Raw genomic sequence first — 69,924 nt, forward strand, 5'->3', positions numbered from 1 at the left:
TGCCCCATTAAACAGATGAGAAAACGGAGGATTAAGAATGCTAAGTCACTAGCCCAAGGTCATGAGGCTAGGAGTCAATTGAGCCTGCTGAGAAGCCAGGTCATTAGAGCATCAAGTAATAAAGACTTTTCGTTCGAGACAATTAGGGGATGGAAATTATCCGGAGCTGTGCGGGAGGAGGCAGGGGTGAGGGACTGGGCAGGTTTCCCAGCAGAGAAGGGTCCTGCTGGGTGTGGAGGACGACAGGCCTGAGTGGGTGGACATGAGAAGGGGATACATTTTGTTTTGTTTTAATTATTATTATTGTTAACATTTTATTAGGGGCTCATACAACTCTTATCACAATCCATACACACATCAATTGTATAAAGCACATCTGTACATTCTTTGCCCTCATCATTTTCAAAGCATTTGCTCTCCACTTAAGCCCTTTGCATCAAGTCCTCTTTTTTCCCCTCCCTCCCTGCTCCCCCCTCCCTCATGAGCCCTTGATAATTTATAAATTATTATTTTTTGTCACATCTTGCCCTAGAGAAGGCGATACATTTTGGATAGGAGGGACAGCGCGAGAGAAGTGCAGAGGGAAGAGGAAAGATAAGGGCCATGTGACAGGGCGGCAAGAGATGTGACCTGGGGGTCGGGAGCCTCCACCATGTCCTGGACTTGCTGTGTGCCCCGAGGCAAGCCTTCTGCCTCCGGGTGGTTCCCTGTGTGTACATGAGACACTAATGAACCCAGCGGGCGCTGGGCCAGCCCTGGCATGCTGGTATTCAAATTCTGTATGTTGTCGCTGAGTCTTGAAAGGTACACCTTGAAAGAAATTTTAAATAAAAGAAAAAGAGAAAGGCACACCTTGACCTCAGACCGCTGGTGTGGAGCCAGGCAAGGAGACAGAGGACAGGCAGGGCCAGCAGCCAGCATGGGACCCCATGCAACCATCTGACAGTCACGGGCCCAGCCTCGCCTGAGCCTCTCCGGGCACCTGCGTGGTGCACATGTACAGACTCGCTGCAGTGGGGCAAACAAGTCAGAGACTGGGTGACAGACATGCCCACAACTAGTGGACACACACTAACCTCAAGGTCAGCAGTTCAAACACTGAGCTCTCTACTCCCATCCAAGGTTACCGCCTCGGACACCCACAGGGAAAGCTCTGCCCCATCCCACAGAGTGGCTGTGAGTTTGGGTTCTGAGTTGGAGCTATACTCTTGGACCCCAGACCATCCTTGGGAATTGGGGTTGGGCGGGGGGCCTGGAAAAGAAGCAAAGAAAATAAAGGAGGAGGCTGTCAGGATTACCATAAGCAGTCTGCCCCAGTTGGAGGAAATCCTCACCCCACTGAAGGCCCATTCCTCCAGACCATCAGCAAAGGGGCCCATTCTCCCATAGGTGCCTGTGGTAGAACAACACAAGACCTGGCTGGACAGCCCGTCCGTCTTGAGCTGGCAGGGCCAACTGACAGTGCATGGCAGGGTCCGTGACCCACGTGGGGCAGCTCACCTGGGCTCCCTCTTGTTGCACAACGGATACTCTCTCCGGCTTCCTCCCGGACTCTAGAGGAGGCCAGCAGAAACAGGGGCCCCGGCCTCTGAGCAGCCGACTGCCGCCCTCTCCTCTGATAATCACTGCCTAGTTGCCCCCCACATGCTGCCCTCAAGGATCTGCCTTCGACGACAACGCCACTGCAGGCTAGGGAAGGACAGAGAGAGCCTGGGAGTGAGCTTCCAGCCCTGCTGGACTCTCAAGGAATATCCCAGCTCTAGAGCCTCAGGGACAGACACAGCTCCTCCGTTTCTCCATTTGAGTCCCCCTGCTCTCCCCAAGGTGGGGAGAAGATCACGGGAGAGCTGCCTGGGCAGCACTGGCGCAGAGCGGGGCGCAGCGTGACTGATTCCGGAAGAGGATGATCGAAGTTGTGCAGTCGGCGCCGGCTCATAGCAGCTGTGCATGCCATGATAAGAAACCCTGCCCGGGCCTGCCCCAGCCTCCCGGCCGTTACATTTGAGCCCCTTCTTGTTGCCCTGGTGGTCCTCCATTTCAGTCTCCTCTGAACCCACCACACTCCTCAGGTGGTGCAGATAATGACTACATGGCTTTTCACCTAAAGGTTGGTGGTTCAAGACCATTTGCAGCTCTGTGGAAAAACAGCCCAGTGGTCTGTAGCTGTCAATGGTACAGCCAAGCGGACCCTGTGGAGCAGAGCTACTCCGTAACACACGGCGATTGGTGGGTTTTCTCTGATCCCACTACCTTCTCCGTGGTGGAGGAAGTCCTTCCTGAATTCTAACCTTAAGCCTTCATGCTGTGGCATGAGCCAACTTTCTACCTTTGGGACAGGGATGGAGGCGGCTGCACAGGCTGGTTGGGGAGCCTCCTCCCTGGAAAGAGGATGAGGCCAGGAGGGAGATTAGGGAGGCGCCAGGCCCTGGACTCCACGAGGCACCTGCCATGGCTGCAGAGAGATGGGGGCTCGCCAACCTACCCCACCCCATGAGCTCATGGTTGCATGTGCCAGGCACTGGCTTAGAGCGCAGGTGCTGACAGCAGGGCCCGGGCACCGAGCCCAGAGATGAGAAGGCGGGAAGGCGCCGAGGGCCAACAGGAGAGCTGTCCCACGGTGCTCAGAGGAGGGTCCCTCTGTCCTCCCCCGTGGCCTCTGGTCAGCACCCCGCAACTCTGCCCCTCCCTCCATCCCCTTCAGCAGGCCCAGTGTCCACACTCCCCTGAGAAGCAGGTGAGGGAGGGGGGCTCCTGCCTTTCTACCCAGGCCTCGGCAGCCCCCTGAGCATCTCCCTCAGCTTCTCCCTGCCCCCTGCCACCGTGGGCCTGAAGAGGGTGGGGTGTTTGGAAGCGTGGAGGGTGTGCTGGGCGGGAGGGGGCTGGCCACACACCGTCCGTCACTTCTGAGGCTGCTAGTGCTGGCATCTAAATGCCAGTTATAAAGCCATGATGAATCCCCAAATAGATGCCTCGGCCCCGGGTTGGGGCGTCCCTAGAGGTGAGTACAGAGTAGGGATCGCCTAGCCACAGTCCTCCTGTGATTTGTAACTTCCGCCCCTCCCTCCCCGGCCAAACCCTGGACCCCGGCCCCAGATGACCTCTCCATCATCACCCAATCCACCACCACCATGTAGCGCTGACAGGCCACGGTGCTGAGACCCCTGCCTCCTGGGATTGTCAGACACCTGCCTCCTGGCATTGTCAGACCCCTGCCTCCTGGCATTGTCAGACCCCTGCCTCCTGGGATTGTCAGACCCCTGCCTCCTGGGATTGTCAGACACCTGCCTCCCCGCCCTTGGGTTGTGGCTGCCTCTGAGTGCATGGTGAGCCCTCAGCTTGGGCTCTTTCACCCCATCTCACTCTTGCTCAGGTTCCAGCTCAGCCAGGCAGCATGCTTCCCAGCTCCCTGTGGGCACCTCCCTGTCCCCTCTAGGAGCCCCCAGCCCATCGTACCCCCACCCAGCCAGCTTCTCAGCCCTGTGTCACAGCTCACTTCCTCCCACAGGGGGCTGCCCTCAACCTGTCCCTTCTCCAACCATCACCCCCGGCACCACTATGCATGTGTGTCTGCTGCTCCCACCTGGTCCCTGGGATGTGCCAGGCCCCCCACCTCCTGAGGAGTGCTCAAAACCAGGAAAATTTCTCATCCTCAAGTCCCCAGGCCCAGGCCCAGGCCCAGGCCCAAGCCCAAGCCCAAGCCCAAGCCCAGGCTCAGGCCCAGGCTCAGAACCAGGCCTAGGCCCATGTTCAGACCCAGGCTCAGGCCCAGGCTCAGGCCCAGGCTCAGGCCCAGGCTCAGAACCAGGCCTAGGCCCATGTTCAGACCCAGGCTCAGGCCCAGGCTCAGGATCAAGCCCAGGCCCAGGATCAGACTCAGGCCCAGGCCCAGGCCCAGGCCCAGGCCCAGGCTCAGAACCAGGCCTAGGCCCACGTTCAGACCCAGGCTCAGGCCCGGGCTCAGGATCAAGCCCAGGCTCAGGCCCAGGCTCAGACTCAGGCCCAGGCCCAGGCCCAGGCCCAGGCCCAGGCTCAGGTCCAGGCTCAGGCTCCAGAGGCAGCGAAGCATGGAGACAGCTGACCAGGAACAGGTCATCCCTGAAGCATGCCTAGAGGAGGGAGAGGCCACAACTCGATTAGCATCCCCATTCCACTTCTCAAAATCTTCTCAGCCCCACCTGGGATTGGGGGGCGGGGGGTGGTGTGAGGCACACCCTTCCCTCTTCTTTCCCCACAGACAACCAACAGGGAAGATACCTCTGTGGGTCACCAGTCACAGCTGAGCCAAGACCATGGAGGAGATCGGACTTAAGGCCAGTTTCAAGTGGCACCAATTGGGCTGGGAGTCCCCGCCCAGGGGGCAGGGCTGATGTCCAGGGTACCAGGTCACTGAATTGGGACTCTCTCTGGGGTGGGGTTCTTAGCACCTGGCTGCTTCTGGAATTATGTCACAGGGGACACCGGGAGCCTGCCGCTTCCTCCACCTGCCCCCACCCAGGGGAGCCTAGTCCCTCCCCAACCTGTTCCACATCCCCTCATCCAGCAGCCTTCCCTTGCCAGTGACCTCTAGCTTCACACCTGTATCCTGTGCAGTAGTCCTTGTTTACCTGCTCCTTGGCACCTACGCCAACTTTGAGAGTTCCGGTCCGTGTCAGTTCTGCCCACTTTGCCACATGATTGGTCCCTGCCCTTAGGGAGTGCCAAGAGAGCCTCTAGAACCACAACACCCGCCTCTGCTAACGATGAAACTCCCGGCAGGATTGGCTGTGATTGTCCAGGGGGAGACTCCAGATAAGGTTCTCTCCAGAGCAGGAATCTCTGGAAAGCTTATCCCTTGGGAGGAACTTTGAACCCTTCCGAGATCAGAGTCGCTCCTCCTGGCCCCCTGGGGGTCTCAGGGCCCCATCCCCCACCTGTAAATGAGCACCAGACAAACACCTTCAGAGGGTGCTTGGGGTTGGAACCGGGACACGTGCACTGGCAGCCCCGACACTCGCTGTCAGGACGGTGCCCTGCTTTCAAAGAGCAGCCTCAGCCGCCCTCGCCTCCAGCCACCGCTGGCTCCCAGGAAGGTCCGTGCCGCAGAGCCCGGGGGTGGTCACCGTTAACCTGCTCAGTTGCCAGCTCACGTGAAAGTTCAAGTCCACCCCAAAGCACCTCTAAAGCTGTGCTTCTCCACCTTCCTCACGCTGCGGCCCTTTCACGCAGCTTCCCATGTGGTGGGGGGCCCCAACCATCCAATTATTTCCGTTACGACTTCATCACTGTCATTTTGCGACTGTTATGAATCGGACAACCCCTGTGAAAGGGTCATTCGACTCCCAAAGGGGTCGCGACCCACCGGTTGAGAACCACTGCTCTAAAGGCAGGCCTGGCGATTGGCTGTGGCTACTGAAAACCCTACAGCGCGCGGTTCTCGGACGCACATGAGGTCGCGGTGAGTCGGCATCGATGAGGTGGAGGCCCGTGTGGAGGGCGAGTCTGCTTTGGGGAGAGGCAAATGCACCGTCGCAGCATCTCAAGGCCCACCACTGGCCAGCTGTGCTGGAAGGCCTTTCCTGTGCCCTCATGCTGCCCACCAGCCTGGCTGGCAAAGCATCCAGGGCTGTGGGGGAAGGAGGAGTGTTGAGGGACCATGTACCCCACTACTGGAGCTTACCCAGGGCTGTGCCCCAGAGGTGAGGCAGGCCTGGGAGACCTTCCCTTGCACCCCATCATACCCAGCACCCACCTCCTGGGTGTCAAAGGACCTGAACCCAGGCAAATGGCAAGGGAGAGGTGACTGCTGGAGGCTGTCAGGGGAAGGGCACAAGGGGGTTCCACTGAATCCACCCACCCCAAGCAGTAGCCATGGAAGCTACACACAGGCTTCTTGGGGGAGAGGAGGAGAGGAGGAGAAAGGCAGGACCAGGGGTTCCCCACACCCCAGTTTGTGCCCTGCCAACGGACAGTAGATCAGATCTCTCAGCCTGTCAGCTCAGTCCAATGTGTTCTGCACAGAGCCCAGAAGTCTCACCAAGTCAGAAAGCAGAATGGTGTACTGGGGGTGTGGGGGGTGGCTCTCACTACAGTCCTCAAGGGTCCCCCCGGCAGCCTGTGTGGCAGCCTCGGTCCCCAAAGGGGCCCTCCTCCAGGACCCCACTGAGTGAGAAGCCGGGACACCCTGGGGCCTGTATTTCCTCCTTCCTCATCCACGGGTGGGTGTGACCAAGGTCAAGGGTGGGGGTCCTAGAGAAGAAAGGCAGGAAGGCAGGCACTGGGTGGCCACTGTTACTGTCGTTCTCACCCAGCCTGGGGCCCCCGGAACTGCGCCCGTTCCCTCGGCCCTGCGCTGGAGGCTCACGCAGCCTGAAGGAGATGCCCTGTGCGCGTGTGCCCGACAGGGTTTGAATGCTTCTACCCGCGACTGGTCTCATCCCCATGAGGAGCCTGTGAAAACCAGGGAACACCGGCCCACGGCCCTCGAGTCAAGCCCAGCCCCCAGAGAGGCTGGAGGACAGAGCAGAACTGCCTTGGTGGGTCACCCAGACTGTCCTTCTGCACAAGAGCATGCCAACTCACCATTCTCCAGAGAAGCAGCTGGCCGCTTCGAATCACCAACCTCCCGGCTCCCAGCCGGATGCTTGGAGCCGGGCCACCTGTGAGCGGCTATGATGGTCATTGGGTTTTGCCAATGAAAAAGACCCCCACCTACTTCAGGCTCCAATTCACACAGTTAGTTCCAGGAGATCATTCGTTGACTCGGGAAACCTTCCTGGGGCCCCAGAGCCAAGTTCCCCGCAGGAGGAAGCAGCTGTCTAAAAGGGCAGGCCCCACTGCACGGAACCACCGAGCCTCCTCACCCCCACCCCCAGCACAGGCAGAGTGGCCTCGGCCCTCGGTGAGACCTCAGGGCACAGGCCGGCCTGCGGGGTGGCTGGCTCTGGACCACATAACTCCTGAAAGGACTGACCCAGACCTACCAGCCCCATGGGTGGGCACAGAGAAGCCTGCTCAGAGGAAACTTCTTCATTTGAGAGACCAGTGGGGACATGAGGGCCCCACAGTGGGAAGGCAGGCTGGGTCCTGGGGGCTGATGCCAGCCTGGATGCTGGGGGCTGACCGGAGGGGCAACAGGGAGCATCCGAGGTCCCAGGGCCAGGCAGCAGCCGCCCAGGCCTGCCAGAGGCAGAGGGCAGGGCTCAGACCCTGGGCTTTCCCGCCCAGGAATGCCATCAGTCCGCTGGAAGTACCAGCCCACACGAGCACCCTCAGGGCTTGCCCCACCCCCACGGACACCCCAGTGGGAAATGTGTCGAGCTGGTCAACATCTCTGGGCCATGGGGCTGAGGGATCCTGCAGCTCCTAAATGATGGGGCAGAAGCCGGGTCATTAGGCAGGCGAGACTGTCATTAGAGAGGATGATGCCAGCACCACACAGACAATGGCAAACAGTCATTAGTGGCTGTGTCACCAGGTGAGGCAATGCTGGCTGGCTGCGAGGGGCCGAGCAGGGCACAGAGAGCCAGCATGTTCACACCCACACACACACACTCAGTCACGCTGCACAGACGGAAGAAAGGCAATGCATTCAGAGCACACGCCTGAAACGGGGTGGCTGTAGACAGTCACACCCAGGGGGCCGTGAGCAGACACACTCACCTGTCCACTGTCCCACCGAGACACAAGCAGACCTGTCCACAGCGTCACGAGCCCACAAGGCCACAGGTAGGACCCAGCTTGCCAACATCGGATGTCTGGATAACTCCTAGGTCAGAACCAAGCCGCCTGAGGTCCTCTTATGTTACAATGTGAGGTGTCCACTGTACCCATGGGTGCGGCAGGGCTGAAGAATAAAGCCATAAACCTCTTGGGCATAAGCAGGCCCTTGGGGGACTGGGGAGGGGGGCGAGAATCGCTGGACCTGGGTGGGGGGGTGCTCAGGAACACAGCCTGAGGAACATATGATTGTCCACAAAGTCTACACCCTGCTTTGGGTGAGTAGTGACGGGGATGTGAGAAGCTTGGGAGTCTCCCCCTAAGATACGGCTTTTGGCGTCTCTTCATCCGGAGGGAGGAAGAGTGATGGAGACTGAAGACACGTGGAAATAGTCCGTCCAATGCCCGACAGGGTCACCCAAACATCAGGCTCCACAAACCCGAGCCCAGAAGAACTAGACGGTGCCCGGCTGCCCCTGCCGCCTGCTCTGAAGGGGGCTACCAGGGAAGGTGCTGGGGGGTAAGGAATGACACGGGGAGCAAAACTCAAAGTCCTGCAGGCGATCGGGCTTCCCCATCGGCTAGAGAGTGGTTTCTGAGCGCCCACCCTAAGACCATGGCTCTCAGTCTCCCTCTGGGTCTGGAACTGAATGTGCCCCTAGGACTCAATCTTCAGTCAAAGGGGGACAAGAGCACGAGTGGGGCGGAGGGAGCAGCCTTTTCTCAAGGACCAGGTTCCGAAGGATCGGGCAAGAAGGGAGAGTGGAGGCGGGAGCCCAGGGAGGAGAGGAGACCACAGCAGTGTATGAAATGAGACAGATGGTGTGGGGATTGTTGAATGTCCACCTCCCCCAACTCCTCCACAAATAAATGTTGGAGAAATCATCCAAGGTCCACGCAGTGGTTCGTGATAACCAATGGGCACCGCAAAATACACCACAACATTGTCCTTATTCTTTCTTATTTTTAACATTTTATTGGGGGCTCGTACAACTCTTATCATAATCCACACATACATCCATTCTGTCAAGCGCATTTGTACATTTGTTGCCATCATCATTCTCAAAATATTTGCTTTCTACTTGAGCCCTTGATATCAGCTCCTTATTTCCCCCCTCCCTCCCGATCCCCCCTCCCTCGTGAACCCTTGATAATTGATAAATTATTATCATTTTATCATAACTTACACTGTCCAACATCTCCCTTCACCCACTTTTCTGTTGTCCATCCCCCAGGGAGGAGGTTATATGTAGATCCTTGTAATCGGTTCCCAGTATTGCCCTCCCAGTATTGCCACTCTCACCACTGGTCCTGAAGGGATCATCTGTCTTGCATTCCCTGTGTTTCCAGTTCCTATCTGTATCAGTGTACATCCTCTGGTCTAGTCGGATTTGTAAGGTAGAATTGGGATCATGATAGTGGGGAGGAGGAAGCATTTAAGAAGTAGAAGAAAGGTGTATGTTTCATCGTTGCTACACTATACCCTGACTGACTGGGTCATCTCCTCCCCTTGATCCTTCAGTAAGGGGATGTCCAGTTGCCCACAGATGGGCTTTGGGTCTCCACTCTGCCCTCACCCTCATTTACAATGATATGATTTTTTTTTCTCTGATGCCTGATACCTGATCCCTTCGACACTTCCTGGTCACACAGGCTGGTGTGCTTCTTCCACGTGGGCTTTGTTGCTTCTGAGCTAGATGGCCGCTTTTTTATCTTCAAGCCTTTAAGACCCCAGACACCATATCTTTTGATAGCCGGGGCACCATCAGCTTTCTTCACCACATTTGCTTATGTACCCATTTGTCTTCAGTGATCATATGGGGAAGGTGGGATTCTTCTTTTTCTTATTGTATTGCTGTGTCCAAGGCATTGAACATTTCTGGCGATGCTTCTGTAATGGTGTTCCACACAGAACAGCACACCCCATGCTCCGTGAGGGGGCTTCCCGAGGCTGGGGCAAGCAGTTCATCAGCTTTGCCTCGCATGTTTCGGAGACCATCTGGAAGCCTCTCCCTCTATACGCAGATAAGCCTGAATAAACCATCCCTAACTGTGCCGACCGACACACACACTCAGTTTGGACTCAGAAGCAGCCCTCAGGTGTCACCAGCGTGTGCACACACTCCCACAGCTGTGAACGGACACACTGCCCCCCTTGCATACCAACATATTCACACGTGCCTCCAGGGGCAGGCACACCCACATTTGCACCCACGCTCACACAGGACTGTGAGCATACCCATCACAGGCTGACAAACGCAGGCATGCGAGTGGAAATACACATACTTGCACACCCAAGCACATCCGTAGACCCACTCACTGCCCAGCGAGATCCTCAGTACTGGGACACCCCCACAAAGGGGGCCCAGAGGCAGAGACCAGCAGCACCAGCCCCATCCCAGCCTCTCCCTGCTTCTAAAGACTCCACGGCCAGGTCAGAGAGGAGCCAAGCAAGCCAAGCGCTAGCCGAGGGGTGAAGGCCCTCAGCACCCGGTCTCCCTTCAGGAGCCTAGCCCAGCCACCGAGCACAGCTCCTGCCCACTAGACCCTCTGTGACAGAGACGGCTGCAGGCATGGCCTAAGGGGTCCTGACCCCGGAGGACCAGGACAGGGCGGGCAGGAAGGATGGAGGACAGTAACCAACTTGTAGGGCAGCGGTTCTCAACCTTCCTAAAGCCGAGACCCTTTCATACAGTTCCTCGTGTTGTGGTGACCCCTAACCATAACGTTATGTTCGTTGCTACTTTATCACTGTGATTTTGCTAGTTATGAATCAGGCGACCTCTGTAAAAGGGTCGTTCGACCTCCAAAGGGGTCACGACCCACGGGTTGAGAACCACTGCGGTAGGGCCTGGTTCAGTTTCGAGCCTGCTCTCTCGTCCTCCTTCTCAGTAGTGGATCCTGACTTGGGCCCTGACAACGCGAGCAGCAGGTGGGCAGCAAGGCAGCAGGGAGGGGCGGGCAGAGCTTAGCGATCACACCTGTCAGGCAGAGGGGAGGAGCGCGGAGGAGGATTTTATCCCCGGTTCAAATCCAACTCTGCCACTTACCAGCAGGCGTGCTCACTCCGTCTGGCCGCTAGGACACTGTGCCACACACGGCGTGACGTGAGACAACACAGGTTTGCTATCTTACCTGGAGCTCAGGTGGCAACCCTTGCAGAGGTTCTCAGGGGGCCAGGGCTCCGTCCTACCCCCGTCCACACTCAGGCTGCTGCGTTCCTTGGCTCGTGGGCCCACGCTCAGTGCCAGGAGCAGCCAGGGGAGTGTTTGCACCCCCAGTCTGCTTCCCCCTTCCTCTTCCTCAGGTAGAGACCCTGTGGTTGAAGTGGACCCACCCGGATCTCCCACAGCAATCTTCCCCATCTCAGCGTCATCCCACCTGCAAGGCCCCTTCTCGCCCCCAATAAGGTAGCATGCTCAGCTTCAGTTTCCATTCACAGCGGCCCCAGGTGACAAGGCAGAACTGCCACCAAATGGGTTTCTAGGCTCCCGTCTTCATGGGACCAGGCCACCAAGTCTCTCTCTGGCAAGCACACAGGGTGGATTTGAACCACCAACCTTTCGGTTAGCAGCCAAGCACTTAACCGTTGTGCTGCCAGGACATCGCAGGGGGTAAGGGGGGGTGGCATTTTTCTACCTTCTACACTGAGTAGACATTGGACAAGTCACTTAACCGCCCTCCCCGCCCCTCAGCCTCCTAATCCTCGACTGTCCACGGGAAACCATGAGGGTTCAAATAGCCATGTGGCTGAGCCAAGCTCTGCACCCCCACTGTGCCCAGGAAGTCCTGGGCGACACCACTGCCCTCAAGCTCCCCCCGCCCTGCAGTTTCCTGAGGACAGTGAGGAGCAAGGTGTGCTGGGGAAAGGGGGTGAGGCCTCATGGGCTAGACTGAGTCTTGGGTGGGCTTGGGTGGTTGGGAGGACAGAATAAGGACTCGGGAGGAGATGAGTGGGCCTTCCGGGGTTCCCTTGAGCCCTGCTGTGAGGGGGAGCCGCCCTGCGTGCAAGGGGTACGCACACCTGCAGCCACCTGGCAAGGGAGAGCAGGGTGGAGTCGGGGTGCTGTCTTGTTGATCCCTGCTTCCCTCCCCCTCATCTGCTGCCATCTGTTTGCAGGACCCTGGGGCCAGCAGGCAGGCGGGCAGCCCCAGATCCGGCTGTTATTAGGCTGCTAAGTGCAGGCTCGGCAGCGATGACCCAGGCAGATACACCCCACATAGAGGAATCGCCCACTGGAAAACAGTCATTAGGCCCCAATCTCACCCAGCGCAGTTTGCCCACTCAGGAGGAGCTGAGGTCGTCAGATTCCCACTAGCCAGTCCTGGCCATCCAGGGAGCGGCCCGAGGCCCAGGCCTGGCCTGCCCCCCACCCTCCCCGGTCCTCCCTGGTCCACCTTCATCCCAGGTGTTAGGCAGCATGCCGGCCCCACCCGCCCAGTGCCCCTGCCCCAGCTTGGAAGCCTCCACAGCTCCTTTGCTGGGTTTGCATGGGAAAGGAGGGCCCCTCTTAAGAGGAAAGGTGGGGGGAAGGAGGGGCTGTAGTTTGCTCCCTGCCTGCCCCTGGAGCATGTCTGGCCACATGGGCCATCTAGCACCTCAAGAAGCGGGTATCCACCTTCTCACCCACCCAAGGCATTCGGTCGGGGCACAAGAGCCTCAGAGACTCAGCTAGAGCTCAACTCAGCGACCAAGACCCCCCTACACACAGCATGAGGGAGCCTGGGATGGAGTCTGGGTACCAACCCGTCCCCTGCAAAGTCAGGGTGCAGTGAGACCCAAGCTGCCTACAGCACGGTAGGGCCGAGACCAAGTCACGGATGCAGGAGCTCCCCATGAGCCTGGGTACCAGGGCGAGGTGTTGGGACCTACAGAAGGATTCTTCCTCCTTGGGGTTAACTCCCCAAGATACAGTGGGCCTTGAAGACACCCCCACACACACACATTTCACTGCATCAGGAGCAACACACACACACGACCGCCCCCGTGTGTGCGCTACTGAAGGGAGGATGTAGAGGGTGCTCACAAGACAGAGGATACAGGTCACTGCCTCCCTGCTGGTTTTGGCTGTCCTCAAGTTCAAGTCGGCCCCAGCTCCTGAGGACCCCATGTGCAACGGGAGCGGACAGTTGGAACCCGTGGGGTTTCTGTTGACTGGTGTTCAGGAGTAGGTGGTCAGCCCCTTTTCTGAGTCAAGGCACCACACAGTCGCCCTTGACAGATGATCCAGGGGCATTGGCAGGGGATCAAATCCAGGACTCTCCCATGGAGGCGAGATGGCTACTGCTCCGCCACCACTGCCCCTTGACGCAACAGCTGGGTGCCATCAAGTCCGTGCCGGCACCTAGTGACCCCGTGCAACTGAGCAGAACCACAATCTCTCTCCCACTGCCGTCCAGTCAGTGCTAGCTCACTGCGCCCCTGTGGGCTGCGAAGGCCATAACTTTTTACCGGAATAGAAAGCCCAGTCCTTCTCCTGCAAAGCTGCTGGTGGTTTTGACCCACTGACCATGTGGATTGTGAGCCAATGTGTAACCACTGCACTACCGGGGCTCCCTCTGCAGAAGGTTTATCAAAGCAGGTCATTGAGTCCATGCCAACTCCTGGCGGCCCTACAGGACAGGGTGGAACTGCCCCTGTGGGGTTCCAGGCCTGTAACTCTTGATGGGAGCAGAAAGCCTCATCTTTCTTCCTCAGAGCAGCTGGTGATTCTGAACTGCTGACCTTGTGGTTGGGAGCCCACCGTGTAACCCACTGACTATGGTGGTTACATAATTTCATGTCAACTTGAAGACAGATCAAAGTGGAGGGGTGGTATTCTACCTGTCAATCAGGTCACAGCCTGATGGGGCCTCCCTGTGGGCGTGGCCTTCTCATAAAGCAGGATCCTGGGAACCTGCCTCTCTGCCCCCACCCCCACCTCAGCCCCAACCTCCCTGCCTTCACCTTCCTGCTGGTGGACCCTGGTTGCTTCCAGAGGTCTAGCGATGCTTCTACTGCCATTGGATCCACAAGACTGCACCCAGCAGCCTGTGATCTTCCTGCAATCTGAATCGCTGCATGTGGCTGTGTGAGTCTAGAGAGGGACTTCTGGACTGGTATCAGACTTATGGACTGGGCTGGGATGTTTTCTGCATATTTAACTACTTCGTGACATAGAGCTCTTTCTTACACATCTAGGAGCGTCGCTGGATTTGTTTCTCTAGTCAACCTGGCCTAACACAGGGGCTGTGCTGAGCTGAGTGCTGGGAACATGGAGACAAACCACAAGGTGCACAAGATGAGATCTCCACTCTTAGGTCACGTCCCAAGGGCCTTCTGTGGGCCCTGTTCAGTCACCGAGGCCCTCAGACACGTGGGCGGCCCGCAGGCTCAGGCTCCCCTCCTGGCTGCAGCTCCAGAGCTGGCTGGTCTGTGGCAGCTGGAACACTGCCTGGGAGGCTCATATCACACTGGCTGCTGCTGCCACCAGGCAGGCTTGCTGAGGCCGGGCCCTGATGGGCACCGGGAGTGCATATGGTTTCGGTCTATTATCAGGGCAGATAAAGGTCGAGGCTGAAGCTCGGGAGTGGTCTGGCGTTCCCAAACAAGCCTCCCGGTGCCCCACCACTCCCTGTCTCCCTTTGTCAGTCATCCCGGGGCTCCCAGGTCCTCTTTGTTCCTCTCTGAAAGCAGCCCCTGGGAGGGGGACACCAAGGAAGTAGCTAGGTGTGCCAGGCCAGCCATGCAAGGGCGCAGAGCCTGCAGCCAGCTGGGCAGCTGCCATGGTGCCAGGAGGCTGGACAGAAGATTCGGGGAGCAGTGGGCAGAGGCTGAGGGGAGGAGGTTGTGGGAAAGGGCCCCGGGCCCGGCCCAGCCTCGTGTATCCTCGGATCAGCCTCCCTGCCCAGCGCAGGAAGTCGTGCAGTCCTTGGATGACTGCACAGAGTGGCCGGCATCTCTCGTGGCCAGGCCCACAGCGAATGCCAGGAGTGGGAGCAGCCAGGAAGTGGGGCCAAGACCCCCAAACCCTGTCCAAGGGGAAGAGAGGAACCCCCACCTAAGACAGCCAATGAAACAAGCCTAGGGCAGCCCCAGGCTCCATTATGCACACGGTCACTTGCAGTTGGACCCTGTTAATGCATACAGTTTTGCATTTTTTTAATTGGCTGGTTTGGGGGGCTTCGAGCACCAGGCCATTCTTCTGAGTACTGACAGATGGGTGTTAGGTGCCTGGGGTTCAGTGATCAGGTGTCGTACACAGCAGATGAGAATTCTATCATGGAACCTCCCATGCCTCATGCCACATTAATTCTCCCTGTACACTAATTCTATACAGGCTTACTGGGCAATGGAATGGGGCCCAAAACAAAGCCCCTGCCACTGGGGAGCTGGCTTTTGAGAGCAGGTGCTGGGAGAGGAGGGCTGGGCTGTTTGGGAAGGCTTTCCCTGCAGTGGGCATGGGGGGGGAGAAGGAGGTGTGTGGGTCGGAGGCCTGAGACATGGGAGCTGTTGGTCAGAAGGGATGGTGGTCACGAGTTGAGCAGCCAGCACTGTGGGTGGTGCAGTGAGTGGGCAGGGACCTGGCATTTCCTCCTGGAGGAGGCGGGGCAGGCGGGAGGTGTCCCTAAGGAGCCAGACAACATGCTGCCTCCTGGCCCTCCCTGGGAGGCTGTGAGCCAGAGGAAGCCAGGCCCTCCTGCTGGTTTCCCTTTGTGCAATCCCCTCTTCCTGCTCCTCTCCGCCCAGAAGCAGGCCTGACAACCGCGCGGGAAAGCGCTGCCGGCATGAGCCTGAGCACCCACACAGCCAGGCACGGGCTGGGCTTCCCAGGGAGGTGGCGTCTGCCCTCTGCCTGGACCAGGGGAGCTCACCCAACCTTCTCCTCTCTGGGTCTACACCTCAGCAGCGGTCCTGCTGGGGGAGGGCTGGGATGGAGCCAAGTGTATGTCAGTCCCTGGCCTACCCTCAGGTGCATAGCTGACCCAAACAAATTCTACAGGTACACTCTGGTTCAGCGCCCTGCTGAGAATGTGCCCTTGCCTCCCAGTTCTACGGAATCAGAATCTATAGTTTCAACATGATCTTAAGTGGTTCTTGGATCCACTTGGAGCCATGCTTTCTTGGGAATCAATTGCTTGGGGGTCTTGTGCAGCTCTTGTGCAAACCCCAGATGCCCTGTCGGTGGAGAGGGGGCTTCTTTCTCTTCTTGCTTTTCAGGGACAGGCTGCCAATCTTCCAACCCACCCAAGGCGCTTGGTCGGCGCAGGTGGGCATCAGTGTTCCCACTGAACTTTGAGCAGGATGTCAACAGGGTGGACTGAGTGACACTCCAGGCGGGAGGACCCCAGTCAACCACAGGCCCCTCCCCATCAGCCTCACCTGGCAAGCCCCCCACCACTCTCCGTCACAGCCCACCTGAGGTCTGCATCCTACCCCTGTCCTGGTGCCCGTGCTCTGTGTGGAAGGATAGCCTTCACCCGCTCCAGCAGGCGTCACCAAGCACCAACCATGTGCCAGGCACTGTGCTAGGGCCTGGGACCCCAGGGAACCAAAGCCACCCCCCTGTCATCACGGGGCTTCCCAGGGGAAGCAGACACAAGCCAGTAAACCTCCAACAATTAACTCATTACAAATTGGACTAAGTGCTACAAAGACAGGACAGTAATTAGCATGCACTCGCTTCTCCTGAAGGAGCCCTGGTGGGACAGTGGTTTAAGTGCTGTTAGCCTTCGAAGGGTCGGCAGTTCAAACCTACCAGCCACTCTGGAGGAGAGAGATGGGCCAGCCTGCTGCTTCCAGGAAAGCTGACTCCCTTGAAGCCGTGTGGCGGTCCTGCCCTAGCCGAGTCACGCTGAGTAGGAATCCATGGGAGTAGGAATCCAGTGGGTACGGTGGGGTAGGGTTGTACTTGGTTGAGTTTGGTGGAGTTACTTCTCCCTGTGCCCAGAGGTCTGCCCTCATTACAGAACCCCGGCACCTGCCAGATCTCCCCAGCCCCTGTGTGGCCAAGGACCTTGTTCAGACAGTACCCGGAGGGCTCCCTTTTCTGTCTGCTCATCCCCAGGTCTGGAGGAACACCTGGCAGAGTGGTTTGGTGCAACCCAGAGAGTCGAAGGAAAAGGCAGTCATCTAGGACAACCTCATATTACAGGCCACTGAGGCCCAGAGAGGCCAAGCCCGAGCCACTCGGCTGAGGGGGAACAAGGCCCAAGCCAGAAACCCGCTGGCCCCCACCCTGGGCTGCTCCCTAGCCAGTCGGCCTCTAGCCTCTTCACACTTCCAGGAAGCTGCGGCCTCCCAGGCCATCTTCCCATCTCTGACACCTTCTCTGGACACCATCACCGGACAGCGCTGCCCAACACCGTGAGGGATGTTCTGTAATTGCCCTGCATGGATCTGTTCCAGGATGCACTCACAAGCCACGTGGGGCTCTCAAGCTGCAACAGGGAGTCTTTGCTCACAGATCAATGGACATGGCCACCTGAGGGACAGTCTCCCATCCGTCCGAGCGCTCTCCAGTCTCTGGCCCGAAGTTCCCAGCTCGTGTCCAGATCCCAGTCTTGCCACCCTAGCTAGACCCTGCTCTGAGGGCAGAAGGAATCCCAGCCCCCACCCCCACCCCATCTCACCGAACTCACCAAGGGACTTTATGAATCTGACCTCAGCCTCCCTGATTCCATGCTGTGCCAGGAGGGGACCTTGGGGGACAAGGCCGCTGTTCCCACCATCCTCCTAGTTCCCTCAACCCTGAGCCATAGCCACCTCACCCTGGGCCAGCACACGTGCAGCCGTGTGTCCGACAGTCCCGGCCGGACAGGGCTGTGCTCTCCTGCGTCTGCGCCAGAGCCCAGAAGTCACTCACGGAAGGGGAGGAAACCAGACAGCGTCCCAACGGCCCGATGCAGGGTGGGACTGGGCTGGCCGCACTCTGAGGTGAGGCCTCCCCAATTCCTGAGTATTTTCTTAGCAGCCACACCCCAGAGGCCCACACTTCAACCCTGGGCACTTACTCAGCCATCACTGTCTGAACCCCTACTACAGGCTGCACTCGGCCCCTGGGAGGGGCATTGCGACCCTGGCTCCCCATCGAAGGTCACGGGGTGGGGGGACAGGAAACCCCAAAAGGACATGGCTAATTCTACCGAGCACGAAACGGGGATGAGATGAACAAACAGAACATTCTAGAGAGGGAAAAAAACCTGAGCCACAGTGCCACTGGGTGTGTTCCATGTGGCTATTTAGTGGCTTGGTGGCTTGATGGGGGTGGGGTGGACAGGAGCTGAGGAGGAGGGCATGGGGTGCAACACAGAGGTGGGGCAGCAACTGCCACCAAGGGTCTTATTTGCCATTTCAAGGAATAATCTGTCTGTCTTTCTTAACTTTGTATTGTGGATTAGGTGAAGGCTTACAGAGCAGGTGGTCAATTTTACCTTCAACAATCCACACACATTGGGTCTCCACTCACCACCCACTGCAACCCCCTCAATGGACCACCACTTATGGCCCCACCCCCCACCCCCGGGTTTCCCCTTTCCATTCCCCCTTCTCTCCAAACCCTCTGAGACTTGTCCCTCTGTAAATGCTGCTCCAGCGACCCTGAATTGGCTGGATACGCTAACACAGGGCTCAGTGCAGGTCCAGACCAAGGGGTAGCTGAGGGCCAGAGTCTTGGGGGTCCCCGCAGTCTCTATTCGACCAGTAAACCTGGTCTTGTTTAGGGTTGTGGGTTTTGTTCCACGTTTCTCCCACTCTATGCAGGGTCTTCTGTGATCCTTTCAGAACCGTGGATGGAGGAAGCCAAGCACCGTCTCGTTCTCTGGCACCATCTAGTTCCTGAGATGGGTGGCCGTGTGGTCTAATTGAGTGGATGGTTGCCACGTGCCCATCCATTGTCCGCCGTCTTCTTTCCTCTGGGCGGGGAGAGACCCCGGGCTGTGCCCGAGCTGTTGAAGAACCCAGGCGCTGCTCACCAACGCAGGACATGGAAGGTTGTCTTCGTGAGCCAGCCCTTTATCCTGAAAGCCACAGGGAGCCACCAAAGAATGCTGCATGAAGCAATGGAATGCTGCCATTCCCGCCTCATTGCACCCTGACGTGTCACTGCTCCTGGAGCCTGTGACACCTCCAACACACCAGTGATACTGACAGCTCGTCCCTCTCCCACCCAGCTCACAGCTCACGCTGCCCCTCAGCCTGGGACACCCTTCCCTTCCTGCCTAGATCACTCAGGCCTTCCCTGTACAGCCTTAGCTCAGGCGGAGCCCTGTGGGAAATTATTCCCCGTGCCCTCACCTGAAGCAACGCCTTCTCTGTGTCTCGCCCCACCTACCTGGTGTATTCCCCCCTCCCCCATCCCTGCCACGAGCCCCTGGTGCATTTCCCAACCCTACCCTTCTGCTTCCCAACCTCCAGCTCTAAGACCTCAGAAAGGCTGCTCACCCCTGTATGGATGGGCTCATAAGACCCGCGGGCCAGTGGCCCAGGCCACCCCGCTCCTAGGTCTTCGCCTCCGGTAGCCTCAGACCAGCCCTGCTCAAAAGAGAGGCCCACAGAAAAGAGGCCAGGGACTTCCCGGCATCTCCAGGGAGAGGGCACTGGCCCAGGTAACCACCATAGGCGTGGACACCTAATGGGCTGGAGCCCAGCTGGGTCATCTGGGAAGGCTTCCTGGAGGAGTAGCCCAGCTTTCCCATCATGGCCCTGGGGTACAGCTATAATTCGCCCCTGTGGACTCCAAACCCTTTCCTGGCTCCCTTACCCAAGAGAGTCCCTGCCTGTGGAGCCCAGCCGGGCAGGGCCGGGCTCACTATAAACATTCGTTCAGCAGTGACGTCTAAAATTCCTTGCTATCTATCCCAGGTCTGCCAGCTCCACAGCTCAGGCCTCGGGCCAAATAGGAACCGGACAAGGAAGGAAACTGAAACTATGACACAGGGGTGCCGTTCCTGTAAAGCCACCCAGCCACGCTGCCGGGGGCGGGTGAGCCCACACACCTCTCCTTCCCCCAGGGCTCAGCACCCAGGTGCCCGGGAGCCCTGGGCCAGGGTTCTGGCTCTGGATGGGCTGGAGCCACTAGACAAGAGATGAGAGGAAGACGGCAGCCAATGTTGACAGGAGAGAGGCAGCTCAGACGCTGGGAGGGAGCCACAAGAGAAACCAGAGAGAGAGGAGAGAAAACAACAGAGGGAGGAGAGAGGGCAGAATGAAGCGTCCGCATCTCCAGAACAGAGTCTGCCCTTGGTTCTTCTGAGGACCAAGCCCAAAGGCCTCTGGGCACCCCAGCCCACCTTTTCCCCATTCCTCACCCCTGCCATGCCGTGGGAGAAAATGGGGCTTTCTCCTCCTGTCAAGAGTTCTGGTCTTGGAAATCCACAGGGGCAGTTCTACCCTGGCCTGTAGGGTCAAGGTGAGTCTGCATCCACTCGATGGCTGGGAGTCCTCAGTGATTAGAATGGCACCCTGCTGCCAGCTACAAGGCTCCGGGGGCAAGGGGACAGACTACACAGAGGGAGGGGACCTATAGGACAGGGCTCCAGAGGGACCCAAATTGCCAGAAGCTGTCCCAGCAGGAGTCAACCATTTTTATGGGGGGCAAGCTTCCTCACCCCCCACCACCATCCTCTGACGCTGAAGCACCAAGCAGGCTTGTCAGTTAATATATCTGGCTAGGCGATCACGAGGTGTTGAAGGGATCAGATATAAGGCATCATCAGGGGAAAAAAATCTTACCATAGTGAATGAAGGGGGAATTGTAGAGTGGAGACCCAAAGCTCATTTGTCGGCCACTGGAGATCCCCTCACAGAGGGGTCTAGGGGAGGAGATGAGTCAGTCAGGGTGTGATGTAGCACTGATGAAGAATACAGCTTTCCTCCAGTTCCTAAATGCTTCCTCCCCCCCCCTCCCCAACTACCATGATCCGAATTCTACCTTGCAAGTCTGGATAGAGCAGAGGATGTACACTGGTGCAGATAGGAGTTGGAGGCACAGGGAATCCAGGGTGGATGATACCTCCAGGACTAGGGGTGTGAGGGGCGATACTGGGAGGGTAGAGGGTGAGTGGGTTGGAAAGAGGGAACCGATTACAAAGATCTACATGTGACCTCCTCCCTGGGGGACGGACAACAGAAAAGGGGGGTAAGGGAGACTCCGGACAGGGCAAGATATGACAAAATGATTATTTGTAAATTATCAAGGGCTCATGAGGGAGGGGGAGCGAGGAGGGAGGGGAAAAAAGAGGACTTGATGCAAAGGTCTTAAATGGAGACCGAATGCTTTGAAAATGATGAGGGCAATGAATGTACAGATGTGCTTTATACAATGGATGGATGTATGGATTGTGATAAGAGTTGTATGAGTCCCTAATAAAATGTTTGAAATATATATATATATGGCTAGGTGGTATTGGGGGTGGGGGCTGCCCACCTGTGCAGCATGACCTTCCCTCCACCTCCCACCGACCCCCCATCAGAGATCCTGCTCCGCTACAGGCTGAAAGCCAGAGAGGCTGGGGATCAGGAAGGGCTGGTCAGGCCTCCACAGGGCAGGATTCTCAGTGGCTGGGGCAGAGGCAGAGGCAGGGGCAGGGGCCAGGACAGGGTGTGGGAACCATGGATGAAGTGCCACCAGGAGACGGCGGGGAGGAGGGGTGAAGGGAGGGGAAGAGGGTAAGGGTGGGGGTGGCAGGTCTGGGTAGCTCCGAAGAGTTCTGTTTGTTTGGGGCTTTTTTTGCTGCCTGGTCCTGTGTGGCAGCCAGAGCTTCTACTACCAAAGATGTCTTTACAAAAGGGTGACTCTGCAGGGGGCCGGCCCAAGTGGAAGCAGTGGACTGGGACCCCAGAGTCCCTCTCCCCAGGCTAACAAGTCCTCCATCCTTTCAAGAAAGTGAAGCCATACATGGAAGGACCAGCGCCCAGGGCCCAGAGCCAGGCCTGGCCCGGTCAAGTAGAGCGCCACACTCTTGGCAATGAACAAGGGCCCGTCGCAGCCAGGTGCTGACTGCGGCCCCAAGCATGGCGGGGTGCGTTCGGAGTGACACATCACGGTGTGGGATGAATGTTACACTGGCCATATTTCATGTCACCGAGCGCATTTCCACCTGCCCATGCAAATAGGCCACACCAAAAGCCACGCAGACGAGTGTGTGGGGATCAGGCACCCAGCAAAAGGAAAATGAGGGTACAGAGCTGCCCAGAATTGAGCCCCAACAGGGAGGAGACAGCTTCCTTTTTGACCCCATGACCCCTGGGGATGCTGTGACTAAAGCGCTTGACTGCTAACCAAGAGAGCAGCGGTGTGAGCCCGCCAGCTGTTCCCCACAAGAAAAGACCCGGCTGTCTTGCTCCCTCATGAAGCCCAGGCCAAGCAAGCCCCATGGGGCTGTCCTGCTCCGTCCTGAGGGACTGCTGTTGAGTCTGAACCGATGGCAAACAGCAACCCTTCTAGGACCCCCAAGTCCCAGAGGCCAGGAGTCAGGGCTCAGAACTGCCCCCACCCAGGTATGGCCATCATGAGGCACATGTGCGACATTGGGACAGGCGCCTGGGCCCTCTGAGCCTCCATCAGCTCTTCTGTGAGCACCAGGAGAGCAGATGTCCTGCCTGCCCCCTCCCATCCCCACGGAGGACACGGGGTGGCCCGTGTGGAGGAGGGCCCCGTGCTGCATCTGACTGCATGACATCGGGATACCAGGTCAGAGTACAGCTGTCAGGAGCCTGAGGTGGGCCATGCAGGTGGGCATTGAATGAGGGACACGTGTCAGCATGGGACACGGGTACCACCACGTCATCTTGACTGCCGCCAAGAGGTGGCTCACTAACCCACCCCAGCATCCAGGAAGTCAGCGCTGCTCACCATGGAGGGAAGCGTTCTGGAACACATACACACACACACACACTCACTCACTCACTCACTCCCCGCCACCAGGAGGCCTAGGCTTGGCTGGGTGGCCCCCCAGGCCTGCCCTTTCCTCTGACAACCTCCCATCCCTGACCACCGGAGCCTCCTCCTGTCCTGTTCCTCTCTCTGCTCTGGCCCCAGCCCACCCCGGCCTGGGAGCCCACCCCCGTGCCTGGTCTGGGGAGAACGCACAGCCCACCAGAAGCAGCATTTCCAAGACCTCGGGCCAGTGGAAGCAGAGGCCGGTCATGAGCTGAAGGCAGAGCCAGAAAACCTGTCAACCCTCCTGATCAACCTGGCCAACCCTGGAGCTGGGACGTGTGGGGCTCGGGGCAGGGGGGAGGGCTGGAGGGGCCGGGGGAGGGTGCCCTGAGCTGCTGGACTTCTGCCACCCACTCCTCAGGAGCAGAAATTGACATATTTTCATAATTCCACCTCATCCCTCAGGTGAAAGAGGGGAAGAAGCTAGAGAGGAGAGGAGAGAGGCTGGACAGAAGGAAGAGCAAGCCCAGGGGGGCAGTTCCTACAGCCCTCAAGCAGAGAGTGGTGTTTCATCAAATGCCCACCTCCCCACCTGTCTGAACCACCACACCTGTGCTCTGACATGCAGGGCCTCCCATGAGGTGGGCCTTTCCGTTCCTGTCTGCCTGAGGTCACACCAGCAGTGAACAGGGAGCTCTGTCTTAGAGCCAGGCCCCCCTTGTCAAAGCCGCCACGGACTCTTGGCTCTTGCCGTCCGGGTACAGTGAGCTGCACACAGTAGGTGCCCCATAAAGTGGGGGGCAGCAGTGCACATTGGTGGATCCAGGAGGAGAGGAAGGAGGAGAGACTCCAGTCACTCAAAATAAATAACAAAGGTGCTGTTTTCCAGGGTCAGGCTGGCACGGTGCCCAGGACGGCTGCCCTGCACGCAGAAGCTCAGGGCCGCCTCTTGCCTCATCTTTTTTCCAGAAGTATGTGAGCCTGGTTACGTCAGTTCTCAGGTATGCAGCTGGGCTACGCAGGTGAGAGGCGCTCTCTCCTCTCTCCTCGGGGGAGCTGCCCTCTCTCTCGCCTCCCATACCTACCCAGCCAGCAGCCTAAGCACCGCCTCCCGGCCCCCATGACCAAGGCTGGCTTACTTAGGGGTCCTGGGGACAGCCCCCTGGGCTGGGCAGCTCCCCAGCCTAGCCCCAGAGGGTTCCTGCGGGGGGGAGGGGCAGGCGGGCCACATCATCTAACAGGTTGGTCGGGCTGCGGGTGCCCCGCCCTCCCTGAGCTAATGAGCACTGCGCGACAGGTGTTTGCGCCTCAGTCCCCAGCCTGCCCTGGCCACGACCGGAGCCCGCAGCCGGCCCCTGCCAGCCCAGCCCAGCCCTGCCGGTCAGTCCCTAGCTTGCCCTCCTGCGCCCTCCCCGCTCTGGGCCGGGGGCGCGATGGCTTGCCGCTCCTGTGTCGTTGGCTTCAGCAGCCTCAGCAGCTGTGAGGGGGCCCCGGCGGGCGGCCCCCGGCCAGGGACCTCAGCATGGAGCTGTGGGGCCCCAGGCTTCAGCTCCCACAGTCTGACGGGCTGCTGGCCGGCGAGTGGCCCCATGCCCAAGGTGACGCTGAACCCCAGCCTGCTGGTGCCCCTGGACCTGAAGGTGGACCCAGCCATCCAGCAGCAGAAAGTCCAGGAGAAGGAGGATATGAAGATTCTCAATGATAAGTTTGCCGCCCTGATTGGCAAGGTAAGCAGACAGCATCCCAAAGCCGCGCTGTCAGCCAGCCTGGCAGGTGGCTGAGCCATGGAGCTGAGCATCGTGCCCCACCCCTGTTCCCAGCCAATGGGGAGCCGCGTGCCTCCACTGGCTGCCACGCTGCCCAGCAGACAGCTGTAGGTGGCGTAGGGGGTGGGGGGGTGCGTTCAGGTCCCCTTGTCCTGGAGAGAGCAAAGGCCTGAGGGGTCTCTGGAGGGTAACAGCCGGGGTCCCCCCTCCACTAGGCGTGGCCCTGCAGACAGCACCCTAAGTGTGGCCCATGGAAGCACTGGAACAGCACAGGGAGGCGGGCCTCGAGTCCTCTCCTTCAGAGGATGGTGGACAAGAGCTGGCCTCCCAGAGCCCGCTCTCTGCCTGCCCCTGGCTGAGCTCTGCTCACCTGCCTGAGCGGGAAGTGCGTTGGGCCGAGGGGCCGTGGGGGCCGCACAGAGGAGGCAGCGTGGGCGGCATCCGGAGACAGGAATGCAGGTGATAGATACTTCCAGTAGGAAGCAGGCAGCTTCCTCCTCCAGCTCCTCACACCATGCCAGGGCAGAGAGGGAGCCCCTAGGGCCCTGCTCCCTGCTTCCCAGACCCCACTGCCTACTGTGCGCTGCCCATCTCAGCCCTCAGAGCAAGGACCACCAGAGCGCCTGCCCGGGAAACCCTGGCCCCCTCTCAAAACTACTCCTCACTCCCTTCCTCCTAGACCCCCGGCTGGTTCCCTTCCTAGCTCTGCTCCATCCAGCCCTACCCAAGGACATTGTCACCGCTCGAGTGGCTGCTTACTTACCGAGTGCCAGGCACAACTTCGGCAAACAGACATTGAGGGAACTGGGCCTTTCCCCTGCTTCCAATAAACCAGAGCCGTCCCTCCCCCACTGTGTATCCATCCACTGCATCTGGTGGGAGGCTCACTGAGAGAGGTGGGGGGGGGGCGGGGGAGGAGCAGAGCATTGATGCAGCACCTGTCTGCTCCTGGTGCTCGGCAGGAGTTCAATCAGGGCAGCAGAGTACCTGCGCCCACACAGAATCCTGGCTGTGGTTTCCCTTACCTAGCTGGGCAGTGGGGGAAACCAAAGACCAGAGAGGTTCGGTGCCTAGCCCGAGGTCACACAGCCTGCAAGTGGTCTGGAGTGGAGGCGGGAGTTGTCTCTAAGATGGGGGTCATTCCTTTTCCACCCTGACTCAAGAGCCCACGACAGTTCCCTCACCCACCCATGCAGGGTCAGGGGAGGGGGCGGGCACTAGCTGAAGAAAGACCACTGTGAACCGAGGCGGGCATTCCTCCCCAAGCCCGGCTGCCCAGAGCCCCGCACCTCAGCCCTGGCTTTCCCTGGAGAACAGCCACCGCCATCGGGAGGCAGGTTTCTACAGAGCCACCTCCTCTCCAAACCCAGCTTAATCCCTTAAAAGGAATGCTTGCTGAGCTATGTAATTGGGCTTTGATGGGTGGCTTTTGGAGATATCACACGGTGCCTCTCTGACACCAGACAGGGACAGGGGGGGGGGGAGTGGTGCATGGAAGGGGCCCTGGGCCGGGAGTCTGTATCCAGGAGCCAGCACCGGGGCTCAGCCTTAGTCTTGGGATGGGGACACCCCTCGCAGTGGGAGCCACTGGTGCCAGTCATGGGGGGGGCGGCTCCTGGGGGGCTGCCCACAGGAGCCCCAAAGTACCCACCAACTCTCCTGTGAGCTGGAGTCACGACCCTCCCTATCTCTGGGAGGCCCTTAAGGGCCTGGGTGAGAGCAAGCAGCGTTGTGAGAGAGGGTGGCCTTTGGAGTCCTCCCAGCTGAGCTTGGACCTGGCTCCCCCACTGACCAGCTGTGCAATCCCAGGCCGATGGCCTGACCGCTCTGACAGAAGGATGCATCGGGACGGTGTCCAAATCAAAACGGGAAAGCCCTTAAAACACACCTGGCACCTGGGAAGTGCTTTGTGAGTGTTTGAAATAAAAATCAAATCCCCAAGGAGGCTCTGACCCGAGGAGCCACTCAACCCTGCCTGTGAGGCCCTGCTAGGGGGGAGCCTGGGGGAGAATGGGGAAGATGAAGTTCGCCAGAGGCAGGAGTGGCTAGGCTTTGTGTGTAGGAGGGAATGGTGGGGTCCTGGAAGTGAGAGGTCATGGTGCCTACAGGGTTGGGGGCACTGGGCTTGGACATGCTGCCCGCAGGAACCCCAAGGGACCCACCTACTCCCCAGAGAAGGTTTGTTATCTCAGAGAGGGTAACTCAGGCTCCACTGTCTCTTGTTGACCCATGGAAGCGTCAAGAGCAGACACAGAGAACCCGGGGGTGGGGCCAGGGAGAGACCCCTGGGAGATGTCCACGGAGCCCCGGAGCAGTCCTGGCTCTGCCCCTTGCTGGCCGTGTGTCCGTGGGCTCCCTGCTTACGCTCGCTGTGCCTCTGAGTCTTACCCTCAGCTCCGCTCCTGTTCTGAGGGTGGCCCTGCGTGCAGCGGTGGAAGGCCTGCCTCTTGAGAGGAGTGGGTGGGAGAGGAGGCCAAAGGAGGCAGAGATGGCAGTGGCTGGGCCCCTCCCCTCACTGGCAGAGGACAGAGGGGGTGGAGGTAGAACATGAGGAAGGACTGCCCAGGGTCAGCCAAAGGGCCCTCTGGAGGCCTGGTGTCTGGAGTGGTGTAGCTATTGTAAGGGCTCTGGACAGGGAACCCAGGAGGGGTATGGGCAGCGTGCTGGAGCTGCCAGGCTGGAATCATTGTCTGTCCCTGGGCCTGAGTGACCTCAGGAAGCCACTGGGGGCATCCCCTGCTGCAAGCACAAGTCGACTCTCCTGACCAAGACACGAGAGGTCTTCCTGGGCAAAACTGACGGCCACCTGAAGAACTAGACCTGCTCAGCCCAGGGGCAATGCCCTCTGGGCTCAGCTGACCCAACAGGCCAGGGGTTAGGGTTCCGAAGTCCCCTCACTTGGCCTTCCTCCCTCTGTGTGGACCTCCAGTTGGGCCACAGTGAGTTCTGTCCTTCTGAGCCCTGTCTTCTCCGCTGTAAAATGAGGAGGCTGATAAACCAGGCACCTGCTCTCAGAAGCCCCTCCGGGACCTACCAGTGTGTGACCTGAGACGGGGCGGAAGGTGGGGGACAGCCAAACACACAGGCAGAAAAATGAGTGCTGGGAGATGGGCAGCCTGGGCGGCTGGCGGCAGTGAGCCAGGATGAGCAGGCCTCCCCAAGCCTTTGTTACAAGGGGAGGCGCTTCTGCAGGGCAGGTCCTGGGTGGGGGTGACTTTCCATCCCCACCCATTGAGACAGCCAGGGAGTCCCCCCAAGGGCAGCCGGAGACTGCCCCTGGCCTCCTCCAACCTCCCACCCCCAGGCCAAAAAAATGCCCTCTGCCTGGAGTGACTGGCCAAACACCTATCTTCCCAGTGGGCTAGTGCTGAAACATTAGGGACTGAGGTGAGACTAAAGGAAGAACTTCCTGGTGTGAAGACTTTTCTGCTGCTCATGGGTGGAGGAAGGAGCCTAACTAACTCTTCTCCTGCCACCCCACCCTCCGTGTAAACACTGACTGGGCTTCTGCTTGTCCCAACAACAGGAACAGAACGGGGTGAGCACACACACCCAACAGGGCAGAAGCCCTCTGGACCCCCATCCCCACTGAACCTGTTTGGCTGTGATGCCAGCCAAGGGTAGACTTCACACAGCACCCACGGAGCGGCTCACTCACCTTGCTTGCTGGGGTTGTCTGCTGTGGGGGTCACAGAGGGTACCCAAGTCATCTGAGCTTCCCCGGGGGGGGGGGATGAAAAAAACCCTGGGGTATGGACAGGGCAGAGAGAGATGGGGAGCACCCACACCGAGCACCCCAGTTCATGTCCAGATGGGGGTGCGGTCACCAGCTTTGTCACTGCCGGGCCGGGCCCCTGGGCCCCTGGGCTTCCACCTTGCCTCTGTCAGGAAGTACCCTGGAAGCTGAGCTAAAGATTTCTGGCAGCTGTGATCCGGGAGCCTGTGCCAGCCACCCCGGCAGTAGGTGGGATGAGGCCCAAGCGCTTGGCAGGGCTGCCAGGCCTGGCCGTGATGATCACAGGGACAGCGTCAGCCTCCTTATCACAACAGCCCCATCACAACAGCTACAGCCACTGCCACCAGGCCCTGCCCAGGGCCCTCCCACCCCGCCCCCACCACAGTGGGGTAGAGACCCTGAGGGGAGGGGCAGATGGCCCACAGGAGGCGGGGCTCTTGCAAAGGAGGAACACAGACACAGAGGGCTCAGCTCAGCATGGGGACTGAGTGGAGTCCCATTGGGAATAGAGCAGGCACCCAAGTGAGGTGGGTAGGGCTGGAGTGGGCTCCGGGGAGGTTGGAGCCTGCAGAGGTCCAGGGGAACCTGGGCCGCCAGTGGGGATGGCACCCACTCAAGAGGGACCCCACAGACGAAGGGCGGTTGGAGTGTGGTGATAACCAGCCCCACTTCATCTGGGGAAACTGAGGCCCAGAAACGAGGGCACAGGTCCAAGGCTGTCGAAAGGATTCGCGCTGGAAGTCCCTGCGGGCGACCCTGCAAGACACGACCCTGCTTGCCAATGGGGAGCAGCGGGGAGGGAGGGCAGATGGGCTGTGACAGCCCACGTTTCCTGGGGTCTCCCCCCACTCCCCCCCAAGCCCCAGGCGGGCACCTCGAGCATGCAGCAGAGTTGGCACTCACAAGGAACACCCTCTCCCTTCCCCTGGCTGGCCCGGCCCAGCCCAAGCAACCTCTCCCCATTGGCTCAGTCTCTCCATTCCCTCCTTATCTGCCATCACCCGCCCTGCGTGGGAGCCCTGTCCTGTAGTCAGTCCTTGGAGATCAGTCCTGAACGTGGCTGAGCCCAGGGGGGGTGTGCACAGATGAGCTGCCACTTAGAAGAGAGTCCCCCTCCGGCACCCGGGGCCTCTGCCCCTGACCTGGCCACCCCTGGAGCACTCACCACTGCCTTCCTGCTCTCCCAGGTGCAGGCCCTGGAGCAGCGCAACCAGCTGCTGCAGACCCGCTGGGGCTTCCTGCAGGGCCAGGACTCCCAGGACAGAGCCACCTGTGACCTGGGGCAGCTCTACGGGGAGTACCAGGGCCGACTGCAGGAGGAGCTGCGCAAAGTGAGCCAGGAGCGGGGGCAACTGGAAGCCAACCTGCTGCAGGTGCTCGGCAAGGTGGAGGAGTTCCGCATCAGGTAGGCCTTGCCCTCTCAGGGCCTTGAGGTGGGACCCAGGGAGAGGACCACGCTGCTCCAGTGGGAGGGGCAGCAACAGGGAAGAGCTCTGTGCTCTGGGAGAACTTACTGGCAGCACAGCGACCCTATGTGTGGCTGGTGACCAGCTAAGCACTGTGTTTCCTAACCACTGCCTCCCCCGTGCCCCCCCCTCCATCCCTCTGGGCACGCCCCAGCATGTACCACCTGGATCAGCCCATCCTCTGGGGCCCTGAACAAACCTGCTGTTACCCACTTGTTGCCCCACTTGCCCCATTGGTGGTGGGAAATTCTGTCCCTTGGATGACAGAATCTGCATGGATGTGGCATCAGGCTCTGATCTGAACTGGAAGGAAAGGGGAGCACTACTGAGGTATAGGCAGGTGGGAAGGACAGGGTCCCCCCTGTGAATAAAGACGGGACCCAGTAGGTCAATGTGCACTCCGTATCAAGGCTGACCTGAGAACCAGAAAGAGGAGGAACACCAGCCCTGGCCCGCTAGAGGCTCTCGGGGACTTCCTGGGGTAGACCAGAAGGAGCCCTGGTGGCAGGGTGGGTGATGCACTGAACTGCTAACCAAAAGGTCAGCTATTCGAGCCCACCAGTCCCTCCAGGAGGGAAAGATGAGGCTGTCTGCTCTCGGAAACATGTAAAGTCTCAGAAACCTAAAGAAGGTGTTTTCTTCTGCTCTGTAGTGCCCCTATGATTCAGAATTGACTCGATGGCAGGGCCCCAGGGTTGGGTATTGACTGGAAAGGGTTAATCCCTGGCCCTGGCCCTTACCAGCTTCGTGACCCCCAGGCAAGTTGCTGAACGTCTGCACCTCGGTTTCCTCCCGTTTAAAGTGGGAAAGACGATACAAAAACCAACCCTAATGATGTCATTTCTGACCCACACAAAATTAAACCACAACCATCCAGTCAATTCTGACTTACAGCAGCCCAGGAGGTTGACCTGCTCCCTAGGGTTTCTGCCACAGTAAATCTTTACAGGGGCAGACAGCCTTCTCTTTCTGCCCCGGAGAGGTTGGTGGGTTTGAACCGCCAGCCCTGCAGTTATCAGCCCAGTGCCTAGCCCCCAGTACCACAAGGCTCCTTCCTGTAGCTGCCCTCACTCACTGCCATGAAGTCGATTCTCACTCATGGCGACCCCCTAGGACAGGGGAGAACTGTCCCTGTAGGTTCCCAAGGCTGTAACTCTTTGCGGGAGTAGAAAGCCACATCCCTCTCCCAGGGACTGACTGGTGGTTTCCAACTGCTGACTCTGCGATTTCCAGCCCATGTGTAACCCACTGCGCTGCCAGGGTTCCTTTACGGTGTCACTAGTTGGTGCCAGTTTAAGGCTGGTGTAAGGAGTCGGCTGGCAGTTATCAACAGCGATGTGGCTTTGCTGTGCTGCACTGGCCAGCTAGAAGCAGACTTGGGGAAATGCGATGCTCTCACTGGACAGTGGGCAGGGCTCTGGAGGCTAGGAGACTGGTGGTAGAGCTAAGATCCAGCAGCCAGCCTGTGCCTGCACGCATGCATACACACACACACCTTGGGCCTGCTCCCCATTGGAAGGAAGCTAACAACAGTCTAGAGGTGGGCAAGGTGTGGGCTGGACCCTCTCCCACTTCCTCCAGCTCTGGCCCCAGTCTCAAGCCCTGCTGACCCAGCACCAGGAGGGCGGGGGTCCCAGAGGCTGCCCGGCTGGCTCTGACTCAGCTCTGCTGGGCCCCCACCTCTACACAGGGCCTCTCCTGCTCAGTCCCTTGGCATCAAATGACACAGTCACACGCAAATCCTTAGTCTGTCATCTCCCAACCTTGGTGCCATCCTGTGGGTGGGGGGGCAGTCTGTGGCCTGAGCTGGGCCCCTCTCTGACTTGGGGTCACCTCTCCACCAGCTGCTACCCTCTCAAGGGCCCTAGGGAAACACATAGGAATCTGATGGTCTGCTCTTCAAGCCTCAGCTTCAAACATGAACCACAACTCACTTCACTGAAACTGACTGGCCCCCACCCACAAGGGACGAGACAATGGCAGGACTGGAGGGAGCTGTTCTCAGGGAGGAAACAGGCCCAGAGAGGGTAGGGGCTTGTCCTCCATCACACAGCATGCGTGCTCAAGTCCCCTCTATCTTGAAGCCCAGCCGACCACCAGGAAGGCTGCTTCCGAGAGTTCGGCCAGATCTTGTTGATGGAAGAGCTTTTGTTCCAGAAAAAAGCCTCACTGCCCTTGGGTCCATGCTGACTCGTAGCGCCGCCCCACCCTGTGAGTTTCTGAGATAGTAACTATGTATGGGAGTAGAAAGCCCAGTCTTTCTCCTAACTGCCCACCATGCGGATCGCTGCCCAACCAGTACCCACGACACCACCAGGACTCCTTGTACCTGGAAGTTCCATACAAATTCAGCTCGTTGTTTGTTCTGGCTCAGCCCCCTCACTTGGCCTGCTGCCTGGTTTCCGTTGGCTGCTGCCCGTTGTCCCTCGGTTTAGGCCCAGGTGGGCGCAGCGAGGAGAGCTGAATGCGGAGCAGGGCTGAGAGACCCCAAGTAGAGGGAGGAAGTAGAAAGGGGTCTGCAGACCAGAACTGAGAGGCACACCCGGCCTGGGGCCCCCGGAAGCTAGGAGGTGCCAGGCCAAGCCCTGGCAGGGAAGGGCTGTGCCCTGCCTCTACAAGGCGATGACATCAGCTCGCTCCAAGAAATAATAAACAAGTGTGTGTGTGTGTGTGTGTGTGTGTGTGTGTGTGTGTGTACGTGCGTGCGCGCGTGCTGGGAGGACAGGAAGGTGACAGGCTGAAAGGGCCTGAGAACAAGTTTGGGAGCTGGTGGTGGCTGGCAGACTGGCAGAAGGCTGGGAGGTGGGGAGAGGGGGTGTTGTTGGGGATGTGACATCACCCAGGCCCATCCCCTTGGCCTCTATGGTCACAGAGGACCCCAACGATCAGCTCATCGATCCCTTCCAATTACGAAGGTGGAAGCAGGGGCCCAGCAAGGGAAAGCAACTTGCCCAAAGCCACACAGCAAGTGACTCAGGAAATTACATACAGCTGTGCAAGCACCTAGCAGAGAGAGTGGGCAGGGGCCAGAATGCTGGGCCACCAAGCCACGAAGGGTTCTGCGCGCCCCTGGAGTGGAGAGCCTTGGCTAGTTCATGTAAAGGTTGGAGATGGGTTAAAACCACTGCTGTGGGGTCAGTTCCGACTCACAAGGCAGAGTGGGCCTGCTCACAGGGTTTCGGGGGCTTTCCATCTTCACGGGAACTGAAAACCTCATCTTTTTCCCTCAGAGCAGTTGGTGGATGTGAACCGCCGACTCTTGGTTAGCAGCCCAGCGCTTAACCCCTATGACACCAGGGCTCCTCTAGAAATGGGCTGGCAGGAGCCTTCTAGGATCTGGTTCCCAAAATGCAGCCCCACCTCGGGCCTCAGTCCAGTGCTCCCCCATGCTACCAGCCAGTTCCTGGCAATGGATCCAGGTTAGGGAGGCTGGGACCCACCCCCTCCCACTTCAGCATCCCTGAAGGTCCAGGCAGGGGAGCCACCCAGTCTAGGCAGGATACTCTGGGGGCCACCTCGGCCCCCAAACTCCTGGCATCCTTTTCCCAGAGCTCCTGCCAGGCCTCCTGTTCCACCCTGGCCTAGTCTCCCTTGACTCCTGGCTGTGTTTCTCAGGTGGGTCAGTGACCAAACCAAAAACCTAACCCACTGCCACAGACTTAATACTAACTCATAGGGACCCTCCGAGACTGAAACTCTGTGGGAGTAGAAAGCCCTGTCTCCCTCGGGGCAGCTAGGGGGTTTGAACTGCTGACCTTGAAGTTAGCAACCAATGAGTAACTACTCTGCCACAAAGTTCCTCTAACCTAGAGGTACAGCTCAGGGTGGATCCCAGGAGGCAGGGGGACGGGGATCTGCAGGAGGAACAAACCGTGGTCAGAAATGCCCCCATGAGTTCAGTGAGGGTCAGAGCGCAGGGCTGCCATCAGCCACCTGCGAGACAGGAACAAGGGTGGGGAGAGAAAAGAGGGTGTGAGTAAGCTGGGTGCCTCAGAGGGGACCCCCAGAGTGCTCACCCCAAGTTCCTGACCCCAGGCTGGCAGAAGCTGGGGTGGGGGGGAGAAAGGGAGGGGCTAGAGGGGCGGAGGTAGAAGGCAATGGCTGAAGGGCTTATCAGCAAGGGGCTCCCCATGGCAGGGAATTCCTCAGAGGCTCCCAGATCCTACTGGGAAGGCTGCTCCCAATGACAGACGGAGACAGACAGGCATGTGGACATGTGAAGGAGAGCAGAGGATGGTCCCTTTCACACTAGGGTTTCCCAGAAGAGAGCCAGGACAGGGGGCAAACTGCCTGAGAGGCAGGCCCTGGCGCTGGAGCACGTGGGCCCGGGGAACAGGGCCAGGAACCTCTCTGGTGGATGTGAGACCAGCGGTGAACACGATGTATTAATCTCACAAGGTCCCTGTTATGAGACACACGGTGTCAAAATCACACAGCGCACCGGCACGGCAGTCAGGGGTGGGTTCCAAGCCGTCAACTTCAGTGTGCCGTGGGTCACTGCCACACCATAGCAGTGGCCAGGCCCAGTGTAGGCTGGGCCCTTCTCGCACCCTCAGTCTCCTCACCTGTGAAATGGGACCGATGGATCACAGAAGTGCATGCAAGCCAAGGGCATGCCCAGCACAGGGGAGGGGCCCCTCCATCTTCCAGTCAGGGAGTCTGAAAGGTTAGGCACTCGGAAGTTAAGCTCTGTTTGCCCACAACCTCCCGGACTCATCCCTCGGCCAGCGCCGGGCAGGGATGGTGTTTGAACACAGCAAGCTGAGCAAGACCGTGAGTCCCGGGGTCTAGCCTCCCTGGAGGCTCCCTTCTAAGCCAGACCCTCCCCTCAGCTCCACAGTCAGGCAGGCCGTTGGAAAAGAAGGCATGGTAGTGGATGTGGGGATGCAGAGCCAGCTGACCTGGGTGATGGGTGACGCTGCCCAGCTGTGAGGTCAAGGACGGGGGCAGATGGGCGGCTATAATTAGAGCTGCCAATGAGTCAGGCATGCCCTGGAGAGGAGGGCAGGCAAACAGGAAGCCCTAGGATCCCCACATCTGCTGGGGCAGACAAGACTGAGGCTGGCAGGCACCTGCCCCCACGAGGCCAAGACAAACGCTGATTGGAGGAAGGTCAGAGGTCTGGATCCAGCTCCCCCGTCCACAGTGATACTCCTTCCCAACGTTCAACTTGCATCCACAGGGGCAAACCTGGATGCGGGAGGACCCCCCGCCTCTGGGGTCTTGAGTGTGCACACTGTATCAGAGGTGGGCTTTGCACCCCACACCCCCACCTCCCAGAGTTGGGGTGGGAAGTCACTGGCCTGGAAGCACAACCATGAATCCATCTGACCGCAGAGCCCACACTCTTTCTGCCCCCCTTTTGAAGGAAGAGGGGCCCTGGGCCCTGGCATCATGGGCTACACATTGAGCCACTAACCACAGAGTCAGTGGCTCGAACCCTCCCGTGGCTCTGTGGGAGAAAGACTTCCAGCCTCAGAAACCCAAAGGGGCAGCTCCACTCTGCCTGAGAGGCAGAATCAACTCTGCAGTGTTGAGTCTGGGAAGGAACAGGATGGGATGGTGTCCGCCTTCCAGGCGAGCTTGGGGTGGGGGCTGCAGGGAAGAGGTGCATGTAAGTAGAGGGCTAGAGCTAGAGACAAGGCGCCTGAGCCTAGAGCCTGGGCTCCTTAGGAGAAGGGGAGATGGAGGGTCAGAGGACCAAGGTGAGCAGGCTGTGGGCGCCAGCAGGACAGGCTTCTTGTAGGAGGTGATGTGGAGCTGGGAGGGACAGGAGAAGGTGAGGGAGAGCTGGGGTGTCCTGGGAGGTATGGGGTTGCATACTGATGGCCTCAGATGCTCATTCTCTCCCCACCCCCACCCCGCCCCCCGCAGGTATGAAGACGAGATCTCTAAGCGCACAGACATGGAGTTCACCTTCGTCCAGCTGAAGAAGGTAGCCCGCTCCAAGGGCCCCTCCTCCCTTTGCCGCTTGGGCAAGTCGATTCCCACGGGCAGAGATGCCGCGTGGCAGAGAACTGCCCACGGGCTCCTTGTTGCTGGAAACTTGGTGGAAGCAGGTGGCCATGCCTGTCTCTCTGGAGCGCCTGGGTGGGTGTGAACTGCCAGCCTTGCGATTCGCGGCCGGCGACTTAACCACTGCACCACCGAGGTTCTTCACCTTCCTCTCTCCCAAACAAAGCCCTCACAGGCTCAGGTTCCAGACCAAGCGAGAGCTGCATCTGCCCCCAGCTCCCTGCTCTCTCCCAGGGCCTGAGTCAGACCCCCTGGGAATTACCCCAGTCTCCCGCCCCATGCCTGCCCGAGGGCCCCTCCAGGCCGTCTCCACTCACTCCCCACTGCTCCCAACCCAGGACCTGGACACGGAGTGTCTGCGGAGGACGGAACTGGAGACCAAGCTGAAGGGCCTGCACAGCTTCGTGGAGCTGATGAAAACCGTCTATGAGCAGGTGAGGAAGAGGGGCCGAAAGCTGCATGGGTGGAGACACAGAGCGGGGTGGGGACAGGGTACCTTACCCTTTCTAGCCGCACACGACACTACCCCCAAGGCCCTTCCTGTGCTGACCGCGGTGGTCCACTCTTCACCATCGCTCGTTGCCATGGGCACATTCCCCAGGCAACGCTCAAGGAGATCTTGCCTCTTTGCACGTGCACGGAAGGCTGTGTGCAGGGACCAGAGAGTCTGGGCAAAGCTCGGGAGGCTGGCCACAGAGGCAGGGCCCAGCGGGACTTGAACAGCTGTTCTTACGGGACCAGCCGTGGTCACTGCCTCTGTTCAGACTCTTGGCGACCATGCGTGTCAGAGCAGAGCTGTGCCCCAAGGGCCTCGGGGACTGGTCTCTCAGGTATAGGAAGCCAGGCCTTTCTTCCAAGGTGTTTCTGCATAGAATCAAAGTGCCAACACAGGGAGGCCTTGACTGAACGGATCACACTCCAGTCTCTATCGCTGAGGTCCCCGGTATGCCCAGTTCTGGCCCGATGGACACCTGGCCCCTTTGGTTGAATCAGGGAAGACCCAGCTTCTGAGGGGACAAAAATGGCAAGATCCCCCAGGACACAATCCAAGTTATGTCCCAAGCCTGCAGCTGAACTTGATGGGCAGTGTGCTCTCTGTTATGGTGGGTGCTGGCTGCCCCAGCGGCCACCTCCTGGACACCCTTCGGGGTTCCCATCTTCCTTTCCATACCTGTTTCCTGGGCCAGCAAGTGCCCAGGTAATGCTCCCAAATTACTGCTGGGTTTCTCCACCTACCTCCAGCTCAGCTAAGAGCAAGGCAGGACAGGACCATTGCTGGGATAGCAGGGTTTAGCAGCCTGGGTGCCAACTGGGGGTGCCAAGCTATGGTGCTGCGGCCAAGGTTCAAGCAAGGTTGGAGTGTCCGCCTCAGTCAAACCTCCCAAAAGTGGCCCAACCAGCTGCTAGCCCCGGCTCGTGGCCGTGCCATGTGGACTTCCACGCTGTGCCACCAGCTGTAACTTCTGTTTGGAGTCAGGGATGGAGCTGAGCAGAGAGCAGCCCTCCCAGACAGACTGCTCACACTGACCAAGCCCACTGGCAAAACTTCATGTGCCTGGCCAAGCCCACCACAGCCAGGCTGAGGCTGTAAGCAGCTCTGAGGATGCTGGCCCCACGTACTTAGCTGGAGGAGGAGGTTAGGGGTTCCTCTACCCTGGTTCTCCTTGGCACGCCCACACTGTGAGGCTGCTGGTTCAGACTCTGCCCTCTGGCTGGCTCACCCCCTTCTTAGCAGACTGGGAGTTACTCCAGGACGCAGGCTCTGAAGAAGTGGCCCTGTAACTGAGGCAGGTGGGCATGGCCTGGGGCATACCTGAGTGTGTCTGAAAGACTCCCCACCAGCGTCTTGGCTCCTGCCACTGGAGCACGGGGAAGGCTGCACACTCTGCAGTCCTTGTGCCTGGGCCTGGTTTCTTCTGCCCTCTGCCATTCTTGAGATCTTGGGCAAGACGTTGCCCCTCTCTACCTCGGTTTCCTCCTCTGTAAAATGGGGAGGGTCATAGGACGTACTCTGCATGGTTGCCTGAATCTGTTCGTTCATTTGACCGACATATGTTGTGTGCCTACTGTGTGTCAGGCACTCAAAAATCTCACTGCCATCGAGTGGATTCTGACCCATAACGACCCTAGAGGGCAGGGTAGAACCGCCCCATGAGTTTCCGAGACTAACTATGAAAGTAGAAAACCTCATCTTTCTCTTGAAGGGCATCTGGTGGCTTCAAACTGCTGACCCACTATGCCACCAGGGCCCTATAAAGCACTACACTATTGATGGCAATGACAGGCCAAGCCCCTGCTTAGCAGAGACAGGAAACAAGCAACAAAACCAACATCTGAAGATCGTTTCAGAAGACAGTGAGTGCTGGGTGCCTTACTAAGTGGCCCGACAATGCCAGAGGGAAGGGCAAGCTGCAGATGTCCGTCCGGGAGGCCCTTGCAGAGGTGGTGCCGGGGTGCTGAGACCCAAGGATGGGGCCAGGCCAGCCTCCTGGAGCTCTGAGAAGGAGGCGCCAGGCAGAGGGGAGAGCCAAGCAGAGCTCCCAAGGCAGGAGCAAGTTTGCGACTAAAGGACAAGAAAGAAGACTCTGGCTGGAGCCAAGAGGGCAGGGGGAGCCCTTGGAGAGGGGGCCAGAGAACCTGGCAGCAGCATGCCAAAGCCCCAAGAAGTTGCTTGGACCCTGTTCTAAAGGGAGGCGTAGGAATGTTTGTTCTTTGGTCCAACGGCTGTGGCGAAGGGACTGCAGGGGCTGTAGGAGCTGCTCAGCACATTGCACCTGCTCTGCATTAGGAGGCAGCAGGGCTGTGAGTTCGTGCCTGTGTGCCTCTCCGTGGATCAATGCAGACTGAGGAGACCACGCTGACCTCCAGTGACCAGCCACGGGTCTCTAAGTCTGCGCATCAAATAGAACTACAGCGCAGGCCACGTGCATCACTTTCCCTTTTCTAGTACGGAGACCATTGCCATTGCCATTGAGTCAACGCCAGCCCACGGTGACCCCGGCAGACGTCAGGGTAGAGCTGTGCTCCAAGGGGTTGCCAGTGGCTGGGCTTTCGAGGCAGACGCCCAGGCCTTTCTCTGGAGGCACCTCTGGGTAGACGCCAATCCAGCATTCAAACTAGTAATGAGTACCTTGACCGTTTGTGCCCCCCCCGGGGGGGGGGGAAATAACTTTCTAGTAGCTACACTGAAAATTCATCCAACTCACAGCGGCCTAGGGGGCAGGGTAGCTTCTGAGATTGTCCCTCTTTATGGAAGTAGAAAGCTCTTTCTCCCTCCGAGCAGCTGATGGTTGTGAACTGCTGACCTTGCAGTTAGCCGCCCAACCACATAACTCACTGTGCCACCTACAAGTGAGCGAGTGACATTGGGAACACAAACAAACAAACATGAAACAGATAAAATTCATGGCTAAGAGTACATCTTATATAATGTGACATATCTAAACCCAGTGATTTCAAGATAAAAATGGGCTATTTTGCATTCTTTTCTCATACCGAGCGCTCAAAATACAGTGTGTATGCTACACTTACAACACATCTCGATTCACACTAGCTGCACGCATGTCAAGTGCTCAGCCGCCAGACATGCTGCTGCTGCTGCTGCGGCTGGGTTGTGAGCCACGGAGCTGATTCTGACCCGTGGAGACCCGTCTATACGGAGTAGAACTCCTCAGTTTCCGTAGCCGGCACCTTGATGGAAGCAGCTCACCAAGTCTTCCTCCTACCGAGCCACTGGGTGGGAGCAGTCAGCCTTTCTGTCTGACTGTAGCTAGTGGCTACTATATGGGGCAGGCAGGTGACACACATACAGAGAGAGAGAGAGAGAGAGAGTCCTGGGCCTCCCCAAGCCCACAAGCACTTCTGGATTAAACAGGCCTAGACCAGTTCTGAAAAGCCCCTCCTCGGGCATGGCCAGGAGCTCGGGGCCTCTTCTCCATGGGATCCGGCCACCTCTCACTGCCGTCACAGGGCATCGTGTCTGACAGCCCTGCAGGACACAGGACTGGGGCAAGGACGCTGGTGAAGCAGAGGCTTGCATGCCCCTCACCATCACGTGCACATGGGGCCCGCATGCATCCAGCCGGAACACCACCAGCCCCACCCATCCACTCCGGTTCCAGGCAGATTTGCTGGGAGTCTGCTGACAATCCCCAGCAGCCAGGCGCCTCGTCGTGGGGTGCTAAGCCCTGGCGCCTGCCCTCCGGGTAGCTTGAGGAGGCTGCTGGGCCCCTGGACACGCCCTCCCAGTTTCATCACCTGGACCAACGACAGTGCTGTCCTTCATCCCTGCTTACTGAGCACCTACTATATGCTGGGCACTCTGCTAAATGCTTTCCTCCTCATCCCAGCTACCCAGTGAAGGAGCCAGGCTGGCACCATTGCGGGAGCAGAAACACTAGAGCAGGTTCCACTGGATGAACCTGAACAGGTTATTTTCATCTCTGCGCCTCGATTTCTCCAGCTATAAATGAGAGAGAATGACAGGCCCTGCCTCACAGGCTGCTGTGGGGGTCCCCTGTGTCCATGCATCCTCAAGCTCATAGGATAGCATGGTGACCTGTGCATATTGGGCTGCTAACCGCAACATCAGCAGTTCGAAACCTCCAGCCACTCGGAGGGAGAAAGAAGAGGCTTTCTGCCCTCATCCAGATCCACAGTCTCGGGAACTCACAGGGGCAGTGCTACTCTGCTCTGCAGGGCCGCTCGGGGCTGGAAGTGGCTCAGTGGCAGTGAGCAGTCCATCCTATATTTCTTTTGGGTTTTATTTTAAGTCCTTTTATTAAAGGCTCGTACAGCTCTTATCACAATCCATACATACATCTATTGGGTCGAGCACATTTGTACATTTGTTGCCATCATCATTTTCAAAACATTCTATTTCTACTTGAGCCCTTGATATTAGCTCATTTCCCCTTCCCCCACCCTCCCTCCCTCATGAACCCTTGATAATTTATAAATTCTTATTATTTTTCATGTCTTATACTAACCTATGTCTCCCTTCACCCACTTTTCTGTTGTCTGTTCCCCAGGGAGGGGTTTATATGTCAATCATTGTGATTGGTTCCCCCGGTTTCTCCACCCTCCACCTTCCCCTTCCTCTCCTGGTATTTCTACTCTCATTATTGGTCCTGAGGGGTTTGTCTGTCCTGGATTCCCCATGTTTCCAGCTCTTATCTGTATCCGTGTACATACTCTGGTCTAGCCGGATTTGTAAGGTAGAATGGAGGTCATGATAATGGGGTGTGGGGGGGAGCATTAAGGAAAGTTGTGTTCCATCCGTGCCATACTGCACCCTATCCTATATGTCTACTCGCTTTCTTCATGAGAAAACTCAGGCTGAAAACGTGCCTGGGGTTCCCCAGCTAGTAGGAAGTGCTCACAATCAGAGGCCTGTGCCATGAAACCTCACAGTGTACTGACCGGCAGTGTCACTTGTGCCCTGGCCCCGGGGCCTCAGAGAAGGTGAACATACACACACACACATACACACACCACACCACACCCCCACCCCCATCATCCTCAGACTCTGAAGGGAGTTCTTCACTGCCCCTCAGTCTAATCCTTGCTGAGATAAGGAGACACTAGTCCTGTCCCAGGGCCTCGTCTCCTGGGGACACCCTCCGCACCACACAAGTAAGCATTGAGCCTCTGCAGCCTGGAGGGGCCTGCATGTCTGAGCGAGCCTGTGCCTGCTCTGAGCCTCCACTTCCTGGGGCTGTTTGCCAAGCGCCTGCTCCCCCGCCTCTCTGCAGAGAGGATGGCACCAGCTGTGCTTGGCCAACCCTGCTGGCCCCATGGGGAGGCCCTCTCCCGACTCTGCAGCGTGTCCTGGCAATACCCCATCCTGGTCCTAGGCGGTTTGTCACTGTGAACTGCCATCAATCAGCCCCCGGCTCAAGGCAGAACCCATGCACAACTAGATGTCTGCAATCCAGGGGGTGTTTCCCAGGCTCTGGCTAATTCTCAGATGCAGATGGCCTGGCTTTTCTTTCTCATCTTTGTCTGGAAGTGCTGCCAAACCTTGTTTCGCGTCCTAGCAATGCATATGCCCCACTGACGCCTAAACCCCAACCTGCGGGGTACTGGCCAGGCAGTGACCAGTGCTGGGCCAGGTCCAGGCGATCCAGAGTGCCACCACGGGCTCTCTCTAGAATTCCTCACACCCACTGCCCCTGAGGCTGCATCTCTGCCACTGCCCACAGCCAAGCCCTGGCCAAGGTGGCTAGTGGGTGTGAATGTGCAGAGACCCCTGACTTCTCTGTTCTGGCATGGCTGGGCCCTAAGCCTGTATCTGCACAGCAATTATCCCGGGAGGGGTTCATGTGAAGACCACTTCTCACAAGAAATACCCCATGAGGGCCGCTGGGCCTCTCTGCAGACTGAGCCCAGGCTCTTGCCAGAAGCTGGGCGCCCCCAGAGGCTGACAGAGGGGGCACCTGCCTCTCACTGTCTGATATCTTTCAATATAGGAGTTCATCCTTGTCCCCTGGGAGATGCTGGGAGTTGGGTGGGCTGAAGGGCAGCCTTACTCCGCTGTTCCCCAAGATGGCCCAGTGGGTGCCCGCTGGCCACCCGCAGCTCCTTAGTCTACGACTCCAGAGCCTCCAGGGGAACTGAAATCAGGACTAACCGCAGCTTGTCAGAGGCAGGGATCAGAATTCAGTCAGGAGCCCAAAGCTGGCTCCTGGGTATGAGCAGGACCCCCAGAGCCCCCTGGCAGTGCAATGGGTTCAGTGTTCGACTATTAACTGAAAGGTGAGCATTTCAAACACACACCCCTTCTTCGGAGCTACAGAAGGAAGATCCATCTGGTGATCGCTTCGCAAAGAGTCACAGTCTTGAGAACCAACCCCCTGGGTCAGGGGGTCGCCGTGAGCCAGCAGCTACTTGGTGGCAACTTGTGTGAATTTGGACACAGGGGCCGACGGCAGTGTCTGACTCAAATAAGCAAGTGGGAGAAGCGATGAGCCCGTCAGAGAAAGGGGCGCAAGAACTCAAGTCTCAGGGCTGAAATAAAGGCCCCCTAGGACTGGTATCAGCCCGGGTCCTAGGCCCTCCTCCGCCCCCTGGGCGAGCCTCTCTTCCTTCAGACAGAGCCCTGAGCCCTCCCTGCCTGCCCCTGGTCCTGCTCCCCGCTGCCTCCCAGAGGCTCCCTGCCAGGCCCGGCCCGGCCTCACTCGGCTCACACAGCACTGGTAGGAGCCACGCTGTTTATTCCCTCCTGGCCTCCCTCTTGAAGGAGGCCCTGTCCAGAGCTGGGCTCTTCCATGCCCCCAGGGAAGCAGCCCAAGGCTTCCGAGGCACACATACAAAGGCCCCTAACCCCACCTGTCACCCTGCACACCCTGAGCGTGCCACTGAGGAAGAAGCAGACTGCAGACAGGGCCAGGATCTAAAACGCGCCGGCTTCTGCTCTTGTTCCTGCCCTTGAGGCTGACCAGCCGCGAGAAAAGGTGTGAACCTGCAGTCTGGCTCTGCGCTCTCAGCCGGTCCCGTCGCCGCTTAGTGCCTCAGCTTCCCCCTGTGACTTAGGGCTGACAAAAGTACCGGCCTCGCCAGGACTCACTGTGAGGGCTTATGGGAAGCTCTTAGCCCACAGCCCAGTGTGGAGGGAGCCTTCGAGACATGCTGGGCTTCAGCAACTCCTGGCAGGCATCTTCTAAGCAGGGATGAGACCGAGAGACGGGAAGGCAAGGGTGGGGAGGAAAGATCAACATGTTTTGTGGCCAATCCTGTGGCTGTGGCCCGCAAGAGAGGGATGGGAGGTGACTCTCAGGTGACCCAGCAGGCTGGGTGCATCGGACAGGGCAGAACCCTGAGCGGCCTTAGGGCACGGGGGGCATGTAGTTAGCCTCAAGCCACATCCTGGCCCCTCATCATTTAGGGGCTTCTGCTTTCACATCTGTGAGCCTTGGACAAACTGCCTCTGGATCTACCCGTGTGCAGAGGGAAAAGTCTCTGCCCGGCATGCGCCGATGGAGGACACAGAGTCTTGGGGGTGGAGCTCAGTGCCAGAGACCTGACCTGATGCACCCAGCCTCTGGGCTTTGTCCCAACAGTCAAGGGTGGGGTGTGTCACCCCAGAAGCAAGTGGCAGTGCAGACAATGGAGGCGGTGGTGGGGGAGGCTGGATGGAATACTGTGGTAGAGTGGGTCTCTGGAACCCCGAGAGTGGGGACATCGGGGTGAGCTGAGGTGGTCTCCTCCCACCAGGCCATCCCTGGGGCATGGACTGGGGGGTGGAGGAGGGGCCTCCTGCCCTCCCCCAGCTCTAAGCGCTGGGCATCTGTTTGGGGCAGGAACTAAAGGACCTGGTAGCCCAAGTGAAGGACGTGTCGGTGACGGTGGGCATGGACAGTCGCTGCCACATCGACCTGAGCGGCATCGTGGAGGAGGTGAAGGCCCAGTACGACGCCATCGTGGCGCGCAGCCTGGAGGAGGCGGAGGCATATTCCCGGAACCGGGTATGCACGCGCGACTCCGGGACGGGGCAGTGGGAGGGGCGAGAGGGCCTGGGCCACACTGTCCTGCATCTACTCAGACACTGGAGGCAGAGACGGTAAGGGGGAGGGGAGCCAGGGGCTGCCAGGGGCCCATCGGGAGAGGAGAGAGGGAGTCACAGGGATAGACACGGGAGGGGGCGGTGAAAGGGAAGAGAGCAGCTAGAGGCCAGGGGGCTTAGGAGGACCCTGGCGGCAGCCCCCTCCTTCCACACTCGCCTCCCCCAGCTGGAGGAGCGTGCAGCGTGCTCGGCCGAGTTTGGGACTACCCTGCAGAACAGCCGCAGTGAGATCGCAGACCTCAACGTGCGCATCCAGAAACTGCGATCCCAGATCCTCTCCGTCAAGAGCCACGTGAGTGTCCCGAGGCCCTGCCCGCCCTCACACACACACACGCTCACAGTGTGACCCGACTGAGAGTCAGACCCCCACCCCCACCCCACCCCCCACACGCATACGTCAGCCATCCAGAGAGATGAGGGGGGCGGGCTTTCTTTCCAGCCTCCAGCCAGGTCATTCCACTGCAATTCCAGACAGGAAGTTGGGGCAGGATCCTTGTTTGACTTGTGGTACCTCCTTCTGGCCTTAGGAATATGTTGTCTCCTTAAGTCTAACTGAGCTCCCTCTTGCTTCGTCACCCCATCTCCGTGCCTCAGCCCTCTCTTCCCACACATACCGGCCACCAGGGCCCGTGGCTTCCCTGGGCTGTGGCCCGCTCTCCACCTCCCATCCCACCGACCGGGCCCTTCCCTGTCCCCGTGTCTGTAGTGCCTGAAGCTGGAGGAGAACATCAAGGTGGCCAAGGATCAAGGGGAGCTGGCCTTCCGAGACGCCCAGAGCAAGCTGGCTCAGCTGGAGGCTGCCCTGCAGCAGGCCAAGCAGGACATGGCGAGGCAGCTGCGCGAGTACCAGGAGCTCATGAACACCAAACTGGCCCTGGACATCGAGATCGCCACCTACAGCAAGCTGGTGGAGGGCGAGGAGAGCCGGTGAGGGGACGGAGTAGCAGGAGGGCCAGGAGGCCAGACCCACCCTGAGGCCATCTCCCCTCAGCACAGCAGGATGAGCCAGGCAGGCCTGGGATCAAATTCTTCCAAACCGAGGGCCTTGGCCCAGTTTGTTAAACTCTCAGTTTGTCCATCTGGGAAATGGGCTGGTGATGATGCAGTCCTGCCTCACCAAGTGGGAGGGAGGATGCCTGCAATTATGCAGGAGAGCCCCTGCTAAAATAAGCACTCAGTGCATCTTACCTGGAGATGCTGAGGCGGGTGGGGGGCGGAGGCCATAAAAGGTTAAAGCCCTCAGCTGCTCCCCAAACGAATATCAGGCCACCCCCAAGTGCCGCAGAGAAAAGGCCTGGCACTCTAAACTGTCAGCCACTGGACACCCAGCGGAGCTCATTTCTACCCCGACACACGTGGAGTCTCCATGAGTCGGAATCCATTCCAGTGACGATTGGTGTCAGTGTCAGTATTTATGGGGAACAGGGGACAGAGCCCCAGAGCAGACAAGCTGGCTAGGCAGTGTCACACAGCAGGGACATCCCGGGCCTGTGAATCGTCTCCACCTGCTGGGTCTCAGACCTCTAATCTCAGGGGAGCTTACGTCCCTGGCCCCCCTCACATCCTACCATGCTCCTCCCCCAGGATGGAGCTGCCCTCGGCCACCGTGGTCAGTGCTGTGCAGTCCCGATGCAGAGCCCGTGAGTCTCCTTGCCCCCAGAGCCCCGGTGGGGAGGGGAAAGGGTGCTGGGGGGGTATCATGACCCTATGACATCCTTTTAAGTGGCCCCCAAATGTCCAGCCCCTCCTGTGCCCTGCCCCTTCTTTCCCCTGTAGCTTCCTCCAGGTCAGGCCTCTCCAAGGCCTCCTCCCGGAAGAAGACCACCAAAGGCCACGTGATCAAGATCACGGAAATGTCAGAGCAGTTCCTCTCCCAGGAGTCAGAAGCCTCAGAGTAAGGAGCCCCAGGTCACTCCCACTGCAGCTGGAGAGACTGGCTAGACTCCAGGAAGCAGCTCGGAGTCTCTGCATTGGAAGGGGAGGAGTGGGTACCTGAAATGGGAGGACATGTCCCCAAATCAGCTCCACATCAACACCTCAATTTCACTCTTCTGGTCAGAGGCTATCTGGCCTGGTTGTGGGGCGGGGGCGGGGAGACGGGACAGGACAGGACGGGGAGGGTGGGATTTGGGGTCTGTTTGGTCTCCTTCCCCTGAGGCTCCTCCCCAAATAGGGTCCCTTTGACTCTTTTGCCAACCCTTGCCCTACGCTCATATCTCAAGCCTTGATGTGCTCCCCAGTTCTGTTCTGGCCATGGACAGGGTGGATGAAGATGCTGTGGGTATACCCACCCACCTCTGGAGTTCCTGGGGAGACTGGCTTCCAAGCTCCCCCTGCTTTTCCCGCACCTCTTGGGCCCCCCGACATCTGACAGTTAGGGAATGAAGACAATAGGGTCCCTGGGTGTCGGGGCCTGAGCCTGGATTTTTGAGATCAAGCCAGACACCTCTGCCTCCCTCCCTCTCCTGGGGTTCCTACCCAACAAGACACATCTGATGCCGGCTGCGTGTGGGGGCACTGCCCAGCCAGCTCCCAGCACCTTCTCCAGACGCTATTCTTGCCATGATCAGCTCCTGAGGGGAGAGGCCGGCTGGCAGTCTGGGAGTAGGCAGGAGAACGCGACCCTCCCACCACCTTCCTGCCAGCCCTGGGTTTGCCTGGCCCTGCTGGGGTCTCAGTTCTCAGTCCCAGCCTTGGGTGCACTATGTCCCAGAGACCCCCTAGCCCCACCCTGCCATGAAGCCCCAGGCTCCTCTCTCATGAAGCCCACCTCTTAGAACCCCTTCCTCCTCTCCCTGGGACCACACAGCCTGGTCTCCCACCTTTACGTTCACTGAAGACCCCCTATCTCTGGAGGTGGAGCTCCATTTCTAACCCTTGAGCTCTCCCCTGGCTCCCCTGACCCCCAAAGTCCACGTTCTCTGCCTCTGGAGGGGCTGTGAAGGAGGCACAGCCCAGGCCAGTTTGGGAGCTTCTGAGCCCTAAAAATTGGGTTGGGGCACCCCTGTGACCACCTTAAAAGAGCTCAGCCAAAGAAAGGTGGGGGTATGAACCAATAAGCTGATTGGGGGTTAAAGTAGGAATACCCCTACCTCCTCTTCTGTGCCCTCACCTTTGGGGTCCACTGCGGGGAGGGGTCCCAACAGGCCCAGCCACTCGCTGCACAACCCCTTCTCTTTCCCTCCACTGGCCCTCCCCTCTCTTAGAACTCCAGTCTTGATTCCTCCATCCATATTCCAGGACACATGGCCCATGGCCTTAGCCCCTCCCGGACTCAAAGCACTCCAGGCCTCTAGAGGGGGCGCTGAAGGGTTACCCCCATTCAGGCTCATATAGACTAATCCCCAAAGAGGGTGCTAACTGCTGCTTTCTCCTCTGGGGCTATTTATTGGTTTCCAAGGGAGCACCTTCTCAGTCGGGATAAAGATATATTAAGTATATATTATATATTATTTTTTTCATAACTTATGTGGCTTTTAACTTATTGCTTCCCTTCCTGTTTCTGTATCACCCGCACTGTGTACGCGATCTTTCCAGATAGATGGCATACATTCCAGCCACCCCATCTGATTGGCTAACTGCCTTGAAGGCACTGCCCCCTTGTCCCTCCCAAGGGAGGAATAAAGTGCTGAGAGGTGCCCGTGGAGAGAACTGTGTGTCTGCGTTTGTCATCCCTCCCAGAACCACTCGGCCACAGGTCAATGGGGTTGACCGCAGGACAAGGGGTCTTAGGCTTAGGGACTTAAGGCCAATTCAGCTCCTGCCCCGTCCGCCCACAGGGCAATGGCCGCTGCACTGAGCTTTCGTTTCCAGTGTTCCCTGGCACATGCGGGTACCGGGAGGGCTGCCTGATCAAGCACACCTGTGAGAGATCCCACACACAATGGCAGGGTTCCTTCCCAAGCACGCTGACACCCCCCACCCCCCGCCGGGGGTTGGCAACAGCCGGAATGTATTCTGATGAGTACAGGCCTAATCCTGCCAAAATAAAGCTCAACAAATAAAGATGCCGGCCTTTCTCCAAGCCCAGCCCTGTGCTGAGACACCCAGGACCGCTCGCCACCCACCCGCCTGCCATCCGCAGCTCAGCGCCAGGTTAGAGCCTCAACTTCTGGGCCAAACGCAAGAACGGGTGCCATCAGAGGGCACAGGAGGGAGGCTCAGAGCCGACGGCTGCAGGGAGCCAGGCGTGGCGTCCGATAAGAAGAGCAGATAGCTCAAGGGAAGGAATTCAGGTGTCTTCAGACAGAGGCCTGGCTTCCTGTCCTGGCTCACCTACCCACTGCCAAGAGCCTCAGTGTCCTCCTCTGTGAAACGGAGCAACACCCCCACAGGGATGGCACCTCATGGGGTGCTGGGGACCTGCAGAAAGATGGGCGTCCATTCCACCCCCCCACCCCTCCCACCCCCCCACCATCCCCCCACCACCCCCCTCCCGCACCGTGGCCGCCGGTAGCTGGCACTGCCGCAGCTCAGCCAGTGCATGGGATGAGGAGAGATGTCGCTATTGTTATGCAGCAGATGTGAAGGATTAAAGACGCCTGGCCAGTTGGGGCAGTGTGAGTAGGGATTGACTCACCAGCAACAGGTTATAAGAGCCCAGTGGCACAACAGTTAAAGCACTCTGGCTGCTCACCAGAAGGGTCAGCAGTCCAGAGCCACCAGCCAGGCCGCAGGACACCACAAGCACCCCACCACCAGCCGCACACATGTCGCGTCAATTCTGACTCACAGGGTAGGGCGTACAAATCCCTCAGAGCAGCTGGTGGATTTGAACTGCTAACCTTGAGATTAGACGGCTCATGAGTCGACAGGGGAAGGAGGCAGCAATCTGCTTCCTGAAAGATGGGCAGCCTAGGAACCCCTCTGGGGACACTGGAGTCTGTCCTGCGGGGTCGCTAGGAGGCCAAACCAACTCGCTGGCAGTGGGTTTGGGCTGGGACTAACTGGAGCCAGGCCCACGGGCCCCAGAGTTGGGTCCCTCAGGTGCCTTGCACAGCCAGGACCCGAGACTGTTCTCCTGCGAGTGCTGAGGAAGTGGAGGGGCGTGCTCTCAGAAATCAGACCAGACGGGCAGATAACCGGGGTGGACCAGACTGGCGTTTGCGAGCGGACACCGCTCCGCCCGGGATTCACTCTTCTCTTCCCTCGCCTTCCTTTTTGCTTCTGCCCCTTTCCAGCTTGTTTCCCTCCCTGTTGCTGCGTTTGAAGGGCAGACACTGCCCTCTAAGGACCATGGGGGCAGCCTCCGTCCTTGGCATAGGGCACTTTCTATCCTTGCTTCGTTAAGATGGTGGGTGCTATTTGGTGACTCGGCCACCGCCGTGTGGAAACATTCACCCCCGCAGCTCAGTCCCGTCCCAGACACTGCCTGCCCTGCTCTGCACGCTCAGGGTGGCACTGAAGGTAGCCGGCATGATCTCTGGCTCCGTGGCTCCATCCTCCATGTGGGAGCTGCTTCAGTTGCTTCCAGCAGTCCCTTGGCACCTCTTCTCCCAGAAGGTTCTGGGGTCAGGGAGGACAGGAACTGGGTCCTGCTGCATAAGGGGCCTTGCCCAGTGCCTGGCCCCAAGAAGGCATTCCCTAAACGTAGCACAAAGGACTAGATGGAAGAATAAGCGATGCCCCCTCCAAACAAGGTCTCCTGGCCTCCTAGGTCCAGCAAGGCGAGGGCATCCCTCAGCTGCTTCTGAATTCTGTGCCAACCCTGTGCCCATGTTGTGGAAGGAGGGGGTGCAGCATGGTGTGTAGAATGACTCCATCAATGAACGCAGTGATTTCTCTCCCCAAACAAGGACGCTCACTTGCTTACTGCTCCGTGCCGTGGGTCAATCCCATTCCATAGTGGCCCTTGTAGGACAGAGTAGACTGGCCCCAGAGAGTTTCCCAAACTTGGCTGGGAGCAGATCTCCAGGGGCGGCTGGAGGTTTAAACCACCAACCCCTGTGCCACCAGGACTCTCCCCTCTCGCCCGTAGAGCTGGCGGTTCTCTGGAAGGACGCAGACTCTGTGTCCCCCTCTTCCCCCCCCTCCCATCCTCCCTACGCCTGCCCTCTCCTCTGGGAGCGATTGTGTGAACCTGGGCCCAGGAGGTCACCCCTGCCCTGCTCCAACACCAAAAACAAGCCCCCACCTGGGTTTGCCTCTCTCTTCTCCAACCCCTTGTGAGGCGGGCAGAGCAGGTCTCATTTCCAGAGGCCCAGAAGGGGCAAAGCACTGTCCCTCTGGACACACACACACACACACACACACACACACACCCCGGGGAGAGGCAGCCCTGGGCATGGGAGCATGTTGACCTGCAGGCTGCCTATCAAAGGAGCAGTGTGACTGATCACAGGAGGTGGGGAGGTGGAGACTCAAAAGTCCCCACACTTAAGCACAAAGGGGAGGCGGGTGTAGATAAGAACCGTGCCAGCCTGAGACCCTAGGCCCATGTAGCAAGCCTTGTGAGCACGCTGGGCTTTGGAGAACCCTTCCCCTGCCCCCCCCCCCGGGGGGTTCTGCAGTTGAGGGCTGACAGCACAACCTCCCCTCCTGCTGCTTCTCCCCTCTTGAGTCCTGCAGAGAAAATGGATTCAGGGGAGGCTTAGCCAGGAGCGGTGGGGGAGACCAGCACAGGGGGGACTGAACCAGAGATGGCTGGGCAGAGTCCAAGTCCTGGGCGCAGGGAACCCAGAGAGCGCCTGGGGTAAGTTAGTCAAGGAGGACTTCCTAGAGGAGGAGGGGAAGGGGCCTTGGAAGAAGGGGCTAGCAGAGAGGTAGGAAGCAGCAATGGTCTACAGCAGGGTTTCTTAAACTTTCTCCACTCACTTTCGCCAGAGAAATACGCAACTCTGGCAGGCACTGCCGGAGACCCCTCAGATGGGGTGGCACCTCAGATTCTGGATTAACTCGGGGTCCTTGCACATTGAGCGACTCCCAATTCAGTGGCATGACCTTCGATGGGGTCTCCACCCACAGTTTGAGGAGTGTTGGTCTAGGGGAGGGGGTCGATTTGCTCAGCTGGTAACCCAGGTACACACAGAGGGGACACAGAGTTGTCAAATACCAACACGGAAGGACGCGCTGAGAACCAGGAAAATTGTGTGTGAAATTGTGTGTGATCATGGGAAATCCCCCCCTCCAAGGCCCTGTTCTAGGCCCCGGATTGTGTCTCCCCCCCAAAAAAAAAGTCTATGCACACCTGGCTAAGCTATGGTCTTCAGGATTATCCTCCATTTCCGTCTTCTGCTGTGATGATCCTAATTGCTGTAGAGCCTGACCTTTCTGATGTTGACGAGGTCGTTATGTTAATGAGGTAGGAGGCCCTGGCAGGGTGGAATAAGCTGTATCTGCTTTTTTGTGGGGAGGGTTGATAACATATTTCGTATGAGGGTGTGTGGGGAAAGCTTTAGCAGGAAAACATGCCAGAGGCTTCACCATCATGTCAGAGCTCCTGCCGTGTCCTCCCGTCCAACAGGGGGCACTGTGCCAGGGGCTCCAGGGGAGACCATTAGGCATGCATCTTACAGTCCTGATCTGGCGCCTTCTGGCTGCTTCTGTGCTTCCTAAAAGACCTTTCAGGGACCCCCATTTTTCTTCAGTTAATCATGTGGGGGGAAAAAAAGACTTCATTTGACAGTTAAATTCCCAAGACCCTCTTTTTTTTTTTAAGAATGAGCTAAATGACAGGCACCATTCCTTACAAAAATGTCTTGACCTTGATTGAGCGTATGTTGAGAAATAAAGCTTATATTTTCACTTTTGCCTTTTTTTCCCCATGGCATGATTTATTAAACAATTATCTTGCTGATGACTAATAAGGTTTCTTTGCATTTTGTGATTCGCTATTGTACTTCAAGTGAGCCTACTCATGACTTATTTCCCAAACTTTGAATTCTTTCTAATTTTTAAAGTTTTATTGGTACATAATCCACATATCATGCAATTCAATTATATCAAGAAGAGCTGGACAATCGTCACCACAATCGATTTTAGAACATTTTCTTCTTTCTTGAACTTGTTATTAGATCCTCATTTCCCCCCAATCTCCCCTGTCATTCCCCTAAGGAATCATTAATCAGTTACTCTCTCTGTAGATTTAGCTAACCTGATCTTCATATACCAAAAAAACATACAAAACTAAATAAATACATAAATAAATAACATACAAAACAAAAAAATCAACAAGGATAACAAAATAAAATAGAGAAAAACCTCCATCAAAAGAAAGTCAAAGATATTAAAAACTAGAACAACTTTTAAAATGGGTCAAAAGGGGGATCAAATAAGACATTACATTTTAACCTACCTCAGGACCAAACTCACTGCAAGCAAGTCCATGCAAACTCATAGTGACCCTACAGGGCAGGATAGAGCTGCCCTGTTGAGTTTCCAAGGCTCTAAATATCTACATGGAGGGGGAAGAAAGCCTCGGCTTTCTCCTGCAGAGTGGCTGGTGGTGTTGAACTTCGGACCTTGAGATGGAAGCCCAGCAAGCAACCACAGCACCACCAGGGCTCCTTTAACCTAATTACGTCTACCCTAATTGTCTTTATAATGCTGTCTGATAGCAAGGCTATTCACATCCCTCAACTATGGTAAGGGGTGATTCACCTGAGGCTTAATCTATGTGCAATCTCTGCAAATGGATTTGAGGCCCTATTATGGATTGAATTGTGTCCCAAAAAAATCTTTGTTGACTTGGATTGGCTATGATTTTCAGTCTAACCCTCCAATTTGTGAGCTGATGTAATTAGTCTCCATGTTGTGACCTGGTATAATTATCCTCCATTTTGTAATCTGATGTGATTATCCTAAATGTTGTAGGTCCTAAGCTTGCTGATGCTAATGAAATAGTTATATGAATGAGGCAGGATATAATCTACAGGATTAGGCTGCACTTTGAGTCAGCCCCTGTTGAGACATAAAAAGAGATTAAACAAGCAATTAGAGAAGAAGTAACTAACTACCAACAAGACAGAAGGCCCGTGAGCAGAGTGCATCTGGTGGACCCGAGGTCCCTGTGCTGAGAACCTCCTAGATCTAGACCCAACGGAAGACTGATGCCAAGACACATGTAGCCCTCCAAGGACCCCTGAGTCCACAGATGTTGAAAGGAAACAGGATCTTCCTTCAGATACAAAAGAAAGAGAAAAGTTTCTCCTAGAACCAATGCTCTAAATTCAGACATCTAGCCTCCGGAAAACTGTGAGAGAATGAATTTATGTTGGCTAAAGCCATCTACCTACTTGTGGTATTTCCGTAGTAGATAATGAACACAGACCCTCACTAGCTCCACATCAACTGTATGTAGGGCCTGTATCTTATTCAGTTGTGCACTGGTGAGTCTACTTAAGGTGCCAACCCCAGCAGTTGGCAATTAGTAAGTGCCAGTGTCTATCAGGGGTCCTCAAACTACAGCCCTCGGCCACACTGGGCCCGCCGAGGACATTTATCCGGCCCGCTGGGTGTTTCTGCCCCATTTGTTTGTTTGTTTTTACTTCAAAATAAGATATGTGCAGTATGCATAGGAATTTGCTCAGTTTTTTTTTTTTCAAAAAAAAACTATCATCTGGCCCTCCAACAGGTCTGAGGGCCAGGGAACTGTCCCCCTGTTTAAAAAGTTTGAGGACCCCTGATCTACCTAATGAAAGCAATAAATGGCAGATAGTTGAATATGCTGGAATACGAAAGATGAGTCCATCACCAGGGATCTTCTCAACACCTACAGTGCGCTACCCCCTGGCAAGGGTCATCAGGGAAAACGGAGGGTCCAAGGGTTCGGTAGGGCCCTGCTCTCAAGAACCTCTGATCTGGTGCAGGGTCCAGGTGCTGCTCATAGACGCATACCATGCCTAAATGCCCTCTGCAGTGAGGAGGCCTGGTGTGAAGCTAAGATCCACAAGCTCAGCAGTTCGAAACCACCAGTCGCTCCTCAGGAGAAAGAACGGGCTTTCTACTCCTATAAATAATTATAGTCTCAGAAACCCACAGGGTCAGTTCAACCTGTCCTATATGGTTGACATTGACTCATCCTAGACTTTGCTGTTGGGTCGCCTTCCCACCTGGACTTGGGTCCCTAACTTTAAAAGAAAGACTGAGACATTTGTGGGATCCCAGGTCCCTTCTATGTGGCCAGCATGAAGTTCTCACCATCCTCCTGCCCGACCCGCCTGCCCCTGCCTGGGGCGGCAGCAGCCAGAGCCATTGAGGCTGTGGGCATAGGGGAAAGCATGCGGCCAGCATGGACTAGCTGCGTGGTTTGAGGCAGTGCGCGGGGCCTCCCTGAACCTCATAGAGATAAACAGCACCTGCCCCACAGAGTTGTAATAACCCAGTTGGCATATTGCTGGGATCAGGTGCTGCGGGGCTGATTCCAGACCGGGGAGTGGGGGGAAGGGGAAGGGGGGGTGGTGGTGGTGGTGGTGGTGGTGTGTGTGTGTGTAAACACACACAGAGGAGCTGCTCCATGGGTTTGGCTAAACTGTGACCTTCTGGACGCAGGTGGCCAGGCCTGTCTTCCTCTGCATGGATTCAAACGGCCAATCTCTCTGTCAGTAACAGAGCGCTTAATCACTTCCAGCACCCAAGGGTTCTGGTTTGGAAGAAGTGCATACTAAACGATCGATCGATCGATCACAAGGGTGAGACTTTCAGAGCCCCTTTCCCTTTATTCCAAGCCAGTGGTGGGGGATCCGCCCCCGGCGTCCAAAGAGGAAGTGGTTTTGCGGCCATCCCCACTAGCCTCACCTGCCCCACCGTAGCATGATCTCAGGGAGTGAGCCGCCTGGGCTCAGAGGCCCAGGTGCAGGGCCCTGAGGGCTAAGGGAAGTGGCCCGGCTTGGTAATAGTGGGTTTGCCTGAGCGGATCCATCAGATGGGGTCCGGCCAGGAAAGGGGAACTCAAACCAGGATTTCACACAGAGGAGATTCCCTGCAGGGAACAGATTATGTGGGAGCAGAGCACAGCAGGGGGCCGATTAAAGCATTCTAGAGACTAGTCAACCCCACCCCCACCTGGGGAAGCAAGGGCCTCAGGAGGGAAAGAGCTGGCCTTACCCTCGCCCACCACCCAGAGCGGGCAGTGAGACAGAGTGGCCATCTTTTTTCCTCTTCTGTAGGAGCAGCGGGGGTCCTGCTAGCCATCAGGTGGGCAGTTCAAACTCACCAGCCCGTGAGAGAGATGAGGCTATCTGCTCATTCCCAGGCTGTAACCGCTTACGGCTTTGGAACCCCTAAAGAAGGTCAGTATGAGTTGGCACAGTGGTTACATGTTGGGCTGCTAACTGTGAAGTCGGTAGTTTGAAACCACTAGCCGCTCCGAGGGAGGAAGGCCAGGCTGAAGGTCTCAGCAACCCACAGGGGCAGCTCTGCCCTATTCGGTCGGGCTGCTGTGAGTCCCAATGGGCTGATGACAGCGGGGTGTCAGAAGGGGCTCCCTGGCAGGGAGGTTTCCCCTGGAAAGAAATGGGACTAACAGGAGGAATGTGATTTTGCTCTGACAAGGTGACCAAGGCCAGCACACGGCTCCCAGGAGGGGCGGGGGGCTGCACACCTGCCCCAGGCAGAGGCTATGTAATTGTGCCAAGCCCCTACTGGAACCCCTCTGGTCAGAAACAGCACCCCATTCCCCAACCCTGGTCGGCCCTGCCCCTTGCTACCTTGTTCACTTTCTGTCATTGTGTCCAGAGAAGGACCATGCCCCGCCCCGCACATGCCAACGAAGGTCCGTGAGCTTAATGGTCGTCGCCAGAGCTGCTCAGAGTCCAGCCAGAAGAGAGCAAGAAAGGGGCTACCCTCCCGCTCCGCTGCAGCCCAGTCCAGGCACTAGCCCCTTCTCCAAGGGCTGATTGCCAACTTGGGGCCAACAGTCAACATCTGCGTGGCAAATAGGACATGGTTCCTACAATGCTACAATCCAGCAGCCGTGCCCAAATCCCGGCCCAAGTGGAGCTGATGTTCCCAAGGGGAAACGCAGGCAAGGAAGACATGCATTTAGTACAAGATCGACCCTGCCAGATGGTGATAATTAGTCCTATGGTGGTGGGGTGGTTAAGTGTCGGGCTGCCATCTGAAAGGTCCGCAGTTCGAAACCCCCAGCAGCTCCTGGGGAGAAAGACCAGGCTTTCTACTCCCATAAGCAGTTACAGTCTCAGAAGCCCACAGGGGGTCGCTATGAGTCAGCACGGACTCCATGCTGGTGAGTTTGTCACCAAAACAAACAAACTTGACCGTGACTCATGGTGACTGTACAGGACAGGGTAGCGCTGCCCTGTGAGTTTCTGAGATGGTAACTGATGACAGGAGGACAAAGTCCCATCGTTCTCCCGTGGAGCAGCTACTGACCTCACGGCCCGCAGCCCCATGAGCACCCACCGTGCCACCAGGGCACCTCCGTGAGTCCTGCCGAGAAGAGGAAGACAGAAGGGCACCTAGGAATTGTGGGGAGCCCGCGAGTGTTTTGCAGTGGGGGGGGGGGGTCAGAGAAAGCCTCGTGGAACCAGAGGCAGAAGGAAGTGAAGAAGCCAGCCAGGTGGACTCGGGAAACAGCATTCCTGGCAGGGACCAGTTAAGGCAAAGGCCCTGGGGCCCGAGAAGGAGGGGAGGAGCCAGACTGAGCCCACAGGAGGCCAGTGCTGGGGAAGCCAGGGCAGAGGGCCAGAGCGGGGCCTGATTCTGTGGAGAAAGCTCAGAGCAGTACTGTTCTGTCGGACATTGTCTGCGTGTAGCGCTTGGCAAACAGTCTCTGTCTTTTCCACCACACCTTCCACTTTGAGGAATCAACCACCCAAACTCCCTGCCACCGAGTGGACCCTGACTCATAGTGACCCTACAGGGCAGGGTAGACCTGCCTGTGGCTTTCCCAGGCTGTACTCTTCACGGGAGTAGAAAGGCCCCTCTTGCTCCCACAGTGACTGGTCAAAGATTCGGGGGGGGGGGCAGTTTTATCTTAACAGGCCCTTAGATGACCCTCTCTACTCCTGTAAAGTGTTAGTTACAGAAACCCACACGGGCAGTTCGAGCCTGCCCTATAGGGTCACCATGACTCAGAATTGACTCAATGGCAGTGAGTTTGGTTTGGTTTGGAAGATACCCCAACGCGTCCTGGTGACATAGCAGGTTAGCTGTTGGACTGCTAACTACAAGGTCAGTGGATCAAACCCACCAGGCACTCCTCAGGAGAGAGATGAGGCTGTCGACTCTTATATTTGCAGTCTTAGAAACCCCCCTGGGGCAGTTCGACCCTATCCTATAGGGTTACTGTGGGTCAGAACAGGCTCCACGCAGTGGGTTTGGTTTCAGTTACACACACACACACACACACACACACACACACATACCACACCACACCACCCCCACCCGCCCAAGGGGCCCTGGTGGCATATGGTGGCTATGAGTTGGAATCAACTTGATAGCAGTGAGCTTCTGGGGTTTCGGACACACACACACTCATCTGAATGTTAGCTCCCTGATACAGGTGTCCTCACCTATACTTTGTTCACCACTGTATCTGGCCTCTAGTACCTCCAAAATGGTGTGGCCGCTAGTCGGTGTTCATTGGCCATCTGATGAGAAACTGTGCCGACAACCCAGCAACCTGTGATGGTCTCATCGGTGCCAGGAGTCCGTGCCGGGCACATGATAACTGGCGCCCCCATTTCAGGAGAGGTTGAATGGCTTGACCAGAGTCACCAGCAGATTCACGCCAGAGACCTTCCCTCCCCTGGTTCCTGACTGTCCCAAAGGCCTGCTTCACTCAGAGGGACCTGCAGGCCACAACAGTCACTTCTGCCTCGGGCCAACTCACCCAGGGCCCTGTGCCCATAGCCTCGAGCTCCCTCAAGTACCGTGTGGGTACTTCTATGAGTCTGCTGTGAGGGGAGGGGGCCTGAGAGTCTGTCCTTCTGGGAAGGGTGTGTCTGTCCACGGAAGGGCTGGGATTGTGCAGTCCCTGTGCAGGCCTGTGCTCACTCAGGCAGTCTGTAGGTGTGTCTGGGCCCCACCCTACCACCCCAGGTCTACGCCTGCCTGCACCATTGCTCGGGCCATCCGCAGGCGCTGAGCGACCCCTACTGGAAGTTTCCTTACCTGCACCTCTACAGGCAGAGCGCCTGCTCCCCAGGGGCCTGAGCCCTGGGACCTGGGGGGAGCCAAGGGCAGCCCTACTCCCAGAAGCCCTCAAGAACCCCAGAGGATCATCACCCCCACCTGGTTGTCCCCCCCATCCCTCTTGTCTCCTGGGGGGGGGGGTGGGGAGTAATGAGGAGCACTAGTCTGAGCACACACAGAGATGGGGGCAGGGCACAGAAGCACAGTCCAGGGCACCTTCTGCAGGCTCTCTGGAGCAGGGAGGGGTGGGGGATGGGGGGCGGCTCATCTGGGAGAAAAATATAGGTAGAGGGGTAAGCACTGGGGCTCTCTGGGCCAGTTTCAGGGCTGAAGGAACCCAGGCACTCCTGGGACCCCAGCCTTCGCTCCATCTGCCTTATTCATTGTCAACCCCCACCCTTGCCGGGCCCACCCCTCCCCAAAATGCCGCCCAGAAGGCATGCAAATACCACTCTTGGGGACCGACTTGGGGTGGGCTGAGAAGGAGGTGGGTGGGGCAGAGGCTGGGAGGGGAAAGGTACATGACTATCTGCAGACACACACACGTACACACAGGCATCCAGTACACCGATGTGCGTGCACACAGTGGGCCTGTGTGTGCAAGTGTGTACGGCATGTGAGTGTGTGATCCTTTACAAACACACCCCGGGCAAGGACGCGGGCAGCCACACCTCCATACAGGTCCTAAGACAAGCCAGAGGTAGGCCCACCATCTACACGTGTGTACACACACATGCCCGGGGTCAGTGTGAACCCCAGCTCTGCCCCCCCGTTGCTGGTGACTTTGGCCACATGCAGCAGCTCTCTGGGGCCTCAGCTCTGTGAGAATTGAAGGCAAGGATGCCGGGGCACACGCCTGATTGACTCCAAGTAGTGGCAAGAGGTCCTGCTTATGGTTAGAGGCCTGTAGGTCCCCAATGTGAGCTCACACGCACACGAGTATACACACACACACACACACATATACACTTGCCCATGCACATAGGAGCTGGCCACTCCCTGTGTTTCCCTTTTTTGAGATGCAGTTTGCTATTGAGTGGAGTTCCGGAGAACCTGGGGACCCTCTGGGACCTGCCACACCCACCCCACCTGTTGGGACAGGGTCTGGCTGCATTCCTGGCTTCCTGCTGCTTCTTTCTGCTCCTTGACTGCAAACATTTGGGGTACAAAACGGAGGCCTAAGCAACCCTCTCGCCCTCTAGGCTCCCACAGGCCTCAGTGAGTTGAGGATGCTTATAGGGAAGCCCTCAAGGCTGAAGGAGCTTGTGGGAGACCCTCCTGGGGGCCCTTCAGGCTAGGCGGTGGGCCCTTCCCACCAGCCCTCTCCCCCTCAAGCCCACGCCCCAGAGACTGTGCCTGTGGCTGGACAGGGGCGTGTGTCCAACACACACACACACACTCCTGGGTTTTCCAAATGGGGAAACTGAGGGCCAGAGAGGCCATCAGCACCCCCAACGCCTTCTTCTCCCTAGGTCCCTAACTCTCCCCAGGAAATCTGGTCCTGCCAGAACACCCATCCTGGCCACCCACTCCGGCCCAGTGTGTAGGGCGAGGGGGTCCCTGGCCTGTGAGCAGGATGAGCTCATGCAAGAGAGTGTGCTGGAGAGCAGAGATGGCCACACCACAAGTCACCCAACAATTTGGCTTCCAGGTGCCAAGTCCCCAACCCATCAAGCTCCAAAAGACAGAGCTAGACACACACTCCACCTGTCCTTGTCCCTGCACAGGCCAGAAGCCCCTGCGGCCGTGCTCAGGAGCCCTGTCCTCAAATCCTCTGAAAACTCAACTGTAGCCAGTGCAGCCCAGGAGGGCACCCCCTCCAAAACCCCACAGTTAGTCAGGGCCTCCCACCTCAGATTTGGAGACACAGCGTGGGAGGCAGCAGTTCTACCGCAGGACCGTGAATACAGCATATTCTTCCTTTTGCAGGTGGAGAAACTGTGGCCCAGAGAGAAGCCACCAGCCTGTCCGTGAGCTGGGTACACTTTAGCCCAGAAGCTGGCCCCTGACTCTCCCTCCCTTGGGTGGCACCCAGAAAGTCTCTGCCCTTTATCGTGTACCCCGAGACTGCCCAGCAGCAAGTGTCACGGGTGTGACCACAGCCAGGCCTGGGTTTCGGAAGGGGGACCCTAAATGTGTTCCGAGGCCCACCTGCTCTGGACTTTGTCGGTTCAAACCAACTCTAAAAATGAGGATAACCAGGAACTTGAAAAGAGCTCTGGACCTAGAGTCAGGGTTCTGGTCCTGCTTCTGCGACTAACTAGTCAAGTGGACTTGAGCCTCCGTGGACCCATCTGCCTAGTAGAAACGGAGCTCACTCTCCCTCCCTTCCCCATGTGGCCTCAACTTGCTGCTCAGGCCTCCAAACTCCAGGAATGTGCCTCCCCCCCTCCCCCCCCCCAGTCCTACCCCTCAGGCCAAAGGCAAGGTCAGCAGGAGCAAGGGGCTGCGCCTTCTTCAGCCCCTCCAGCAACCTCAGCCTGAGGAGCAGCTGTAAGTTGGAAAGGACCCTTTCTGGAGGGGCTGCCGGTCTGAGTGGAGGTGGACGTGAGCCCCTGAGCCTTTTACTTTAGCCTGGCGCTAACACAGCCCCACCCCCAGGGGTGAGGGGCAACTCACTGCCATGGAATTGGTTCTGATCGTGGAGACCCTATAGGAGAGGTTGGAACAGCCTCTGTGAGTTTCCTAGACTGTAGCTCTTTACGGGAATAGAAAGCCTCATTTTCCTTCCTGGGAGCATGTGGGGGTTTTGAACTCTGGACCCTGCAGCTCATAGCCCAACTCATAAGCACTCCACCACCGGGATAAGGTTTTAGCGCACTGAGTTAACTGAGACAGAGATTAGCAGCGTGGTCCCCAGCCACCCCCTACTGGGCCCCTGTGTTGCATTCCTGACCTCCAGGGGTCCTGGACCTGGAACTGGGGGTCTCAGTCTTGGTAGAAGTCCCCAGGCCCCTGGGCCGGGAGGGGCGCCAGCTTCCCGGGGCGGGCGGGGCTCGGCAGCCTCTGTTCTGCCGCGCTGACACCTGAGGTCCGCCCGCAGGCCGGCAGGCCCAGGCAGGGAGGCCGCTCCGAGCCGGCCCGGACTGGACAGAACGCGGGCGGCGCCGCCACATCTGAGCCCCGCCGCATTCCCGGACGCCCCGCCCCGGGGCAGGGGCGCGGAAGCCTCCCAAAGCCAGGCGGCCATCTCCCCCTGCCGGCAGCCGGGGACTGCTGCAGGCAGGCCCAGGGAGGACATCCCAGAGTCCAGGTGGAGTGGACACCCACCCAGCCCCAGGACCCCACCACTCTCAGGCATCATCACTCAACATACACTTCCTGCTTGTGGCGGCAAGGAACCTCCCCATTCCGTAGACCCTCAAGGCCCAAGCAGTCCAAAGCCTGGCCTTTGTTTGTAGCCTCCCGAACCCACACACCCCACCACCTCCCGGCAGGGCCCACACCTGCCTTACCCTCTGCTGCACACCCCAAAGCCAGCCAAGTGGCCACCAGACTCTGGACTTCCTCAGCCAGGGGTGGGCAGAGCTGGTCTCCCCAGACCTGGTTGCTCACAACTTCCAAGAGGCCTCAATTTGCCTGCCCATCTGCCGTGCTGCCCTTAATGTTTGCACCCCCATCCCCACCTCACCCCTGGTCTCATTCCCCTCCCTAACATCTTCCAGTCCTTTGCCTTATCTACCCGCCTGCCCCCCATCCCCCAGATGCACATGCCCCCTGGAGTGCAGAGATTCCAATTCCTAGTGGCCCTACAGGACAAAGCAGGGCTGCCCCTTGGGGTTTGCAGGGCTATAACACCCTTACGAAAGCAGACCGTCACATTTACCTCCCTTGGAGCAAGTAGCTGGTGGGTTCGAACCACCCACCTTCAGTTAACCGTTGGATGCTGAACCACGGTGCCCTAGAGCCCCTTACCCACCCTAAGAGCTTCGGAGTAACAATGGCAAAATGCTTCAGAAGCACCTACCACGTCCAACAATGCTCTTCACACTCTAGGGACATGCAACCTAGCCCACCTAGTACAAGCTGGCCAGAACTCTACCCCTCCCCACACCCACACACATGCCCTCCTGCTGGGAGGGCCGCCTGGGCCAGAGACAGCCCCCAGCCCACCACTGTGCCCAGTCCCCAGCATGGATTCGTCTCGGCCCCCCTGCACTACTGTGTGACACCAGGCTCCCGAGCTGGTCTAAGAAGCCATCTCTAAGTCCCCTGCCAGCCCTGCCCATTGGCCCTGCAGGGTGGGCCAGAGCTGGCTCTCTTCAGCCCCGTGCTTCCTTCCACGGGCACCTGCTTTGCATACAATAAGCGCTCAATTAGGGCATGAACTAACACACTGGTCACAGGCCCTGGCCCTGCTCTCAGCCTCCCTCTGAGCCAGGGCCCTGGAGGGGCCACCCATACCCGCAACCTCTAGAATCTCCTGATGGAGGTCCCCCAGTGACCAGCTGAGAGCAGACCCTCCCATCTCCTCCTCCCTCTGATGCCCCAGTGCCCAGGCCCAGCCAACAGGCCAGGTGAGCAAGGCAGGTGAGGTTCACACATGTCTGAGCTCCCACATGAAAGCACTGAGAGCCAAGGTCCCAGGAGGTTAGACCTACAGAGCTTCCCATGTGGAAAGTCCAGAACCGTCAGCTGACCGCGGTATTGAAGCATGCACATGAAGAGCAGCAGGCTGGCAAGAGGATGGGAGTCCGTTTGTGTGGCTCCCAGAGAGAAGGTTGATGGGGGCTGGATATCCCTTCGGTGCCTTCACGGCCTCTCTAAGAACAAGAGCTTCCCCCAAAGGTTGGGGCCCTGGTGAGCTAATGAGCTCCCCATGGTGGGATTATTCCAGCATTTAACAAGGAGGTATTGCACACCAGCTAATGGCAGGCAGATCCTGTGTACTGCCCAGAGTGCCGGGGGTACAGAGAGAAAGCGGGCCCCTTTCCTCAGTGAACTTATTCTATTGGAGGAACAGACACGGTGCATGTCAGTCACTGCCATCAAGTTGATCTCAACTGATAGTGACCCAGCAGCACAGAGACCAATGCACCGTTGGGTTCCTGCGACTTTAACTCTTTACCGAAGTAGACAGTCTCATCTTGCTGCCTCGGAGTGGCCGGTGGGTTCCAGCCGACCACTTTGCAGTCAGCTTAATGCGTAACGCACTATGCCACCAGAGGCCTAGAGTGTCGTGAAGGGACCGGTGGTGTGAAGGACGAAGCTGGGGAAGGTGTCCAGGGTGAGGACCTGGGAGGTTCCCGGGGATGGGGTGGGGGGTGTTCATTGACTGAAGGGAGAGAGTCATGTGCAGAAGATCCAGAGGGAAAAGACTTCCAAAGGCAAGGGATGGGGCCCTGGGACAGGCTGCTGGGGACAGTGGGAAGGGGATCTTCCAGCTCTTCTGCCTGAGCTGGGGCAGTTTAGAGCAGCTTGTCCAGGACAGGAAGTGAAGTTCCACGGCTAAGGCCAGCACACATCTCCCACACTCCCTCCCTGCCTACCTGTCTGCCAGCCTGCCTGCCTGTCTGCCATCCTACCTCCCTGCCATAAAGCTGGCCACAGAGGCCTTGGGGACTGAGACCTGTGGGTAGAAAAGACTCAGTGACATTTCATCAAGGCAACCCTGGCCAGGCTGAAGGGATAGGGACCAACTCAGATGCAGTCATCTGAGAGGGGCCACAGCACCAGAGACACTTCCTGGGGTGGAAAGCCAGGGTAGGGAGCAGGCAGGGGAGTGGAGAAGGGAGTTTGGGGGACAGCGAAAAGAGGGCAAAGGCTCTTATAATTCTGGCCTCCTAAGCCCTGGGTCTTCTGCATTCTCCAGAGGAAGGGGTGGGGGGTGGGGGGAGGCTAGAAACACAGCAAGAGAGACTAGAGCTAGACAACAGGTAGAACTTTCTGCTAAGAATCTGATTTCCAAACAGGCAAGAGACTGGAGGTTTTCCTGGCCCACAGGGTCTTCAGGACAGGGTCCTTCCTGCAGTGAGGCTGGGGGTGGAAGGGTCTTCACTGATCGGGAAGGCAGCTCTTCAGGCTGGCCTCTCTTACTTGTGGGTCCTTGTTTCCTCACCGAGCAAAATTTGCTTCCTCAGCCTCCCTGGGACAGCTCTGAGCTAGGAGAGGGCCCAGAGGCTCCTGGACAGGGAGGGATGGGGAGACACAGGCAGGGCTCTTGCAGTAAGCCCCCACCCGGCTCTCCCCTGACCTGGGCCAGCTAGGTGCACCCATTTACCCAGCAGAAGCAGTGCCCCTCAGGCCCAGGTCAGACCAGGGCTGTGGGGAGGGGCCACAGGCAGCCTCCTCCAAGAGTGGCCAAGGGAGTCCAGGGCTCCAGTCAGTCCTAGCCTGGGACCTCTGTTTCCCAAGCTCCGCTGCGAGGCGCTGGACTCGGCATGCTGGCCAGAAGACCCCAGCTGGCTGCCACCCCTGGGAGCCTCACCCACTCAGCCAAGGAGTCCTGGCCCAGGTTGGTGCGAGGGTCAGATTAAACCATGGTGGGCAATGCTTCTGAAACGTGGAGCCAAACTCCAAGATGGTGCAATCGGCACATACAGGACAACACCAGCCATGCCAGCCAGCCAGCTCTGCGCAGGCTGGGGGTGAGCTTCCGGCTGGGGCTCAAGGAAGGGGCTAGTGGAGAGGCAGAAAGTGAGAGGTCAAAGGCAGGAATGGGACTCGGGTGGATGAAAGCCTGCTTCCTAGGACCACAGCCCTCCACGCCCCCAGTGCTGGGAAGCTGCCAGTCTGAGCCAAGCCACCGCCCTGGGAGGGTTGGGGGGTATCGGGGTGGGGGGGGTAAGGGGAAAGCAGCTGCCTGCACGGACTGTGGTGTGACCAGAACTGTCCTGAGCCCCAGGCCTGAGGATGGGGCCAAGGGGGCGGAGGAGAGTTGGCACAATTATCAAGAACTCAACTGCTCACCCAAAGGCCAGTGGTTTGAATCAGGGCTCCTCCAGTCACCCCAACATCACAGGCTGGGAAAGCCTATAGGGCAGCGGTGCCTGGTCCTTCAGAGCTGCAACTCTCTGGCAGACAACAGCCCAACCCATCCCCCACCCTCCGGATTCGGTAACACAAGGGGGGGGCGGCACTCAGAGTCTGGTTTCGACCACACCACAACCTCACTGTACAGGAGAGGGACAGGCTCTGGAGGGTGAGAGACATCACACAGTCAAGGGTTCCCAGCCTTGGCCTCCCATGAGTGGGGGCCAGGCCTTCACCAGGGGGGCTGCTGAGGGGACTCTGCTGGGTCACTGCCAGAACAGGGTGGGTGCAAACTGCAGCACTGCTGAGCAGGGAGGGCAGGCCCAAGGCCAGGGGGGCGGGCCAGGGGGGCCGGCCTGGCCTCTCCCCACCTGGCAGTCTCATTTATTACCTTATAAGGTGCTGACTCTTCTCCCTCAAACATTGGACAAAGAAGCTGGGTGGGGCCGTGGGTAGAGGAGGCGGGGCCAGTTCTTGGTCACCCCACCCCCACCCCCAACTGCACCTGAGAAACCCTTCTGGGAGAAGGGAGGAGGGCAGGGTCCAAAAGCTGCCCCCTTCTCTGTCAGAGAAAACCAGCCCACCGACAGGCAGTCTGCAGACCCATCCTGTCCGGGACCCCCGGCTCTGTCATTGTCCCCGCTGCGGGGTGGGTGAGCTGTCTGCCCAGGCTGTTTCTGGTCCATGTCCTTTAGCCTCAAATGCTCTCTGCCCAGCGCCCTGCTGGCTCTCCCTGCCATGGACCTCACAGGTACACTCTTCCTGTCCCATCCTCCTCCGAGTGAGCCCGTGAGGGGTCAGCAAGGCCTGGCCCCCTGTGGAAGAAGCTGTCCCTCTGCCCCTTGCCCAAAGAAAGCAGGTGGCAGGCCCCTCCGGTGACCCTCCAGGCGGGGCAATAGGACGGCCCAACAGTCCCTGTGTGTTTGCTCCAGGGAAAATGGAGCTGATGCCATGGGCCCGGCCTGACTCTGGGTGAGGGGTCGTGTGGAAGGGGTCTGAGCAGTCAGCTGGTGCCCCCACCATGCCCTGGCACGTTTCTTCCTGTGAAGGAGCAACATGGTGTCTGGGGAAGAGGATGAAGTACCACCCGCCTCAGACAAGTTGATGGTGGTCCTGATTGTACCACTCCTCTTGATATGGCTGAGCCATGGGATTGTGTGATAAGCGGATCATATCCCTATCCAGTTATCATTTGAGTGTTTGCGTTTTAAGATGTTCGGACTCAGAAACCCAGAGGCAGTTCTATACTTCTCAGGGGCCGCCAAGGGTCAGGGTGACCCCATGGTGGTTAGGGCTTTGAGAGAGTTCCTCTCAGAGATGCCCGAAGGTGTTCAACGATTCTGACAGATGCTGTCCTGCCGATGTGTGGCTTTGGGAGCTGGGAGAGGGTCCCTGTGCCCCTCGGGGCGCCTGGCTATGCCCAGTCCACTACTGCTTCCCAGGAAGTGACTGGCGCCAGGAGACCAGCAGAGGGCACTCCAGGGGCTCAGACCCTCAGCCACCAGCAAACACCCTGGAAACAGCTCCCAGCCCCATGGCAGCAGTCCCCAGCCCGGCAGGCCCCCCGGTTTCTGTTCCAGGTCACCGTGTCTGGACACCATGCAGATCTGGGAGTGTGGCCATGTGCATATCTGGTGTGGGGCCCAAGCCAGCCGGGCACACCTTGGTGACTCAGAGCAGTGGCATGAACCCTGCCCAACAGGAGGAGAACAAAGCCACCAGCTCAGGGCTTCGGCATCCAGCCTGAGCCACTCCACCACAACCAGCCAGGCACCCCACCCACCCCCGCATGCAGCGGTAGATCAAGGGAGCCCCCCACACTGATTGACCTGGGGCCTGCCCAGGGGCCACCAGCCCACACACCTGGAGCTGGGCCCTGGGACACCTGGAGATGTCAGACCTAGACACAGTGGGTCCCCAGATGCCCACCAACTTCAGAAGACAAGTCCCTGAGTGAGAGCAGCAGGCACGAGCCCCAGGGGTCAGGCCTTCTTGGGGGTAGGGGGCGTGCTGATGGTGACAGGGGGGACACTAAATGTAGAGGAAGACAGCAGAGCAGGGAGAGGCCTCCAGGCACTGGGGGTCAAGGTGAGCACAGCCCAGCCCCTGTCGGAATGGGGACACTTAACCAAAGAAATCATCTGGTTAAGGCCAGGGCCTGGGACTAAGATTGGTCAGGCCAGGAGTTGGACTCGCCCTGTCTTGGTTCCAGCTGATGAAAGAAAGAGCAGCAGGTCCTAAATGGGGTGAGGGACCTGCATTCACCCACAAAAGGGAGCCCCCGTGCCGGACCCTTCCCAGAGTCCTTCAAGGGGGCCCAGATTGCACGATGGCGCCACCACCCAGGGCCAGAGCGCTGAGTGTCCACCCAAGGTCACTGCCGGGAAAGGCTGTCAGAGGCCCAACAGGGACCCCACAGGCAGAAGAGCCAGGTCCTCCAAACCCCATCATGGAAAGCCTTCTCTTCAGCCCATGTAACCAACTCCAAATTACCAAACTATCATGCCAACCTCGGCCTGTCCCCAGTCCAGCCCTGAAGCTGTCCTCAGCTCTGATATGGCATCGACCACCATCTAAACTAGATGCCATCTCAACCCTAAATCAACTTCACCCCAAACCAGCTTCTCCAGGCAGCCTCCAAGCCCGCCTCATCCCAAACCCAAGCTCCCACCCTCGCCCACTCAGACCGGACTTGTACCCAAATCTGTGATGTCAGCCCTATCCCGGCCCCAGACCCTGACTTCACCCCAAATCACCACATTGCTCAAAACCCAACCCAAACCCCAGAAGCACTCCACCCCTGCCTGGACGTTACCCTCACGGTCAGCCCCACCCTATCCCCGCTGAGCCGCATACTCCCCACAAACCACCCAAACTGCCCACCCTGTGCCCACGGTCCGACCACCAGCCCCTCTGCCAGCTCAGGCTGTCCCTGAGGTAGGCCCGGCCATGCCGGAGTCAGGGTCAGAGTCCCAAAGGCCCAGGCTGGGAGCCAGGGCAGAGGGGCAGGAGCTGGGGACAGGACAGGGCCGATGCTATTAGGCCCCTCAAGCCCATGCGTGTGCTCCCAGCTGCTCCGTGTGTGTGTGTGTGTGTGTGTGTGTGTGTGTGTGTGTGTGTTTTGAGGGTCACTCAGACCACCCCTGCCCTCCCCCACCTGCCCTATCAGCAGGGTGGGGAGCTTCTCAGAACAGCTCAGGCAAACATTGTGTCACCCACTGAAGCACGGCCCCAGCCCACAGTTCTGCCCCAGCACGCGGGGGACGGTGTCAGCACAGGCCTCTGTCAGTAGTGCCAAGTCCCCTGCCCAGGACCCCGGCTTCTGCTCTCCCCTGGAGCACCTAGCCCCGACACCTCTGCTCTGAGGGCCCAGCAGGCCGAACATGGGCCCTTCTGTGGTTCCTGGGAAGAAGGAGGAGGCTGCAGGCGGGGTTGGGCCTCCTGTCTCCTTCCTCCAGCCTGCCAACCACATTCCCTGAAGGCAGGTCAGGGCCTGCCAGTCTCAGCATCAGCACGCTGAGCTCAGCAGCCTCCCCAGCTAGGGCTCCAGCCTCCACCGGCTCAGCGAAGCCCCCGCAGGAAGCCACTGCCAGCCAATGGCATCCGCCCTCCCAGGCCCTGCCCGCCTCACTTCCTTCACCCCCAGGTCCACGCCCTCAGCAGTTGAGAGACCCTGCACTGGTGCCTTCCTGGCCAGAAGTCCAGTCCATGGCACAGGACACCGGGGACTGAGGGCCAAGGAGGCCCAGGACTGTTACAATATGTCCCATGTCACCCAGGAGGACTGGGACACAGACACCTCCCCCCCCTTGCCCCACCTCAGGCCTCAAGCCAGGCCAGAGCTCACGCAAGAAGCCTGGACAGGAAGGAGACCTAGGGCCACAGGAAGTGAGGGCTTGAGGATGGGTCAGGGTCATGCGTCCAAGATTTCAGGCCAGGAAGTTCCTCCAGCCGTCTAACTTCACATCCTGACCACGCAGTCCCAGGGGACTCCAAGCGAGTTGTGACCGCCCCACCCCCACCCCCTGGCACTGGCCCAGCAAAGTCTCTGACTCATTCCTCTCCCTCAATTCCAGCCCACTGTCCTGTCCACCTCCCTGAATCTGGGATCATGGTCACTGCCCTCACCCGTTTCCCACACTGCCCATCTCTATGGGATTCACTGCCAGTCTAGGGTCCTCCATTCAGCCCAGCACACCAGGTCTGCGCAAGAGCCCACTGCCACCCCCTCACCCCCTCTCCAGCCACGTGGGTGGGGCCCCTGGTGTTCCTTTCCCAGCAGGCCCTGCAGTTTCCAGCTCAACGCCTGGCATACTCTGCTCTGAGCAGCCCAGCGGCTGGAGTCCACCCAGCCTTCAAGCACCCATTCAACTGGGCACTCTCCCTTCTCTGAGCCTGGGCTCCAGGCAGCTTCCCTCCCCTGGCCCTCCTCCACCCCGCTCTGTCCACAGTTCCAGACTCGGGGCTCAGGAACTCTGGTTCCAGGGTGCAGTCAGACACCAGGAACTAGCCGAGGGCTGCGGGGGCCCAACTTGCACAGCGGTCTCCCCCAATGCCCACCTGCTATGTGTGGCACCCGCTGTGTGGCACCCACCCAGGCCAGCAAGCACAGGCTGGTGTTTCCCACGGAGCTCCAGTCCTCTGCATAGACCACCTGTCCCCACTCCACCCCTACATTCAGAGACACTGAGGGTACAGCAAGTAGTGCGGTGGGGATCACAGCCCACAGCCCACCCTCCAAAGTCTAGAGTGAGGG

The 69,924-nt window shown here is 58.3% G+C and overlaps 1 protein-coding gene across 1 annotated transcript; it reads left to right on the top strand.

Moving 5' to 3' along the window:
- The first annotated feature begins 23,989 nt into the window (after nt 1-23,989).
- Nucleotides 23,990-46,135, top strand: KRT80 (keratin 80). The gene is made up of 9 exons (XM_075552965.1): nt 23,990-24,283; nt 29,246-29,463; nt 35,399-35,459; nt 35,878-35,973; nt 43,840-44,004; nt 44,269-44,394; nt 44,809-45,029; nt 45,687-45,742; nt 45,879-46,135. The coding sequence occupies exons 1-9, from the start codon at nt 23,990-23,992 to the stop codon at nt 45,998-46,000; spliced, it is 1,359 nt and encodes a 452-aa protein (XP_075409080.1). The 3' UTR covers nt 46,001-46,135.
- Nucleotides 46,136-69,924: the final 23,789 nt, after the last annotated feature.

This window comes from Tenrec ecaudatus, chromosome 6 (assembly GCF_050624435.1).
Source record: "Tenrec ecaudatus isolate mTenEca1 chromosome 6, mTenEca1.hap1, whole genome shotgun sequence".
Classification (NCBI taxonomy): Eukaryota; Metazoa; Chordata; class Mammalia; order Afrosoricida; family Tenrecidae; genus Tenrec; species Tenrec ecaudatus.

Bases quoted from the DNA above. Each gene is read 5' to 3' on its own strand.
- KRT80 (XM_075552965.1), top strand. From the start codon at position 23,990: ATGGCTTGCCGCTCCTGTGTCGTTGGCTTCAGCAGCCTCAGCAGCTGT. The intron at 44,005-44,268 runs GTATGCACGCGC...CGCCTCCCCCAG, and splicing joins AGGCATATTCCCGGAACCGG to CTGGAGGAGCGTGCAGCGTG. The intron at 44,395-44,808 runs GTGAGTGTCCCG...CCGTGTCTGTAG, and splicing joins TCCTCTCCGTCAAGAGCCAC to TGCCTGAAGCTGGAGGAGAA.